General features: G+C 32.9%; 1 protein-coding gene and 2 long non-coding RNA genes across 8 annotated transcripts; 1 reads left to right on the forward strand and 2 right to left on the reverse strand.

The window, feature by feature from the left end:
* The first annotated feature begins 26,210 nt into the window (after nucleotides 1-26,210).
* On the forward strand, nucleotides 26,211-29,383 carry LOC145161520 (uncharacterized). 6 transcript variants are annotated; one of them, XR_013738520.1, is made up of 11 exons: nucleotides 26,211-26,319; nucleotides 26,740-26,798; nucleotides 26,991-27,062; nucleotides 27,145-27,189; nucleotides 27,328-27,439; nucleotides 28,081-28,123; nucleotides 28,339-28,440; nucleotides 28,530-28,589; nucleotides 28,806-28,856; nucleotides 29,022-29,087; nucleotides 29,162-29,383. It is a non-coding gene; the product is annotated as an uncharacterized LOC145161520 (long non-coding RNA). The 6 variants fall into 6 exon arrangements; XR_013738519.1 differs by lacking the exon at nucleotides 28,081-28,123 and having other exon boundaries at nucleotides 27,128-27,189; XR_013738518.1 differs by lacking the exon at nucleotides 28,081-28,123.
* Nucleotides 29,384-31,066: 1,683 nt separating this feature from the next.
* Nucleotides 31,067-32,571, reverse strand: LOC145161522 (uncharacterized). Its single transcript, XM_079081068.1, has 4 exons — nucleotides 32,434-32,571; nucleotides 31,966-32,337; nucleotides 31,613-31,870; nucleotides 31,067-31,537 (listed from the first exon to the last, which is right to left on the reverse strand). The coding sequence occupies exons 1-4, from the start codon at nucleotides 32,473-32,475 to the stop codon at nucleotides 31,220-31,222; spliced, it is 990 nt and encodes a 329-aa protein (XP_078937194.1). The 5' UTR covers nucleotides 32,476-32,571; the 3' UTR covers nucleotides 31,067-31,219.
* A 3,768-nt stretch (nucleotides 32,572-36,339) lies between these two features.
* LOC145157148 (uncharacterized) lies at nucleotides 36,340-37,972 on the reverse strand. Its single transcript, XR_013737120.1, has 2 exons — nucleotides 37,844-37,972; nucleotides 36,340-36,467 (listed from the first exon to the last, which is right to left on the reverse strand). It is a non-coding gene; the product is annotated as an uncharacterized LOC145157148 (long non-coding RNA).
* Between the last annotated feature and the right edge of the window lie 34,117 nt (nucleotides 37,973-72,089).

The following is a 72,089-nucleotide window of genomic DNA, read 5'->3' on the forward strand; positions in this document are numbered from 1 at the left end:
TTTTATAAAGATTTAGTTAAAGATACGGCTATCTTATATGATAGACTAAAAAAGAAACCTGTCCCATGGACTGATCTTCATACTCAAGCAGTCCAAAGAATAAAAGAAAAAGTAAAATTGTTACCTTGTTTGTCTTTAGCAAATCCAAATTGGGAAAAAATTGTTGAAACCGATGCCTCCAATATAGGTTATGGAGGGGTCTTAAAACAAATTAATCCAAGTAATAAACAAGAAGTATATTTAGTTAGATTTTATTCAGGAAAATGGTCTGAATCTCAAAAGAATTATGCTACTACTGCCAAGGAAATCCTAGCAATAGTAAAATGTGTTTTAAAATTTCAAGATGATCTTTACAATCAACAATTTACTGTAATTACTGATTGTCAAGCAGCAAAATTTATGTTTAATAAAGATTTTAAACATGATGTGTCTAAACAAATGTTTGCCAGATGGCAAGCTCATTTAGCACCATTTGATTTTACAATAATATATAGAAAAGGTGAAGATAATAGTCTTCCTGATTTTCTAACTAGAGAGTTTTTAAATGAGCAATATGCATTTAACACGATTATCAAATGATGTTTCCAATACGAGAAACTCAATTCAAGAAACTGAAGTTGAATTAACCAACTTATTGGATAATATGCCAACAACAGACACAAATATCCTTCATAATATTCGCCATACTAAGCGAATTAGTTTATTAAGATTCAGACTTATAGGCCTAAGAGCTCATCTTAGGTTTTTGGAGAATAAACTTATTCTACTTTTGAATTGAATTTTGCACGATGATCCCCAATAAGGGAAGAGGTGGCTACCCTAATAGGGGTGGCAGAGGAAGAGGATCATATCCTCTTATTCAACAGGGAAAAAATTTATTATTGGCTGAAAATATTGCTTCTCAACCTTCATCATCCAATATGCCAAAACCTGGAGATCCACTATACTCGGTTTTCCAACAATTCTTAAAGCAACAGAAGGATAATAATCCTTCTTTCTCAAAAATAGTTTCAGAGGAAGACAATGATGATTCCTCAGAATATATTTTAACCCCTCACAAAGATTTGATAATTCTTTTGGAGGAAAAGGATATCATGCTATATTTTAAGGATAATAATGATCCATGGAATTTATTTTCCAGATATCTGGATACTGCGTCATACGCAGCATGTTCTTATAAATCACGAAATTATTACGAGAATATACTAATTTCTACAGGTACATGTGAAATTTCACATTTCTCCTCTGCAGGAGATAAAAGAGTTCATAACTTTAGCAAAGTAATATTCAAGAAGATTATATCTGCAGAAGAATGGGGTTTAAGTACCCTCAGGGAAAGAGAATTTCTCCACCCTGAACAAAAAATCTTAATAAAATACAATTTCTGGGATTATATCGATAGCTTTTATAAAGCTTTTCTTTATGAAAATCCAAAAAAGAAGCATTCTTGGTTTTTCAAAATATGTGACCAAGTTTATAAACAAAGGTTGCCAAATTGGTTTACACAATGGTGGACATCATATGGTCCAAGTGTTCAAATTCTGCCTGAACCATTCAAATCTTTATATGTTGAATGGGTACATGTAGCTCCTAAATATAAGGAAGCTCTTGAACATTCCAATGGGGGAAGAGAAGTAATACCTACTCTCTATTTTTTCGTAGAGTTTTCAATTCCTTGGATCTGGAAATGGATCCCAGAAGTAGATTATAGTCCTAATCAGTTCCCATCTTTACGAAGGTCATACCTTACAAAATTTTGGGCAAAGATGTTGCAAAAAGATCCGGTCTCAAATGAGATAAATTCTAAACAAACGATTGATAATATCAATCAAGCAATTTCAAAATATAAATCCCAAAAAGAATTTTTATCCCATAAGGAACAATCCAACAGTTTTAATCCTTATGAAAAAGCATTGAACTCCATCAGAGCACAGGGAAATTCCTCGCCATCAAAAGATGAAATTATCAAGACATATTTCCGTCAAATGAAAGAAGATCTGCTTCAAAACATCAATAAACAATCGTCAGACAGCTCCATGTTATCTACAGGCAATGATGATAATTGTCTTGCAGGCGAATCTCAGCCAATTGATGATAACAATGACATCATGGATGAATTTACGGTCGAAGATGCTTTTGCCACTATTGAAGATATAATATTGGAAAAGCTACAAAAGAAGAAGACAAAAACTTAATAAGTTTACGGTGAAAACTCCTACACCTGTTATTTGCTTTTATAAAGCAACAATAATAGAGGCATCTTATCAGCCAGTTGTCACAATGCACTCGATAGTGCACTCAATTATTATTCTGTAACATTTTATAGTTTTTAATTTTTGTTTGAAGTCCGGGCCTATATATACAGGCTATTATGTTTACATACTCGGTATCTTGGAAGAGTTCTTCCTATCCTTTGCTTACTCTCTCTTGTAAAAATATTCTGAAGCAATAAAATAAGTTTTAAAGTACTACTGGTGCATCCATCTTACGCTGATTGTGTTTTCCCCTAATTCTTGTAAGTTTTTCATACTTTATTATTGTTTGTACCAGCCTAATGATAGGCTAAACCCTTTTAAGTGTTAAGTAATCTCATGAAATTATGGCTTTACTAATCTAGTAGAAACCTTCGGGTATCATATAATTATTTGTAATACAAAAGTCTAGGTTGATAACATGTAATTTAATTTGAAATGTTTTACCATTAGTCGTGATGTTGCCCGCTTTTTTAGCCAAAGTTTGGCGTTGTTAGGGCTGTTTGTCATTGACTCGGTATACCTTTTCGTTTCAAATCAAATTATTTGTTATTGTAAATAATCCTATGACTGTATTTAGGCATAACTATATGGTACCCCTGGGCCTTCTCTGTGCCTTATGGTATCTTCTTTTAGAAAAGAAAAACATAATAAAAAGAAGAAAGATAATCCACCAACTTGTTATAAATGTGGTCGAATTGGTCATTTTGCCAATAAATGTAAAATAAAGAAAAAGATAAATAACTTAAATTTAGATGATAATATGAAAGAGAAATTAAAAGAAATTCTTTTAAATAACTCGGAAGAATCCTCATCTGATGATGAAATAAATAATATAAAGTCTGACGAAGAAATTTATACATCAAGTAGTTTTAATGAAGAAGAAGAAAATAATTGCTCTTGTATAGATAAAAATAATTGCTCATGTGATGATGAAATATATAATATTCAATCACAATTTCAGGATAATCTACAAATAAACGTTTTAGATAAAGATATTTTATCTATTTTAAAAAATATAGATGATTCCGAATTAAGATCACAAATCATTGATCAAATCATAAATAATCAAAGAAATACTCAGGTTAATGAACCAATTTATTCTATGAAAGAGATAGATCAAAGATTAAAAATGAAAAATAATATTTCATTAAATACTACCATCATGGATTACACACAAGAAATCAATAATTTAAAAAATGAAATTATTTTTCTAAAAAACAATCATAATAAGTTAGAAAATAGAGTCATTACTCTTGAAAAAGAATCCCATAATAGTAAAGCATCAACTTCAAATAATGAGTCGAATGAATTCTTAAGTGCTATGGAATTAATTACATCCCAAAAATGGTATGTCAAAATAAAATTAATAATTGGAGAATACTATCGAAAAGAATTTATTGCTCTTGTTGACAGCGGGGAAGATATAAACTGTATACAGGAAGGTTTAATTCCTGTCAAATATTTTGAAAAATCCACCCATGTGATTCGCACAGTCAGTGGAGAAAAATTGGATATCAGTTATAAATTGTCTAATGCAAAGATTTGTAATAATAAAGTTTGTATTCCACTAAACTTTACAATAATTAAGAATATGTCCCACAATGAAATTATTTTAGGCACTCCATTTTTACAAAAAATATTGCCGTTTGGAGTTAATGAAAAGGGAATCCTAGGCAATTTTCAAAATTACGAAGTATTTTTTGAATTCATTACAAAGCCTTTTACTCGTTGGATAGATCTTATAGATTTGAAAACGAAACAAATAAATTTTTTAAAAGAAGAAATTTTAATAATTAACATAGATGAAAAGTTACAAAATCCAAAGTTACAAGAAAAAATTAATAGTTTAAGAAATAAATTTATTTTAAAAATATGTTCCGATCATCCTAATGCCTTTTGGGAAAGAAAGAAACATATAATTCCTCTTCCATATGAAGACAATTTTGATGAAAGAAATATTCCAACCAAGGCTCGTCCTTGTCAAATGAATCACGACTATTTGGATCTTTGTAAAAAAGAAATATCTTCTTTACTAAGCAAAAATTTAATTAGACCTTCTAAATCAGCTTGGTCTTGCACTGCTTTTTATGTTAATAAACATTCAGAACAAGAAAGAGGAATTCCTAGACTAGTAATAAATTATAAGCCTTTAAATAAAGTTTTAAAATGGATTAGGTATCCAATTCCAAATAAAAAAGATTTAATAGATAGATTAAATACTGCAATCATATTTTCAAAATTTGATTTAAAATCAGGATATTGGCAAATTCAAATTGATGAAAAGGATCGATATAAGACTGCTTTTAATGTTCCTTTTGGTCAATATGAATGGAATGTTATGCCATTTGGTTTAAAAAATGCACCTTCTGAATTTCAGAATATTATGAATGATATTTTTTATCCTCATAGCAATTGCATGATAGTTTATATCGATGATATTTTAGTTTTTTCTAAAACCATTGAAGATCATTTTACACATTTAAACCTTTTTCAACAAATCATAGAAAAAAATGGTTTGGTTATATCCCAACCCAAAATGGTTTTATTTCAATCCAAAATCAGATTTCTTGGCCATAATATAGAAAAAGGACATATAATTCCAATAAATAGAAGTATAGAGTTTGCTTCTAAATTTCCTGACAAAATTATTGATAAAACTCAATTACAAAGATTTTTAGGAAGTTTAAATTATATATCTTCTTTTTATAAAGATTTAGTTAAAGATACGGCTATCTTATACGATAGACTAAAAAAGAAACCTGTCCCATGGACTGATCTTCATACTCAAGCAGTCCAAAGAATAAAAGAAAAAGTAAAATTGTTACCTTGTTTGTCTTTAGCAAATCCAAATTGGGAAAAAATTGTTGAAACCGATGCCTCCAATATAGGTTATGGAGGGGTCTTAAAACAAATTAATCCAAGTAATAAACAAGAAGTATATTTAGTTAGATTTTATTCAGGAAAATGGTCTGAATCTATATTGGAGGCATCGGTTTCAACAATTTGGAGGCATCGGTTTCAACAATTTGGAATACAAACTTTATTATTACAAATCTTTGCATTAGACAATTTATAACTGATATCCAATTTTTCTCCACTGACTGTGCGAATCACATGGGTGGATTTTTCAAAATATTTGACAGGAATTAAACCTTCCTGTATACAGTTTATATCTGCCCCGCTGTCAACAAGAGCAATAAATTCTTTTCGATAGTATTCTCCAATTATTAATTTTATTTTGACATACCATTTTTGGGATGTAATTAATTCCATAGCACTTAAGAATTCATTCGACTCATTATTTGAAGTTGATGCTTTACTATTATGGGATTCTTTTTCAAGAGTAATGACTCTATTTTCTAACTTATTATGATTGTTTTTTAGAAAAATAATTTCATTTTTTAAATTATTGATTTCTTGTGTGTAATCCATGATGGTAGTATTTAATGAAATATTATTTTTCATTTTTAATCTTTGATCTATCTCTTTCATAGAATAAATTGGTTCATTAACCTGAGTATTTCTTTGATTATTTATGATTTGATCAATGATTTGTGATCTTAATTCGGAATCATCTATATTTTTTAAAATAGATAAAATATCTTTATCTAAAACGTTTATTTGTAGATTATCCTGAAATTGTGATTGAATATTATATATTTCATCATCACATGAGCAATTATTTTTATCTATACAAGAGCAATTATTTTCTTCTTCTTCATTAGAACTACTTGATGTATAAATTTCTTCGTCAGACTTTATATTATTTATTTCATCATCAGATGAGGATTCTTCCGAGTTATTTAAAAGAATTTCTTTTAATTTCTCTTTCATATTATCATCTAAATTTAAGTTATTTATCTTTTTCTTTATTTTACATTTATTGGCAAAATGACCAATTCGACCACATTTATAACAAGTTGGTGGATTATCTTTCTTCTTTTTATTATGTTTTTCTTTTCTAAAAGACTTTCTTTTAGATCTATATTGTTTTTGGTTTTCACTATATTTTTTAAATTTTTTAGGGATATATTCCCTTTTTGATCTCTTTTTATTTTTTAAAGTATCAATACCAAATTGTTCACAAAAATGGCCTAATTGTTGTCTCTCAGTGAGGCGTTGTTTTTTTATCTGTTGATTCAATTTTATTTCATTACACAAGGCTAGGCCTTCTTGTGTACATATTCCAATTAGTTTTCCATATGAATAATTTTCATAAGGAATCTGAGGATGATTTCCCTGTAGTTGTTTCCTAACTCTTTCAGCAAAAAGGTTTGGAAGACTATCAATGAATTTTTGTTTCTAATAACTAGAATTACAATCATCTAATTCTAATACTCTGCTCATAAAAGTATCTTTATACCATCTAAATGAAGTTAAGGTTTTACATTTCATACCATTTAGTAAAGTTCTAGTATTACCAGAATTATTTGACCATTTACCCGAAAAATGTTCAATTATACTTAAAAGGAGTGTATAAACTACATCTTGAACTATTGTTTGTGCAGAAGTTGAAGTGCCATCTTCATTTTTAATTTGATTAGTAACTATTTTGGTAGCATTATAAATTTGAATCTTATCTGATTCGTGTAAATAATTATCCCACCAGCCTTTTAATTGGCCAGTAAACCCTGCTATTATCATTTGGGCAACTGTTAAATCAGTATTTCCTAATTGTTTTGCACTAGTAGCATATAAAGTCATTCTTTGAGTTAACAAATATATTTGTCTCTCTGTAAAACCATCTAAATTCCATTCATAGACGTTCTTACCATTGTAACTGTTATCTTGAATAAACTCTTGTTCTTCAAATAAAACATCTTGAGGAGTAGGTCTATTATAATAATATTTAGATTGGACGGGTTTTCTAGCAAATTTACCATCATAACTTTCATATTTTATTTTATTAATACGTTTATCTTGTTCGGATTCAGACCCAGAATTATAATTTGATTCTTTAATTCTGTTTAAAGTGTTTACACTTAAATTTTCAGGTTTTTTTAATTTTTCTAAAATTTGATCTAGTTTTGTTTCATTTTTAAATTTAAAATCTTTTATTTCCGGAGGAGGTTGGAAAGTTGCTATTATTTTTTCTTTATTCGGCTTTGTTTTCTCCATTTGAGATTGTTCGATAATTTTATATATGCTTTCTACCTTTTCTTCTATAGAAAGAATTTTTTCTCCAAGAATTATAGAATATAAATTTGTAAAATTATTTTGTTGTATTAATTGGTTAATATGTTCTACGGTCACCTGTAAAGTATTACTTTCAACTAATTTTTTATAAGCCGAAAACTTTAAACTTATATTTTCCCTAGAAATTTGAAAACTTTGTTGTGGTGGAAAAATCGATTTTTGTATATTTCCATTTGTAAGAGTATATTCTCTTTCTATCATGTTTAAATAATTAATTATATACTTATGGAAAAACCATGGAACAAAATATATAATTTTGTTAATTTTTGATAAATAAGAATAAAACTCATCTTGTATAATTGTTAATTCTTCTTTTGAAAATTCTTGGAATAACCAAGTTTTAAAAGGCTTCCAATTTTCTGTTTATTATCCAATATTATATCTCCAATATCCCTAAAGGAACCGCTCCCTTATTGGGCCTTCTCTGATACCATAAGGCACAGAGAAGGCCCAGGGGTATCATATAGTTATTTGTAATACAAAAGTCTAGGTTGATAACATGTAATTTAATTTGAAATGTTTTACCATTAGTCGTGATGTTGCCCGCTTTTTTAGCCAAAGTTTGGCGTTGTTAGGGCTGTTTGTCATTGACTCGGTATACCTTTTCGTTTCAAATCAAATTATTTGTTATTGTAAATAATCCTATGACTGTATTTAGGCATAACTATATGGTACCCCTGGGCCTTCTCTGTGCCTTATGGTACCATAAGGCACAGAGAAGGCCCAGGGGTACCATATAGTTATGCCTAAATACAGTCATAGGATTATTTACAATAACAAATAATTTGATTTGAAACGAAAAGGTATACCGAGTCAATGACAAACAGCCCTAACAACGCCAAACTTTGGCTAAAAAAGCGGGCAACATCACGACTAATGGTAAAACATTTCAAATTAAATTACATGTTATCAACCTAGACTTTTGTATTACAAATAACTATATGATACCCGAAGGTTTCTACTAGATTAGTAAAGCCATAATTTCATGAGATTACTTAACACTTAAAAGGGTTTAGCCTATCATTAGGCTGGTACAAACAATAATAAAGTATGAATAATGAAAACTTACAAGAATTAGGGGAAAACACAATCAGCGTAAGATGGATGCACCAGTAGTACTTTAAAACTTATTTTATTGCTTCAGAATATTTTTACAAGAGAGAGTAAGCAAAGGATAGGAAGAACTCTTCCAAGATACCCAGTATGTAAACATAATAGCCTGTATATATAGGCCCGGACTTCAAACAAAAATTAAAAACTATAAAATGTTACAGAATAATAATTGAGTGCACTATCGAGTGCATTGTGACAACTGGCTGATAAGATGCCTCTATTATTGTTGCTTTATAAAAGCAAATAACAGGTGTAGGAGTTTTCACCGTAAACTTATTAAGTTTTTGTCTTCTTCTTTTGTAGCTTTTCCAATATTATATCTTCAATAGTGGCAAAAGCATCTTCGACCGTAAATTCATCCATGATGTCATTGTTATCATTAATTGGCTGAGATTCGCCTGCAAGACAATTATCATCATTGCCTGTAGATAACATGGAGCTGTCTGACGATTGTTTATTGATGTTTTGAAGCAGATCTTCTTTCATTTGACGGAAATATGTCTTGATAATTTCATCTTTTGATGGCGAGGAATTTCCCTGTGCTCTGATGGAGTTCAATGCTTTTTCATAAGGATTAAAACTGTTAGATTGTTCCTTATGGGATAAAAATTCTTTTTGGGATTTATATTTTGAAATTGTTTGATTGATATTATCAATCGTTTGTTTAGAATTTATCTCATTTGAGACCGGATCTTTTTGCAACATCTTTGCCCAAAATTTTGTAAGGTATGACCTTCGTAAAGATGGGAACTGATTGGGACTATAATCTACTTCTGGGATCCATTTCCAGATCCAAGGAATTGAAAACTCTACGAAAAAATGGAGAGTAGGTATTACTTCTCTTCCCCCATTGGAATGTTCAAGAGCTTCCTTATATTTAGGAGCTACATGTACCCATTCAACATATAAAGATTTGAATGGTTCAGGCAGAATTTGAACACTTGGACCATATGATGTCCACCATTGTGTAAACCAATTTGGCAACCTTTGTTTATAAACTTGGTCACATATTTTGAAAAACCAAGAATGCTTCTTTTTTGGATTTTCATAAAGAAAAGCTTTATAAAAGCTATCGATATAATCCCAGCAATTATATTTTATTAAGATTTTTTGTTCAGGGTGGAGAAATTCTCTTTCCCTGAGGGTACTTAAACCCCATTCTTCTGCAGATATAATCTTCTTGAATATTACTTTGCTAAAGTTATGAACTCTTTTATCTCCTGCAGAGGAGAAATGTGAAATTTCACATGTACCTGTAGAAATTAGTATATTCTCGTAATAATTTCGTGATTTATAAGAACATGCTGCGTATGACGCAGTATCCAGATATCTGGAAAATAAATTCCATGGATCATTATTATCCTTAAAATATAGCATGATATCCTTTTCCTCCAAAAGAATTATCAAATCTTTGTGAGGGGTTAAAATATATTCTGAGGAATCATCATTGTCTTCCTCTGAAACTATTTTTGAGAAAGAAGGATTATTATCCTTCTGTTGCTTTAAGAATTGTTGGAAAACCGAGTATAGTGGATCTCCAGGTTTTGGCATATTGGATGATGAAGGTTGAGAAGCAATATTTTCAGCCAATAATAAATTTTTTCCCTGTTGAATAAGAGGATATGATCCTCTTCCTCTGCCACCCCTATTAGGGTAGCCACCTCTTCCCTTATTGGGGATCATCCTGCAAAATTCAATTCAAAAGTAGAATAAGTTTATTCTCCAAAAACCTAAGATGAGCTCTTAGGCCTATAAGTCTGAATCTTAATAAACTAATTCGCTTAGTATGGCGAATATTATGAAGGATATTTGTGTCTGTTGTTGGCATATTATCCAATAAGTTGGTTAATTCAACTTCAGTTTCTTGAATTGAGTTTCTCGTATTGGAAACATCATTTGATAATTGTGTTAAATGCATATTGCTCATTTAAAAACTCTCTAGTTAGAAAATCAGGAAGACTATTATCTTCACCTTTTCTATATATTATTGTAAAATCAAATGGTGCTAAATGAGCTTGCCATCTGGCAAACATTTGTTTAGACACATCATGTTTAAAATCTTTATTAAACATAAATTTTGCTGCTTGACAATCAGTAATTACAGTAAATTGTTGATTGTAAAGATCATCTTGAAATTTTAAAACACATTTTACTATTGCTAGGATTTCCTTGGCAGTAGTAGCATAATTCTTTTGAGATTCAGACCATTTTCCTGAATAAAATCTAACTAAATATACTTCTTGTTTATTACTTGGATTAATTTGTTTTAAGACCCCTCCATAACCTATATTGGAGGCATCGGTTTCAACAATTTTTTCCCAATTTGGATTTGCTAAAGACAAACAAGGTAACAATTTTACTTTTTCTTTTATTCTTTGGACTGCTTGAGTATGAAGATCAGTCCATGGGACAGGTTTCTTTTTTAGTCTATCATATAAGATAGCCGTATCTTTAACTAAATCTTTATAAAAAGAAGATATATAATTTAAACTTCCTAAAAATCTTTGTAATTGAGTTTTATCAATAATTTTGTCAGGAAATTTAGAAGCAAACTCTATACTTCTATTTATTGGAATTATATGTCCTTTTTCTATATTATGGCCAAGAAATCTGATTTTGGATTGAAATAAAACCATTTTGGGTTGGGATATAACCAAACCATTTTTTTCTATGATTTGTTGAAAAAGGTTTAAATGTGTAAAATGATCTTCAATGGTTTTAGAAAAAACTAAAATATCATCGATATAAACTATCATGCAATTGCTATGAGGATAAAAAATATCATTCATAATATTCTGAAATTCAGAAGGTGCATTTTTTAAACCAAATGGCATAACATTCCATTCATATTGACCAAAAGGAACATTAAAAGCAGTCTTATATCGATCCTTTTCATCAATTTGAATTTGCCAATATCCTGATTTTAAATCAAATTTTGAAAATATGATTGCAGTATTTAATCTATCTATTAAATCTTTTTTATTTGGAATTGGATACCTAATCCATTTTAAAACTTTATTTAAAGGCTTATAATTTATTACTAGTCTAGGAATTCCTCTTTCTTGTTCTGAATGTTTATTAACATAAAAAGCAGTGCAAGACCAAGCTGATTTAGAAGGTCTAATTAAATTTTTGCTTAGTAAAGAAGATATTTCTTTTTTACAAAGATCCAAATAGTCGTGATTCATTTGACAAGGACGAGCCTTGGTTGGAATATTTCTTTCATCAAAATTGTCTTCATATGGAAGAGGAATTATATGTTTCTTTCTTTCCCAAAAGGCATTAGGATGATCGGAACATATTTTTAAAATAAATTTATTTCTTAAACTATTAATTTTTTCTTGTAACTTTGGATTTTGTAACTTTTCATCTATGTTAATTATTAAAATTTCTTCTTTTAAAAAATTTATTTGTTTCGTTTTCAAATCTATAAGATCTATCCAACGAGTAAAAGGCTTTGTAATGAATTCAAAAAATACTTCGTAATTTTGAAAATTGCCTAGGATTCCCTTTTCATTAACTCCAAACGGCAATATTTTTTGTAAAAATGGAGTGCCTAAAATAATTTCATTGTGGGACATATTCTTAATTATTGTAAAGTTTAGTGGAATACAAACTTTATTATTACAAATCTTTGCATTAGACAATTTATAACTGATATCCAATTTTTCTCCACTGACTGTGCGAATCACATGGGTGGATTTTTCAAAATATTTGACAGGAATTAAACCTTCCTGTATACAGTTTATATCTGCCCCGCTGTCAACAAGAGCAATAAATTCTTTTCGATAGTATTCTCCAATTATTAATTTTATTTTGACATACCATTTTTGGGATGTAATTAATTCCATAGCACTTAAGAATTCATTCGACTCATTATTTGAAGTTGATGCTTTACTATTATGGGATTCTTTTTCAAGAGTAATGACTCTATTTTCTAACTTATTATGATTGTTTTTTAGAAAAATAATTTCATTTTTTAAATTATTGATTTCTTGTGTGTAATCCATGATGGTAGTATTTAATGAAATATTATTTTTCATTTTTAATCTTTGATCTATCTCTTTCATAGAATAAATTGGTTCATTAACCTGAGTATTTCTTTGATTATTTATGATTTGATCAATGATTTGTGATCTTAATTCGGAATCATCTATATTTTTTAAAATAGATAAAATATCTTTATCTAAAACGTTTATTTGTAGATTATCCTGAAATTGTGATTGAATATTATATATTTCATCATCACATGAGCAATTATTTTTATCTATACAAGAGCAATTATTTTCTTCTTCTTCATTAGAACTACTTGATGTATAAATTTCTTCGTCAGACTTTATATTATTTATTTCATCATCAGATGAGGATTCTTCCGAGTTATTTAAAAGAATTTCTTTTAATTTCTCTTTCATATTATCATCTAAATTTAAGTTATTTATCTTTTTCTTTATTTTACATTTATTGGCAAAATGACCAATTCGACCACATTTATAACAAGTTGGTGGATTATCTTTCTTCTTTTTATTATGTTTTTCTTTTCTAAAAGACTTTCTTTTAGATCTATATTGTTTTTGGTTTTCACTATATTTTTTAAATTTTTTAGGGATATATTCCCTTTTTGATCTCTTTTTATTTTTTAAAGTATCAATACCAAATTGTTCACAAAAATGGCCTAATTGTTGTCTCTCAGTGAGGCGTTGTTTTTTTATCTGTTGATTCAATTTTATTTCATTACACAAGGCTAGGCCTTCTTGTGTACATATTCCAATTAGTTTTCCATATGAATAATTTTCATAAGGAATCTGAGGATGATTTCCCTGTAGTTGTTTCCTAACTCTTTCAGCAAAAAGGTTTGGAAGACTATCAATGAATTTTTGTTTCCAATAACTAGAATTACAATCATCTAATTCTAATACTCTGCTCATAAAAGTATCTTTATACCATCTAAATGAAGTTAAGGTTTTACATTTCATACCATTTAGTAAAGTTCTAGTATTACCAGAATTATTTGACCATTTACCCGAAAAATGTTCAATTATACTTAAAAGGAGTGTATAAACTACATCTTGAACTATTGTTTGTGCAGAAGTTGAAGTGCCATCTTCATTTTTAATTTGATTAGTAACTATTTTGGTAGCATTATAAATTTGAATCTTATCTGATTCGTGTAAATAATTATCCCACCAGCCTTTTAATTGGCCAGTAAACCCTGCTATTATCATTTGGGCAACTGTTAAATCAGTATTTCCTAATTGTTTTGCACTAGTAGCATATAAAGTCATTCTTTGAGTTAACAAATATATTTGTCTCTCTGTAAAACCATCTAAATTCCATTCATAGACGTTCTTACCATTGTAACTGTTATCTTGAATAAACTCTTGTTCTTCAAATAAAACATCTTGAGGAGTAGGTCTATTATAATAATATTTAGATTGGACGGGTTTTCTAGCAAATTTACCATCATAACTTTCATATTTTATTTTATTAATACGTTTATCTTGTTCGGATTCAGACCCAGAATTATAATTTGATTCTTTAATTCTGTTTAAAGTGTTTACACTTAAATTTTCAGGTTTTTTTAATTTTTCTAAAATTTGATCTAGTTTTGTTTCATTTTTAAATTTAAAATCTTTTATTTCCGGAGGAGGTTGGAAAGTTGCTATTATTTTTTCTTTATTCGGCTTTGTTTTCTCCATTTGAGATTGTTCGATAATTTTATATATGCTTTCTACCTTTTCTTCTATAGAAAGAATTTTTTCTCCAAGAATTATAGAATATAAATTTGTAAAATTATTTTGTTGTATTAATTGGTTAATATGTTCTACGGTCACCTATAAAGTATTACTTTCAACTAATTTTTTATAAGCCGAAAACTTTAAACTTATATTTTCCCTAGAAATTTGAAAACTTTGTTGTGGTGGAAAAATCGATTTTTGTATATTTCCATTTGTAAGAGTATATTCTCTTTCTATCATGTTTAAATAATTAATTATATACTTATGGAAAAACCATGGAACAAAATATATAATTTTGTTAATTTTTGATAAATAAGAATAAAACTCATCTTGTATAATTGTTAATTCTTCTTTTGAAAATTCTTGGAATAACCAAGTTTTAAAAGGCTTCCAATTTTCTGTATTAAATTCATTATAAATTATTGATCTTGCCGGTGATCCCGGACTAAAATTTATTATCTCTTCTTTATCCATTAAATTGGAAAATTCATTTCTGAGGCAGTAGGATCCTCTTCATAGACACCTTGGACTATATTTTCTTTTATATTTAATTGATTTATTTTTTTGTCTAATTGAGACGTAGAACACCGGGAAGGAGTTTCTACCTTATATTCTAAAGGTGATATATGAGAATATAGTGATCTAGTTGATCTACATCTTCTTAATAGAGGTATTTCTCCATCATCATTATCGAATTCTATTTGAATTCTTCCTTCCGATGTTTGTATAATTTCTGTAATTTTATTATTTATTTTTGGTTGAGGAGGAACCGCTCCCTCCAAGACCCAATTTTTTGGGAAATCTATTTCATCCCACTTAATAGCTTTTCTAGTGGTTATTTTAGACATATCAAAATTACTTTCTATTAAAATAGTTTCATTATTAGGTTTGTTAGTTTTTTTACACCTAGGGTTCATTGTTTTTAAAGGCCTGTAGTATATTCTATAGCATATACATATTAATTCAGATCCTGGCATATAATTGTATCCATTTGTTTTAACATTTAAAGTTAAAGCATCTAATATATTAACATCAGATAATGATAACTGTAAATTAGGATAAACATTAAAATATACTGGACCATTGGTCAGACTGGACTGTATTATACCCATTAAAGATTGTTTCCAATTCATATTACGACCATCACGTAATACAGCTAAAAAACTTTCTGGTAAACCTTGTAAAGTTAAAGGTTTAAAAGCAATTTGCACTAATCCTATATGTAAATAATTATGAGTATATTGATACCTATGAATATCTTCATATGTTAATAATTTAACCACCATATCATCTTGATTCATTGTTAAATTTTCTTCAGTAGTTTTAACTGATTGTATAAAACCTAATTCTTCAAAAGTGCCTAGCTCATATAAAACTTTTGGTTGTATTTTAGGAATTGTCCATTTGTTTAACAAATCTAATTGTTTTGGTATTTCATATTCTTCATTTATCTGATTTTTAACATTATTTCTATTATTCCTTTTGAACATGTGAAAATTCATTTGGAAAATAAGTGTTAAATAATCTTATGAAACACATGGCTCTGATACCATAAGGCACAGAGAAGGCCCAGGGGTACCATATAGTTATGCCTAAATACAGTCATAGGATTATTTACAATAACAAATAATTTGATTTGAAACGAAAAGGTATACCGAGTCAATGACAAACAGCCCTAACAACGCCAAACTTTGGCTAAAAAAGCGGGCAACATCACGACTAATGGTAAAACATTTCAAATTAAATTACATGTTATCAACCTAGACTTTTGTATTACAAATAACTATATGATACCCGAAGGTTTCTACTAGATTAGTAAAGCCATAATTTCATGAGATTACTTAACACTTAAAAGGGTTTAGCCTATCATTAGGCTGGTACAAACAATAATAAAGTATGAATAATGAAAACTTACAAGAATTAGGGGAAAACACAATCAGCGTAAGATGGATGCACCAGTAGTACTTTAAAACTTATTTTATTGCTTCAGAATATTTTTACAAGAGAGAGTAAGCAAAGGATAGGAAGAACTCTTCCAAGATACCCAATATGTAAACATAATAGCCTGTATATATAGGCCCGGACTTCAAACAAAAATTAAAAACTATAAAATGTTACAGAATAATAATTGAGTGCACTATCGAGTGCATTGTGACAACTGGCTGATAAGATGCCTCTATTATTGTTGCTTTATAAAAGCAAATAACAGGTGTAGGAGTTTTCACCGTAAACTTATTAAGTTTTTGTCTTCTTCTTTTGTAGCTTTTCCAATATTATATCTTCAATAGTGGCAAAAGCATCTTCGACCGTAAATTCATCCATGATGTCATTGTTATCATCAATTGGCTGAGATTCGCCTGCAAGACAATTATCATCATTGCCTGTAGATAACATGGAGCTGTCTGACGATTGTTTATTGATGTTTTGAAGCAGATCTTCTTTCATTTGACGGAAATATGTCTTGATAATTTCATCTTTTGATGGCGAGGAATTTCCCTGTGCTCTGATGGAGTTCAATGCTTTTTCATAAGGATTAAAACTGTTGGATTGTTCCTTATGGGATAAAAATTCTTTTTGGGATTTATATTTTGAAATTGCTTGATTGATATTATCAATCGTTTGTTTAGAATTTATCTCATTTGAGACCGGATCTTTTTGCAACATCTTTGCCCAAAATTTTGTAAGGTATGACCTTCGTAAAGATGGGAACTGATTGGGACTATAATCTACTTCTGGGATCCATTTCCAGATCCAAGGAATTGAAAACTCTACGAAAAAATGGAGAGTAGGTATTACTTCTCTTCTCCCATTGGAATGTTCAAGAGCTTCCTTATATTTAGGAGCTACATGTACCCATTCAACATATAAAGATTTGAATGGTTCAGGCAGAATTTGAACACTTGGACCATATGATGTCCACCATTGTGTAAACCAATTTGGCAACCTTTGTTTATAAACTTGGTCACATATTTTGAAAAACCAAGAATGCTTCTTTTTTGGATTTTCATAAAGAAAAGCTTTATAAAAGCTATCGATATAATCCCAGAAATTGTATTTTATTAAGATTTTTTGTTCAGGGTGGAGAAATTCTCTTTCCCTGAGGGTACTTAAACCCCATTCTTCTGCAGATATAATCTTCTTGAATATTACTTTGCTAAAGTTATGAACTCTTTTATCTCCTGCAGAGGAGAAATGTGAAATTTCACATGTACCTGTAGAAATTAGTATATTCTCGTAATAATTTCGTGATTTATAAGAACATGCTGCGTATGACGCAGTATCCAGATATCTGGAAAATAAATTCCATGGATCATTATTATCCTTAAAATATAGCATGATATCCTTTTCCTCCAAAAGAATTATCAAATCTTTGTGAGGGGTTAAAATATATTCTGAGGAATCATCATTGTCTTCCTCTGAAACTATTTTTGAGAAAGAAGGATTATTATCCTTCTGTTGCTTTAAGAATTGTTGGAAAACCGAGTATAGTGGATCTCCAGGTTTTGGCATATTATCCAATAAGTTGGTTAATTCAACTTCAGTTTCTTGAATTGAGTTTCTCGTATTGGAAACATCATTTGATAATTGTGTTAAATGCATATTGCTCATTTAAAAACTCTCTAGTTAGAAAATCAGGAAGACTATTATCTTCACATTTTCTATATATTATTGTAAAATCAAATGGTGCTAAATGAGCTTGCCATCTGGCAAACATTTGTTTAGACACATCATGTTTAAAATCTTTATTAAACATAAATTTTGCTGCTTGACAATCAGTAATTACAGTAAATTGTTGATTGTAAAGATCATCTTGAAATTTTAAAACACATTTTACTATTGCTAGGATTTCCTTGGCAGTAGTAGCATAATTCTTTTGAGATTCAGACCATTTTCCTGAATAAAATCTAACTAAATATACTTCTTGTTTATTACTTGGATTAATTTGTTTTAAGACCCCTCCATAACCTATATTGGAGGCATCGGTTTCAACAATTTTTTCCCAATTTGGATTTGCTAAAGACAAACAAGGTAACAATTTTACTTTTTCTTTTATTCTTTGGACTGCTTGAGTATGAAGATCAGTCCATGAGACAGGTTTCTTTTTTAGTCTATCATATAAGATAGCCGTATCTTTAACTAAATCTTTATAAAAAGAAGATATATAATTTAAACTTCCTAAAAATCTTTGTAATTGAGTTTTATCAATAATTTTGTCAGGAAATTTAGAAGCAAACTCTATACTTCTATTTATTGGAATTATATGTCCTTTTTCTATATTATGGCCAAGAAATCTGATTTTGGATTGAAATAAAACCATTTTGGGTTGGGATATAACCAAACCATTTTTTTCTATGATTTGTTGAAAAAGGTTTAAATGTGTAAAATGATCTTCAATGGTTTTAGAAAAAACTAAAATATCATCGATATAAACTATCATGCAATTGCTATGAGGATAAAAAATATCATTCATAATATTCTGAAATTCAGAAGGTGCATTTTTTAAACCAAATGGCATAACATTCCATTCATATTGACCAAAAGGAACATTAAAAGCAGTCTTATATCGATCCTTTTCATCAATTTGAATTTGCCAATATCCTGATTTTAAATCAAATTTTGAAAATATGATTGCAGTATTTAATCTATCTATTAAATCTTTTTTATTTGGAATTGGATACCTAATCCATTTTAAAACTTTATTTAAAGGCTTATAATTTATTACTAGTCTAGGAATTCCTCTTTCTTGTTCTGAATGTTTATTAACATAAAAAGCAGTGCAAGACCAAGCTGATTTAGAAGGTCTAATTAAATTTTTGCTTAGTAAAGAAGATATTTCTTTTTTACAAAGATCCAAATAGTCGTGATTCATTTGACAAGGACGAGCCTTGGTTGGAATATTTCTTTCATCAAAATTGTCTTCATATGGAAGAGGAATTATATGTTTCTTTCTTTCCCAAAAGGCATTAGGATGATCGGAACATATTTTTAAAATAAATTTATTTCTTAAACTATTAATTTTTTCTTGTAACTTTGGATTTTGTAACTTTTCATCTATGTTAATTATTAAAATTTCTTCTTTTAAAAAAATTTATTTGTTTCGTTTTCAAATCTATAAGATCTATCCAACGAGTAAAAGGCTTTGTAATGAATTCAAAAAATACTTCGTAATTTTGAAAATTGCCTAGGATTCCCTTTTCATTAACTCCAAACGGCAATATTTTTTGTAAAAATGGAGTGCCTAAAATAATTTCATTGTGGGACATATTCTTAATTATTGTAAAGTTTAGTGGAATACAAACTTTATTATTACAAATCTTTGCATTAGACAATTTATAACTGATATCCAATTTTTCTCCACTGACTGTGCGAATCACATGGGTGGATTTTTCAAAATATTTGACAGGAATTAAACCTTCCTGTATACAGTTTATATCTGCCCCGCTGTCAACAAGAGCAATAAATTCTTTTCGATAGTATTCTCCAATTATTAATTTTATTTTGACATACCATTTTTGGGATGTAATTAATTCCATAGCACTTAAGAATTCATTCGACTCATTATTTGAAGTTGATGCTTTACTATTATGGGATTCTTTTTCAAGAGTAATGACTCTATTTTCTAACTTATTATGATTGTTTTTTAGAAAAATAATTTCATTTTTTAAATTATTGATTTCTTGTGTGTAATCCATGATGGTAGTATTTAATGAAATATTATTTTTCATTTTTAATCTTTGATCTATCTCTTTCATAGAATAAATTGGTTCATTAACCTGAGTATTTCTTTGATTATTTATGATTTGATCAATGATTTGTGATCTTAATTCGGAATCATCTATATTTTTTAAAATAGATAAAATATCTTTATCTAAAACGTTTATTTGTAGATTATCCTGAAATTGTGATTGAATATTATATATTTCATCATCACATGAGCAATTATTTTTATCTATACAAGAGCAATTATTTTCTTCTTCTTCATTAGAACTACTTGATGTATAAATTTCTTCGTCAGACTTTATATTATTTATTTCATCATCAGATGAGGATTCTTCCGAGTTATTTAAAAGAATTTCTTTTAATTTCTCTTTCATATTATCATCTAAATTTAAGTTATTTATCTTTTTCTTTATTTTACATTTATTGGCAAAATGACCAATTCGACCACATTTATAACAAGTTGGTGGATTATCTTTCTTCTTTTTATTATGTTTTTCTTTTCTAAAAGACTTTCTTTTAGATCTATATTGTTTTTGGTTTTCACTATATTTTTTAAATTTTTTAGGGATATATTCCCTTTTTGATCTCTTTTTATTTTTTAAAGTATCAATACCAAATTGTTCACAAAAATGGCCTAATTGTTGTCTCTCAGTGAGGCGTTGTTTTTTTATCTGTTGATTCAATTTTATTTCATTACACAAGGCTAGGCCTTCTTGTGTACATATTCCAATTAGTTTTCCATATGAATAATTTTCATAAGGAATCTGAGGATGATTTCCCTGTAGTTGTTTCCTAACTCTTTCAGCAAAAAGGTTTGGAAGACTATCAATGAATTTTTGTTTCCAATAACTAGAATTACAATCATCTAATTCTAATACTCTGCTCATAAAAGTATCTTTATACCATCTAAATGAAGTTAAGGTTTTACATTTCATACCATTTAGTAAAGTTCTAGTATTACCAGAATTATTTGACCATTTACCCGAAAAATGTTCAATTATACTTAAAAGGAGTGTATAAACTACATCTTGAACTATTGTTTGTGCAGAAGTTGAAGTGCCATCTTCATTTTTAATTTGATTAGTAACTATTTTGGTAGCATTATAAATTTGAATCTTATCTGATTCGTGTAAATAATTATCCCACCAGCCTTTTAATTGGCCAGTAAACCCTGCTATTATCATTTGGGCAACTGTTAAATCAGTATTTCCTAATTGTTTTGCACTAGTAGCATATAAAGTCATTCTTTGAGTTAACAAATATATTTGTCTCTCTGTAAAACCATCTAAATTCCATTCATAGACGTTCTTACCATTGTAACTGTTATCTTGAATAAACTCTTGTTCTTCAAATAAAACATCTTGAGGAGTAGGTCTATTATAATAATATTTAGATTGGACGGGTTTTCTAGCAAATTTACCATCATAACTTTCATATTTTATTTTATTAATACGTTTATCTTGTTCGGATTCAGACCCAGAATTATAATTTGATTCTTTAATTCTGTTTAAAGTGTTTACACTTAAATTTTCAGGTTTTTTTAATTTTTCTAAAATTTGATCTAGTTTTGTTTCATTTTTAAATTTAAAATCTTTTATTTCCGGAGGAGGTTGGAAAGTTGCTATTATTTTTTCTTTATTCGGCTTTGTTTTCTCCATTTGAGATTGTTCGATAATTTTATATATGCTTTCTACCTTTTCTTCTATAGAAAGAATTTTTTCTCCAAGAATTATAGAATATAAATTTGTAAAATTATTTTGTTGTATTAATTGGTTAATATGTTCTACGGTCACCTGTAAAGTATTACTTTCAACTAATTTTTTATAAGCCGAAAACTTTAAACTTATATTTTCCCTAGAAATTTGAAAACTTTGTTGTGGTGGAAAAATCGATTTTTGTATATTTCCATTTGTAAGAGTATATTCTCTTTCTATCATGTTTAAATAATTAATTATATACTTATGGAAAAACCATGGAACAAAATATATAATTTTGTTAATTTTTGATAAATAAGAATAAAACTCATCTTGTATAATTGTTAATTCTTCTTTTGAAAATTCTTGGAATAACCAAGTTTTAAAAGGCTTCCAATTTTCTGTATTAAATTCATTATAAATTATTGATCTTGCCGGTGATCCCGGACTAAAATTTATTATCTCTTCTTTATCCATTAAATTGGAAAATTCATTTCTGAGGCAGTAGGATCCTCTTCATAGACACCTTGGACTATATTTTCTTTTATATTTAATTGATTTATTTTTTTGTCTAATTGAGACGTAGAACACCGGGAAGGAGTTTCTACCTTATATTCTAAAGGTGATATATGAGAATATAGTGATCTAGTTGATCTACATCTTCTTAATAGAGGTATTTCTCCATCATCATTATCGAATTCTATTTGAATTCTTCCTTCCGATGTTTGTATAATTTCTGTAATTTTATTATTTATTTTTGGTTGAGGAGGAACCGCTCCCTCCAAGACCCAATTTTTTGGGAAATCTATTTCATCCCACTTAATAGCTTTTCTAGTGGTTATTTTAGACATATCAAAATTACTTTCTATTAAAATAGTTTCATTATTAGGTTTGTTAGTTTTTTTACACCTAGGGTTCATTGTTTTTAAAGGCCTGTAGTATATTCTATAGCATATACATATTAATTCAGATCCTGGCATATAATTGTATCCATTTGTTTTAACATTTAAAGTTAAAGCATCTAATATATTAACATCAGATAATGATAACTGTAAATTAGGATAAACATTAAAATATACTGGACCATTGGTCAGACTGGACTGTATTATACCCATTAAAGATTGTTTCCAATTCATATTACGACCATCACGTAATACAGCTAAAAAACTTTCTGGTAAACCTTGTAAAGTTAAAGGTTTAAAAGCAATTTGCACTAATCCTATATGTAAATAATTATGAGTATATTGATACCTATGAATATCTTCATATGTTAATAATTTAACCACCATATCATCTTGATTCATTGTTAAATTTTCTTCAGTAGTTTTAACTGATTGTATAAAACCTAATTCTTCAAAAGTGCCTAGCTCATATAAAACTTTTGGTTGTATTTTAGGAATTGTCCATTTGTTTAACAAATCTAATTGTTTTGGTATTTCATATTCTTCATTTATCTGATTTTTAACATTATTTCTATTATTCCTTTTGAACATGTGAAAATTCATTTGGAAAATAAGTGTTAAATAATCTTATGAAACACATGGCTCTGATACCATAAGGCACAGAGAAGGCCCAGGGGTACCATATAGTTATGCCTAAATACAGTCATAGGATTATTTACAATAACAAATAATTTGATTTGAAACGAAAAGGTATACCGAGTCAATGACAAACAGCCCTAACAACGCCAAACTTTGGCTAAAAAAGCGGGCAACATCACGACTAATGGTAAAACATTTCAAATTAAATTACATGTTATCAACCTAGACTTTTGTATTACAAATAACTATATGATACCCGAAGGTTTCTACTAGATTAGTAAAGCCATAATTTCATGAGATTACTTAACACTTAAAAGGGTTTAGCCTATCATTAGGCTGGTACAAACAATAATAAAGTATGAATAATGAAAACTTACAAGAATTAGGGGAAAACACAATCAGCGTAAGATGGATGCACCAGTAGTACTTTAAAACTTATTTTATTGCTTCAGAATATTTTTACAAGAGAGAGTAAGCAAAGGATAGGAAGAACTCTTCCAAGATACCCAGTATGTAAACATAATAGCCTGTATATATAGGCCCGGACTTCAAACAAAAATTAAAAACTATAAAATGTTACAGAATAATAATTGAGTGCACTATCGAGTGCATTGTGACAACTGGCTGATAAGATGCCTCTATTATTGTTGCTTTATAAAAGCAAATAACAGGTGTAGGAGTTTTCACCGTAAACTTATTAAGTTTTTGTCTTCTTCTTTTGTAGCTTTTCCAATATTATATCTTCAATAGTGGCAAAAGCATCTTCGACCGTAAATTCATCCATGATGTCATTGTTATCATCAATTGGCTGAGATTCGCCTGCAAGACAATTATCATCATTGCCTGTAGATAACATGGAGCTGTCTGACGATTGTTTATTGATGTTTTGAAGCAGATCTTCTTTCATTTGACGGAAATATGTCTTGATAATTTCATCTTTTGATGGCGAGGAATTTCCCTGTGCTCTGATGGAGTTCAATGCTTTTTCATAAGGATTAAAACTGTTGGATTGTTCCTTATGGGATAAAAATTCTTTTTGGGATTTATATTTTGAAATTGCTTGATTGATATTATCAATCGTTTGTTTAGAATTTATCTCATTTGAGACCGGATCTTTTTGCAACATCTTTGCCCAAAATTTTGTAAGGTATGACCTTCGTAAAGATGGGAACTGATTGGGACTATAATCTACTTCTGGGATCCATTTCCAGATCCAAGGAATTGAAAACTCTACGAAAAAATGGAGAGTAGGTATTACTTCTCTTCCCCCATTGGAATGTTCAAGAGCTTCCTTATATTTAGGAGCTACATGTACCCATTCAACATATAAAGATTTGAATGGTTCAGGCAGAATTTGAACACTTGGACCATATGATGTCCACCATTGTGTAAACCAATTTGGCAACCTTTGTTTATAAACTTGGTCACATATTTTGAAAAACCAAGAATGCTTCTTTTTTGGATTTTCATAAAGAAAAGCTTTATAAAAGCTATCGATATAATCCCAGAAATTGTATTAATATATATATATATATATATATATATGTGTGTATATATATATACACACACACACATATATATATATATATATATATATATATATATATATATATATATATATATATATATATGTGTGTGTGTGTGTGAGAATACACTAGGCTTTTAGGAGCTTGGTATAAAAAGGTGAGGCTAGCCTAGGGTTGTCTATTTGCTTAAGAGTCACCAAAAAGGAGCGAGTAAAAATGTGTGTTGGGTATAGGTATGCTATGTTTCATTGGAGCTGCATCAACAAGAAAAAGGGCGGATTCTGGGTTCCAACCATAATCCCCAGTGAGGCCGATTACCGATGATAACATATATAGTGAGTTGGAGGGAGGGAGGGAGAGAATGAGAGAGAGCGAGTGAGCGAGCAAGAAAGATAAAACATTGTTTTCCAACACTATTGAGGAAGAAAGATTGTGAGTTGTGTTTGTTGTGATCTCAACGCTCTCGCGGCCCAATGTCGACAAAGAACAACAAAGTTATCTCTCGTGAACTATGGATGTGGTCTTCCTACGGATTTAAGACATAGAGGTTTAGGGATCTCCGAGTCGTAGTTATGGGATGATTATGTGTATTCCGAACTATGATTCCTTCTATTTTAATCGAGAGCTCCAATATGTGAGTTGTGTGTACACTACAAGAAAAGTCTTTATTAGTGACCAGTTTTTTAGTGACGACTGAAAATCTGGTCACTATGAGCATCATTTAGTCACCATATAATAAGTCGTCACTGAATTTTGGTAATGCTATAAATTTAGTGACTAATTCGATGATAGTTCTCACTCACCGGTCACTAAATTATAAAATAAAATTTAAATAATTTTTTAATATCAGAAAACAAATATTAATAACTAAAAAGAATGGTCACTGGCTTAGTGACAAAAAATACTGGTCAGTGATGTTAAAGGCTTAGAGACCAAAAAAGAGTCGTCACTGGATTGCCTCACATGTGGATGCGTAACCATCCGCCTTTAGTATACAGTGAAGAACTAAAATTACAAATTATAATAGTTAAAGGGCCAATTGTGCCATTTCAGTATGATGAAGGCCCATAAAAAATAATCTCCTTTCTTTTAATCGTCTCACGTCTCACCATCATCAAAAACCCTCGTTTTTTAAAACTCTCTCTCTCTCTCTCTCTCTCTCTGACAATCACGATTTTCCGGCAAAAATGGCAACAACAATCGCCGTTCTGATTCTATGCATCTTTACGGTGGTGATCAATTGCCTGTCGTACGTGACGATCGGAAGCACAGTGAAGAAACCAGAAGGAACATGTTGCTCGGGGCTTAAATCGGTGTTGAGAACAGACGCACTGTGTTTGTGTGAAGCGTTCAAAAACAGTGCGCAATTAGGCACATCGTTGAATGCCACCAAATCCCTAGCTTTGCCTGTTGCTTGCGATATCAAAGCCTAGCTTTGCCTACTGCTTGCGATACCAACGCTCCATCTGTTACTAACTCTAGAATTAAGCCTATCTAGTATCTCCGTTCGTCTCTCGTTAATCACTTACTTTCTTCAGGTCTGCACAGTATGAACATCTCTATCTTAATTTGTTTAAAATCAAATTTCAATTTTGTCTTAGTGAATTGCCTGCTTGATTGACATGCAAAATCAAATGTGTTTTGTGTCCTTTGTCCTAATTCACCCCATAAACTGAGATTCCATGGCTTGTCTTACAAGTGATTTTCGAATTCCTATTTAAGTGAATTCATAATCTAGCTCCATTCATAAATCAATGGCATTTTCACTAGATACAAGATAAAGTTAGGTTTTCGAACGGAAAGTGGAGAAAACCTTTTGTAATCTCAATCAATTAAGCTTTTGATTCGCCCAACTGGCATGTAATGTGTCTATGAAGGCTGATTAACAACTTATATTATTGATTTTGTTATTTAAAATATTTAAATTTGGTGGAATGACACACTGTAGTTGTTTTTAGGTTTTAACAGCGAGTTTAAGGAAAGATTTTGGGGGTGAGAATCAATTTTTGGCGGAATGGTAACAATTTAGCTAAACCTTGATTGTTGTTTCTGTAATCTGCACTACATCATTTCTTATTGCAATGGAATATGACTTGCTTCCCTATATTTTTTCTTAATCAGAATTATATTTTAGGAGCTTTCAAGCCTTCTTGTAATATTTCAGTTACACTTATTGTTCTCATTATTGACTTATTTGCCCTTTTTGCAGATATCTGTAGACCAGTGCAAGGGAAGAAGGTTGAACATAATGGCATTAAAATAGAACTCCTTGGTTAAATTGGTGAGTTTTCTACTTAGTTTTAGGAGAAATTGTCATGCAAATCAATGTTAATAATATTTTGGTAGTTTATTTCTGTTTGCAGAAATTTATTTTGACAGAGGCAACTTCTATGACTTTACCTCTCTTGGTAAGTCCATCTGTTTGGATGCTAACTTTATACATGTTCTTGATGAAATGACAACTTTTATGTTCTTTTTTCATTGATAATTGATAATTCAACATCATTATTCATCGATAATTTACTATCTTACCCTTTGTTATGTAGTTCGTGAACCGGATGTTCCTGGTGAAATATATGAAAGGAAAACATTTCCTTTTGAATATTCTTCAGTTTAAATGCCTTATGAGACATACAATGTTGTCAATGTGCGACTTAGGTAAACACCATCTTATATCTAAATTCAAATAAAATACAAAAAAGCATAAAACCATGATTATGATTGCATATGAAATGGGTTTTAGCTACTTCTACAATAGCAAACATGCTACATCCGGCTTACCAAGGTCTTCTGTCATCAATGCAAGTGATGAAGCTCTATTTTTGTAGCAAGTCAAAAATTATAGTCTGTGTTCTAGAGTGAAATTGAGTTGTTGACATCTGTGAAAAATGTTTTCTCTTAATCACAGTTTAAAAGTAAAATTAAAGCAAAAGTGTTGGTGTTAATTTTGTGAAAGATGTTCGTGACTTTTTTTTTGGTAAGTTTTAGGTTTAACATAAGAACTCAAAATCCAGCCTATCTATTAATGGGAAGAATACTCTTTTTCTTAGGCTATCATTGTATGACTCATTTTGGATCTTTATAAAGAACATAAACATATAGAAATATGCTTTTGCCAATATGCTACTTACATATAATCTCAAGAAGGAAAGAACAATTTCTCCTTACTTAAAGTGCATTAAATCAATTTGGCGGAAGTTTTTTTTTATTATTTTTTTTATTTTTTTATTTTTTTAATTTATGCTTCTAAATTGGTTTTTGAATTTTCTTGCTTTAAACCAATATACAATATGTTGCAGACCTATGGTATTGACTCAAAGCTATAATTTGTTGCAAAATTTGGTAAGAAAACGACTTTTTTGTTTTATGAATTTGTTTACTTTCTACTGACTGATGGACTTTAACCAGGGGAAGTTATGTCATTTTTACAACATTGTTCAAATATTCGTCAAATGAAAAAGTTCTTTTGTTATGCTTTAAGTTACTGCCCTTCAAATATTTCTGGTATATATTTGTTCTTTTAAATCAGTTTATGTTCTTTCTCTTTCTATTCACAGAAAGAAGTTGCAAGCTCTGAACTGGAGAGTGGTGTTGTTAATGTTGTACATGATAACCGAATGATTTCATTCCTTTAACCATGCCAAACATGATAACTGAATGTAATCACTCATTCTATTCCCTTGTTGTCTATTCCATTCCATCACTTTCTCAACTATGGCCCTTTCATACACCTTTAAACTCTTTGCAGGGTAAGGCCGAAATGGCAAGAATAAGCTTAAAGATTTCAAATATTCTTTTATATCTCGAGGTAACATCAACTGTTCAATTTACTAAACTACCCTTGATACAATTATAGCATTGTACTTTCAGTTTTTATCTTATCAAGACCTTATACCTTGAAATTACTACATAAACTTGTTTTGTATTGCTATAAATTGGTAGATTTCATTAAAGTAGGATATGCTATAATAAACAAATCATTGCTATTTCTTGCAATTAACCATTTCTAATATCATTCTTGTAGACTGGGATAGCTGAATATTTTCCCAGTTTAGATGAGATGCTTCAGTCACAGGTTAGTGAGATACTTATTTACTTTTTGGTTAATAATTTTCTTTCTCTTCTATTTCAATTTACTAATTTTGTTATAGCATTGTAAATCCTATAAATAGCAATGAACTTCCATTACTTGTTTATTATAGCATCCTACTTTCATTCATTTCTATTTACAATATTGCAGGTCTGAACTTAGCAGTGAGAAACAGGCCACCAGCAGATCCAACACCGCCAACTCCAAGAATCATAGGTAATTTATCTTTGAAGTAGCTACTTGATGGAATATATCATATTTGCTTAAATGACAGTTAACCTTTTTTTTAGTCTCATATATCTTAATGCTTTTGGTAATCAAGTTGCTGGAAGATTTAACTGTTGTCTTACTGAAGATTCTAAAGAGGTGGCAGTCTGCAAAAATATTTATAAATCTTGTATAGATAATGTGATTGGTTTCTCATTGTTTAGGTTCTCACTTGAAACTACTGATTTGACAGATGTTCAATATGATGTCTTTTTGCAATCAAATTGAACTGTGTTTACCATTTATGTTTACCATTTGATGAGATATATATTGATAAATGAATTATAGTATATCTTACCTTTGACCAGTGGTCCAAAACTTTTATTTTGTTGCGGCTTTGGTCCAATCTGTTCTGATTATTTTCAAAATGACGGATTTGCCCCTGTTAATATGATTTTCTCTTTTTTCTTATTTGTTTTTCTGATTTAAAAAAAAAACAAGAAAATAAAAATAAAAATAAATTTCTCTCTCTCTCTCTCTCTCTCTCTCTCTCTCTCTCTATATATATATATATATATATATATATATATATATATATATATATATATATATATATATATATATATCAATGAGTTAGTTTAGAGGATTGCTTTTGGTATGACAATAAATTGCATAAATTATACAGTGAAAGAGAACAGATTCTTGTTTGTTGTTCTTGGACTAATACCCACGATCACTTTAAATCCACACACTTCCACCATTGTTAGAACAAACATCACCAACCTCCACCTTTCACCTTGGACCGTCACTAGCAGCCACCAAGGACCACCCATAGCCACCACCGAACTGCTAAGGAGTTCCGACAACCAGCCATCGCCTCTGTTTCTACTCTCGTTTTCTGTTGACTGAAGCAAGAAAAACCAGCAATGGGCTGCCACCCACTTCCAACGAAAAACACCACCACTGAGGGTGGCTAAGAACCACCAATAGTGAGGCCACCGGAAAACCACCAGGGACCACCGGAACATCACCGCTCCCACCACCCATCTACCCTCCTGCCATCGCCGATCAACCCACTACCCACAACCCTTTCCTTCTCCTTCCCTCTGGTCAAACCCGTCGGAACAGGGGGCTGCCATCGCCGCCCTCCGTTGCCGCTGCTGTGGAGTCCCGTTGGACACCATCAAGCTCTTGAGACCACCACCATTTTCTGCCATTAGTAAGCCACTACCACACACACTCTCTCTCTCTCTCTCTCTCTATATATATATATATATATATATATATATATATATATATATATATATATATATATATATATATTCTTGCGTCGAGCCCCACTGTCGATTACAACAGATCTGTGGCTCGATTTTCAGATCTATTCAGATAATTGGTTGAAGTTTGATCGATTTTTCAGATCTATTCAGCGCCACCCCAATTCTCGGTTCGTCCTCGTTGCTACCTTTGCTGCCTCCTGTTTTGCTTTCCTTCCGGTGAGAACGAAGAGAAGGGAAGGGAGTTGGGTTGGGTTTGATTGGTAAAGGCAGTGGGGGAGTAGAGCATGGTGGGCAGCTGCGGTGGTGACATGGTGGAGCAAGGTGGTCCTCGATGGTGTTGGGGTATTTCTTGGTGTCCCCGGTGGTCAGGGAATGGAGCAGCAACGAGGGGAAGAAAAGAAAATGAGAGAGAAAAGGAAGTGGTTGTTTATGGGGAAGAAAAGAAAAGGAGAGAGAGAGTTTTGTCTTTTCTCTAAAATTCTTTTTTATTTTTTTTAACCAGTCAAATATTTAAATAAATAAATAAAATTGAAAAAGTAAAAGATAAGGGTAAAATCGTCATTATAAAAAAGTTCAACGCAAATTGGATTAAACTTGCAATGAAATGAAAAGTTTGGACCTCTGGTGCTAGTCCAAATTTTTTTGAATCAAAATGGTAATTTTCAGCTAACGAGCTAACGATAAGGATCATTTGTGCAGTTTTGTCTAGAATAAAATAAAATAGTGACATTATATTACAAAATTGAATTTGATCCTCCTCCACAAAAAATACAAAGGTCCATTGACCATTGGAATACAAAAGAAACAACAAAAGGTAGATAGATCGAAAACAGTAAACATACAACAAATATGAAACTTACGAAATCACTCCTCGTCTGGGATCAACACAACTGATCCCGATGTTTTCCGACTCTCGAGATCAGTATGAGCTTGGATTGCTTGAGACAGAGGATACTTATGATTAAGACGAATCCTCAACACTCCTTTTGCAATATTAGAAAACAAGTCTTGAGCAGCCACAAGCAGCTCCTTTCGATTTTCAACTGTGTATTCTGTGATTGATGAAAACGTATAATAGAGTGATTTAGGTGCAATCTGATCAACACGCACAGGCTCTGGTACACCTGAGGCAGTCCCGAAAAGCACCATGTATCCACGGTTCTTTAAGCACGCTAATGATCCCTTCATTTCAAAAGAACAGAATTTAATTAGTTGAAACCCAGCTACAAACCATTAATAATTAATATTATATCTTACATTGAAGGTGTCTTTTCCGACTGAATCGTAGACTACTTCCAGCCCTTTGCCTGATGTAATCTCCATCACACGATCCACAAAGTTCTCCTCTTTGTAAAGAATCACATGGTGACATCCATCTTCTTTCGCCTGCGCAGCCTTCTCCTTGGTCGACACCGTTCCGATGACGGTGGCTCCAATCGCATTTGCCCACTGACAAACCAAAGATCCGACTCCACCTGCCGCCGCATGTACCAGGATTGTATGTCCAGGTTCAACCTATATATATGGGAATCGTTGTTTCATTAAATATTGAAGAAACTTTTTATCATCTACAGATAATACATAAATCAAGAATTGAATGGGTCACCTACTTTAAAGCCTTTATGGATCAAGACATGTGCAGTGAGACCCTTAAAAATGGCGGCGGCTGCTTCAACGGGATCAACAGAAGAAGGAACAGGCACCGCTAGATCTGCGGGAAGTATTCTCTCTTGGGCGTAAGAACCCACCTCCGGGCTAGCGTAAGCCACGACATCTCCAACTTTGCAGCTGGTTACTCCGGGACCCACCGCTGTTACAACTCCGGCTCCTTCCATACCTGGGATATATGGCAAGGGTGGAGCTAGATTCTGTTCACCTCGACGCATATACACATCCAAGAAATTTAGACCAACTGCCTTTTGCTTCAACCTGATTTCTCCTTCTTTTGGATCTGGGACTTGAACATCTTCCCATGTCAAGACCTGTAACAGAAAAGAAATTCAACACCATTAATTAGTCTCTGAAATTAAGAAAGAAAGAGACAATGTAAAGAAGCGAGGTAGGTGAACAAGGATGACCTCAGGGCCGCCGTGCTCATGAATTCTAATTGCTTTAACCATGGTGATTGTTGTGTTGTGTACGTTTGGATTAAGGAGATTGGGTTTGATGTGTTATTATCTTCTCTGTCTGGGTATTTATATATAATAGGCAATCTGGTTACCTCTAGACTTCTCGTATAGTGAATGCCGAATGGTGACGTGGATTTTTCACTTTTTCTAGATTTCTCGGTCGGTCGGTAAAAGAAAAAATGCACACGCAATCTTAAGGTATCGTGTTTTATTTTGAATAGAATAAAAGTTAACACCAAAACAAATCAGATCTGCTTTTTGAGTTCCCGTGGTTTCTGACTGAGGAATTGAGGTTACTGTATCACTTCTTTATGGGGTGGACTGTGGAATGCCCATACATTCAACAAAACGATAGTTCACATGCCTTTTTACTCGCATTATTATACTATCCTGTAAAGTTAGAGAACAATGCATATTTTTAGGTCGACTGGTGTGCAGATTAAAATATTGTGTACTTAGAATTTTATTAAATATATATTATAGAAAATTACTATTGCAATTAGTTATAAAATTATTAGACAAAATTACATAAATAGTCCATACGGTTTACCAATGGTCACAAGTTCAGTCCCTATTAATTTTTTGACAAATATGGTCCCTGTGGTTTCTAAAACTAGCATGGTTGGTCCCTTTATTTTTACTTTGTTATAAGTTTGATCTGAAATTACTATTATATCCTTTTCAATTTTATTTTTCCTTTCCTTTTATTTAATTTTCTTAAAAAAAAATACACATACATCACCTTTGTAACGCCCACAGATTCGGGCTAGTCAATCTAGAGACAATGAGCATTAAAAATAACTTTTTTATAGAAGATTATTTAGAATAAATAATCTTAACCAAAGTATAGTATATGTCACAAGGATTTCGTACATATAAAGAATGCTGAAATCCGACTTATAACGAACAACTTATGACCCGTCGAAGTTTTGCGACAAAACCGACACATCGCCGCGTACCGTAAAAAATAAATTATTGACAAAATACTTTTTAGCCTTAGCAATCTTAACGAAATTCGTAGTATATGTGAAACCGAGAACGTACATAAAAAGAACGTCCAAATCTGACTTCGTTAGAGGAAGTTATGTTTTTTCTAAGATTTTGCATCGCAGTATACAACCCGGAAATCGAATTTTAGATCGATCGATTATTAGCCGACACAACCTAAATGAGAATTGAAGATCTCGTCAATAGGAGCTCAATGATATAAAGACAGTCGAAAACAGACGTCGGATGACAAAGTTATGATTTTTTAACGGACTTTAACTGTCTAAGCCTGTTAAAATATAACTTTAAAAATAAAGTCAAAATTAGCCGACGGAGTCTAAACGAAAGTTGTAGATCCCGTCGATACATAAGCGTGGATATAAAAACGTCAAAAACGGAGCTCGTATGCGAAAGTTAGAAATTTTAGAAGATAATTAGTTTTTGGAGTAACCAATGAGTGACACGTGGCACGATCTGAGCCACTACTTCTTCCCCACGCCTTTGCACCAGATGGCGATACCTGGCACAACAACATGTCATGTTGAGCCAGTAACACATAGTGTTGGTCAGTTTCCCAGCCTATAAATAGAGACACAAATCTCTTATTTTCTTCACACATTTCCAATTCTCTTTTCCCCATTACTCCCAAACCTTCTAAGTTTTTCCCTAGCAATTCCTAAGTGTTAGAGGCGAGTCCCGGAGCGCCAGAAGGCTCCGAGAAGAAGAGCTTTCGGCTCAAAAGTTCTACCCGCGCAGAGCCCGGTTCCTCGCTAAACCCTCTGTAAGTGAGTTATGCTTACCATACTTTAAGTATAACTTATGTTTAAGTTCATTATCGTTATTATGAACTTATAAACAAGATTTATCAGTGATTCAAAGTCGTTATACTGATTGATCTACTTACGGGGATGATATCTAGGCTGTGATTTAGTGAGGTGTTTAAATTGGGCTTTCCAAACAGTATACTTCGTATACCAAACGGACCATACCTCCGATATGATCCTACCTGGTTGTTCCTTACTTGATAGATCATCAAAGTAGACTTTGAGTTAATGATAAAGCTAGACTAATAATTTGTCGCAATAAATATTAGACTAAAAACTTAGCAATAATAATGCTAGGTTTCGTCGAAGGAAAAGACGATTGTTAGAAGCGAAGCGCTGCCCGAATTTCGAGTTATCACTTTAACAAGTGAGTGCATAGTTACTTTAATCTTACACATAGATATGAAGTATTTAATATTAATACATGCTATATGTGCTTATTATCTGTGTTCCTGATATCTATGCTAGATGAACGATTTATACATGTTTTACTCGATTTAAACTGTATATGTATTTTTATACCTATAAATATATTGGGTAATGATGGGTAGATGAAAGATGATGTAGAAGATGAGAGATGAAAGATGATATAGAAGATGAGAGGTGTAAGATGATGAGAAGCCTTGACTTTAACGATGATGTCATCTAGCAGAGTATAGATGACAACCACAGATTATTCTAGACAGTCCAGTGGAACGCTAGCAGGCTCGCAACCTATAGGTGTTTATGAACGGAGTGTTCATCAGATGTACTCTAAAAACCCTGGAAGCTATGGACTTAGTGCATTACGAATGAACATTGGAAGCTATGGACTTAGTGCCTAATAGATAACATTGGCAGCTGTGCCTAATGAATAACCCCGACAGCTATGAACTTAGTGCATGTTGGATAAAACCTAGCAGCGATGGACTTCATGTCTATTCCTTAGGACAATCCTTAGGAATGAATGAATGAAGAATAGCTGATTCTTAGGGTGGATCCTTAAGAATAAAGAAGATAATGGAGATGGGAAGTTGGGTTAATTGTTTGATGAATAAACATATTAATTATATTATTGTAGGTTGAAAACCCTATGTACTCACTAGGTTTCCCAACCTGACCCACTCAGTTTATTTGTATCACAAGTATCGATGCGAAGATACATTACACTGAAAGATTAAAGGAGATGTAATTCATTAGTGTAAATGAATGTAAGGTATGTTTATGCTTATGTTTCGGTATTGACGATGACATGTCAATGTTTTAATATAAATAAAATACATTTTTTCGGAAATGTTGTGATAATATTTTTATCATATTTTTGGGGACAAATTTCGTAATAATATTCTTCAAAAAGTATACTCTGATTTTTAAATAAGCATAAATAAAATTTTTAAAATGACCGTCAATTTGTTGGTGTCACAACCTGTAACACCCGGCTATTTCGGATCAATAAAAGTCAAACAAGTCAAGTCAAGTCAAACAAAAATCAAATAGTTAAAACTAAATCATGAAAATTCACTTTGCTTTAGGGTTTTCGGTTTTAGGAATCAAAAATCAAAAATCACATGCCTTGGCCGAGAACACCTTTAGACCGAAACATCACTAGACCGATATCATCATTAGGCCGAAGTCCCACCTAGACCGAAATCCCTTTGGACTGAAATCCCCCTAGACCGAAGAATTAGAATTTTCGGTTGGAGCATGGACCGAAATCAAAGTGATTTCGGTGAAGATAGGCCGAAATCACTAGTTTTAAACGGTGACACTTTTTCCAATGTGATAAAATACACATACCAATGCAAATGTCACATCACCTTTACCCTCATATATATACATATGGCCGAAATCACTCCCCATTTCTCACTTACTGTTGGATTAGGTGTCTAAGCCCATAACTTTTTTGGTATGTACTTGACCCGATTGTGAGCATGGTCCTTTTGGGTTGCTGTCACACCCCCAAACCAAGGATGGCGGAAACGTCCGGGGGTGGAGGACTTCATGTATAGTATCATAACAACAATTGTAATAGTAATTGAAGCAAACACAACCAACATATATATAATTGAAAAAGTGACATCATTATATGAATTACATGTTTACGAATCAATTACAATATGTTGACAAAATATGAATAGTAGACGCCTTAGCGCTCCATCCTCAAAAGCACTTGGTTACCTGTTTAATGATTTCCTGAGAATACAAGTTGTTTGAAAAAGTGTCAACACAAAGGTTGGTGAGTTCATAAGTTTTTGTTTGGTATTATTAAAAGCCTTTCGTTTGTAAAAGTAGTATTTGTGTTAGAAAATCCAATATTTTCCTTAATGTGTAAATGTAGTCTTAAAACCCAAAGACCGAAATGTACAAGTAATTTGTCATATTTATAGTAAAACAATACAAGTTTTAAATCGACATAAACTCGTTAAATTTTAATGAAGTTCCCGTAAATTCCAATGTTTATTAATACTTTATGTGAGTTTATTATAACCATATTATGACCAAGGTTGCCTAAAACGACGTTCTTCAGGCGTCGGAAATGTTATGACATTTGTCACCCCAGACCTATCGGTCTAACTGTTGCATGCAGTTTAGGTGTGGGTTTGTCAAACCCAATATAGATCTATACACAACTATCACGCTCTCCCTCAAGGAGACTCTGGTTACAATACAAGACTTAATGGTAATTTGAAGTAAATGTCTCACAAAGTCATTAACGGAATTACGTGTTATGAAAACTTGGTACCGTATGGCCGTACCTTGCTTAATGAAAATATCCTTTGTATAAATGTACCCTTTTTAAATGTATGTGTTATGTAATGTATCATAAACTATACCTATTATAGTTTATCAACCAAGGGTAGTACGTAGTAATGTATGCAAACTATATTCAAAATAGTTTATTAAATGTTTGAATGTATCGGTTGTACTTTGATTATAATCACTTGTTATTCTTTATATTTTATATGTCCAAATCCATTTGTAAACTGATGTGTGTCAAAATATTAAGATAAAATGTCATATATTGCAATAACATATAATCACATAAAGATATACACCTTGCTCAACATGTTACAAGGTGAAATGAAATTGACAGCAACTTTTTGTTGTATACAGTTTCTGTTACTGTTCTTAGAAAATTTATAGAAAAATCATCAAAGCTCTAAATCCAAATCCGCAAATTCTGAGAGTTTGGAATATGAGTCTAGTTTGTTCGTAAATTTTATCATGATTTTTAGTGATCTCTAACAGAGGTGAAAATGTTCATAATCACAGACTGGTCCGGGTTTGCCTCTGAAATGATAGGCAGTTTTGTAAAAATCACCATAAATTGTAGAAAAATCATATGGAGATGTGCAAGTAGCCATTTTAAAGCTAAGAGTTTGAACTACTTTCACCTGGAACAGTTTTGAAAACTAAAATATTTAAGTTGACCAAAACAGTCCGTGATCGAAGTTCATCTTTTCTGATGTAATCTGATAGAAAAAGTTTAATTGTGTTCTTGATGATTTTACTTGTATTCCCCCCTTAAAACTTAAGAAAAACATGTAAATGTAGGGGTATGAACTCACCTTATGTGTTCTTAGAGAATGGATGTTGGAGAAGAGAAGTGTTCAACTCAAAAACACTTAGAAGATGCCTTGACGAATCGAGAACCAAGAGTGGAAGAAAGCTTGATGATTAACCTTGGAAGTCTTGAAATTGAGAGAGAATGGTGTAGAAAATGAGTGACTTAAGCCTTGTATTTATACTAGTAAGAATTACTATTCATATATAATTCTTTAATAATAAGTGTTAAATGTTGACATTCTCCATATAACTAGTTAGTGTATATGACATATTCATGATGTAATCATGACAAATGTTTCTAGAAGATGGTTAATACTAATTGGCTAATAATAGTAATTTTTAAAACGTAAATAGTAAATAGTAGGTAGTAAATAGTAAATAGTAAATATGATGAGATTTTTACAATTGTCATATTTGTAAACCCCGTTAAGCCATGTTTAAGAGTCTTACACAGCCCCCGATAATTGTGCAATAGTGTTTTATCGCTTTGGTTCGTTGTTTAGCACTGTTAAGGATAAGGAAAATCAAACACATGAATTTTCCAAATGATGTTTTCTCATTAAAATAGCGAATTGTACAACGTAAACCCTAACATACAAGGGTTAATGGAGTTGACCGGTTTGACTTGTTGACTTTGTTTGACTTTGACTTGACCGAAATTTGACGGTTGTCACATCATCCCCCCGTTAGAAGGAATTTCGTCCCAAAATTTGCATTTGACTGGGACATCAAGAGTTTGGGAAAAGATGTGGGTATTTTTGTTTCATTTGATCTTCGCGTTCCCAGGTGAACTCAGGCCCTCGTTTAGCGTTCCAACGGACCTTCACGATGGGAATACGACTTTGTTTCGTTCGTTTGATTTCCCGATCCATGATTTTGACTGGTTCCTCCACGAAGTGGAGATTTTTGTTAACTTTGATTTCGTCGAGTGGTATTACGAGGGTCTCGTCGGATAGATTTTGTCAATCATATTTTCGGGGTTGAAAAAATAAAGTTTTATTAGTTACCTATAACGACGACTTGTCGTCACCACAGGTTTAATCTATTACGATGACTTGTTGTCGCTATAGGTTTTTAACAAGAGCCAACGACATACCTATAGCGACACACAAGTCATAATTTGCATGTGTGAAGACTTGGAGTACTTTCTAACTGGTTCTTGTGTGAAGACTTGGAGTACTTTCTAACTGGTTCATGTGTGAAGACTTGGAGTACTTTCTAATGAAAACTGTGCTACTGGGGAAATTGGAAACTGGAACGTAGCTTCAAAGTCAAGAATATGCAGTAGGCATGTGATGCATTAAATGCATGAGGCACACAAGTCATAATTTGCAGCAACATATCCGTATATGTGTGTGAATTGAAGAAGAAGGTTACGGCTCAAAGAATATATACATATATATATATATATATATATATATATATATATATATATTCATTTTCTCTTCATTTGTTAGATACACAATAACCATAACATCATAGACTATATATATTCCATTTCATTTGTAATTTTCACTAGTTTATGTTCCGCGAGTGTTACCGAAATCATTTATCAATTTTTCAGAAGTGTTTAACTTGTTTTGTTGCATTCCCAACAATTTGCTATTAATTACTTCTCCCACTTTACTTATATAAATCATCACATTCTTACCGCGACTTTTAACTTCTCCCTCACAAATGGATCCACCTGCAGATCATCAAAACCCCATAGATGACCTCGATTGGTTTCAGTACTTTGATCATCAAGATCTTTTCAGGTATATATAAACGTCACTTATTACACCATTTTACGCACAGAAAAGTGATTTTTGTCGACATTGATCAAAACATGGTTTGGATTTATAGTGATTAAAAAGAGTCTTTCATCGTGTTGGATTTGATTATCTTGAGTTTTTTTTTTTTTTTTTTTTTTTTTTTTTTTTTTTTTGCAGTGGAGACATGCTCCACCATCATGATTACGAGTTGTCGGAAAAATTGCCTGAAGTGCTCGATCAGAACGTTTCCACAGTACTTAACAAAGATCAAAACATCATTTCTAGAAATGAGTTTCACGATCTTGATCCCCTTGAAGATATAAGCTTATGGGATTGTTGGGAGGATGGTAATTTACCATTGGTTAGTTTCAGTGAAGACTGTAAATCCGGTGGTGAGGCTACATGTAGTTCTAGTGCTGCCACCACTGATCACGGTGGCCGGAAGGTGGCAAAGAGATTGAGACCATTGGAGTTTGAAGAGATAGAGAAGTATTTTGGGATGCCGATAATCATGGCAGCAAAGGAACTAGGGATAAGTTTAACAGTGTTGAAGAAAAGATGCAGAGAGCTAAACATAAACATATGGCCTCATAGAAAACTTAAGAGCCTTCAATCCCTCATTGAAAATGCCAAGGTAAATTATGATAATAACCTTCTATACATTACTCATGCACTTGGTAACCAAAGTAGTTTTGGTATTTTCTAAAATTTTAATCGTTAGTTTCTTTATAACTAAACATAGGTCCTAGGCATATGCCACATCAAATCAATTGATTTACTACGATCTCCCGATTTATATTTATATAAACTTAACTCATTGTAAATTTTGTGAACTCACATGAAAAATATATTGTATCTACCTTATAAAAAATTTAGGAGTTGGGATTAAAGGAGGAGATAGAGACGTTAGAAGGGCACAAGAAGATGATGGAGAAATTGCCAGGTATGGAATTGACAGAAAGAACAAAGAAGCTTAGGCAAGCTTGCTTCAAAGCTATTTATAAGAAGAGAGGACTTAACAATCCTTAGCCATTTTGTTATAATTAGTGGATTTTAATCTACATTGTATGTGTTTTTCTCTTGATAGTTTGATACCCTTTTTAGTTTCATTTTATGTATTTGTCTATTGATTTTTAATGCAGAAAATTTTGTATAATTTGGGTATTATAGTTTGTATTATGTATTTAGCCATATTCTAGATTGCCGACACGACTACGCCGACGACTCTATACCAGAGGTCTATATAAATAGACTTATGAATTTAGTAGGAATAACTTGATTATAATCTTGTGATTTGTTCCATGTCTGATCCACTCCTAAGATTCACTTGACATGCCCCCAGTTATGTGTAATTAAAATTTTATTAGACTGTTGATCCTAATGAGTCTACCCTAAGTCCACAACCAAACAAGGAACAAGTCCTAAGGCGGACTCACCATTTCTAGGTCAATCATTTCTTAATTACACATAACTTCAAGGTACACCTAAAGAATCTTAGAGTTACCAGTTGTAAATTGTTTGTAATACCAAGTAGTGAGATTCAATGAAATAAAATACATGCCTATTTCATTGATAAACCTTTTAGTAAATATCCTTACCATTTATATACACATGTATAATTTCGCACTTTAGTGAACTATTCTTGGTGTTTCTGTTAACGTCTTGGAGACAGAGTTATGGTAGTGGGTAGAAGTAGGTTTTGTACGGGCGTTAAAATTTTACACATCATGTTGCTCGTGCGAAAATAGGGATAGAAGAGATAATTAATAGACGCCTAATCCTATAATTACTTATAGGGGTGATCCTTATTAATTACGTCTATAATCACGTAGTGCATATCAGTTATACATAATTTGAGATAGAATAGACTTTCGAATAAATGACTCTACTCTAAGTCCACAACTAAACAAGGAACAGGAAGTAGAGCAATAGTCATAGATTCTGAGTCTATAATATCTTTAATTATGTATAACCTTGGCGTATGCACTCAGTTATCATAGGCCTACTAATAGAGGTCTTTAGTTTTCACATAAGTTGGTTATAGTATCACCAAATACTCCTATAGTATTTTTAGGTGTTTAGATTTGATTCTTAAAATATTCCCTGTAGGGTGTAGTTAGGTTGTTAGATTTGTTGCCCATTATGACTATCCCCCAGTATATGCAAGTCACTCATCGGACAGATATAGTTGATCAGGCTATATCCTTCCCAGACTTGATTTACATATACCAAGGCATACCCATAATGTACAACTCCTCTTCTTTTACTTTATGTTCTTCTAGTTATGACACTATGTGAGCATGTATGCATGTATTTATACTTTTAATAAGAAACCATTCATTTCCTAAAAGTATATTTATTTGAAAAATGCACAAATCAGAGACTATTAGTCCCAATTGTGTTTATAGTTTGTATATCTTATGTGGTTTGATATACTTAATTCACTATAAACCTGGCTCTGATACCAATCTGTCACACCCCCAAACCAAGGATGGCGGAAACGTCCGGGGGTGGAGGACTTCATGTATAGTATCATAACAACAATTGTAATAGTAATTGAAGCAAACACAACCAACATATATATAATTGAAAAAGTGACATCATTGTATGAATTACATGTTTACGAATCAATTACAATATGTTGACAAAATATGAAATAGTAGACGCCTTAGCGCTCCATCCTCAAAAGCACTTGGTTACCTGTTTAATGATTTCCTGAGAATACAAGTTGTTTGAAAAAGTGTCAACACAAAGGTTGGTGAGTTCATAAGTTTTTGTTTGGTATTATTAAAAGTCTTTCGTTTGTAAAAGTAGTATTTGTGTTAGAAAATCCAATATTTTCCTTAATGTGTAAATGTAGTCTTAAAACCCAAAGACCGAAATGTACAAGTAATTTGTCATATTTATAGTAAAACAATACAAGTTTTAAATCGACATAAACTCGTTAAATTTTAATGAAGTTCCCGTAAATTCCAATGTTTATTAATACTTTATGTGAGTTTATTATAACCATACTATGACCAAGGTTGCCTAAAACGACGTTCTTCAGGCGTCGGAAATGTTATGACATTTGTCACCCCAGATCTATCGGTCTAACTGTTGCATGCAGTTTAGGTGTGGGTTTGTCAAACCCAATATAGATCTATACACAACTATCACGCTCTCCCTCAAGGAGACTCTGGTTACAATACAAGACTTAATGGTAATTTGAAGTAAATGTCTCACAAAGTCATTAACGGAATTACGTGTTATGAAAACTTGGTACCGTATGGCCGTACCTTGCTTAATGAAAATATCATTTGTATAAATGTACCCTTTTTAAATGTATGTGTTATGTAATGTATCATAAACTATACCTATTATAGTTTATCAACCAAGGGTAGTACGTAGTAATGTATGCAAACTATATTCAAAATAGTTTATTAAATGTTTGAATGTATCGGTTGTACTTTGATTATAATCACTTGTTATTCTTTATATTTTATATGTCCAAATCCATTTGTAAACTGATGTGTGTCAAAATATTAAGATAAAATGTCATATATTGCAATAACATATAATCACATAAAGATATACACCTTGCTCAACATGTTACAAGGTGAAATGAAATTGACAGCAACTTTTTGTTGTATACAGTTTCTGTTACTGTTCTTAGAAAATTTATAGAAAAATCATCAAAGCTCTAAATCCAAATCCGCAAATTCTGAGAGTTTGGAATATGAGTCTAGTTTGTTCGTAAATTTTATCATGATTTTTAGTGATCTCTAACAGAGGTGAAAATGTTCATAATCACAGACTGGTCCGGGTTTGCCTCTGAAATGATAGGCAGTTTTGTAAAAATCACCATAAATTGTAGAAAAATCATATGGAGATGTGCAAGTAGCCATTTTAAAGCTAAGAGTTTGAACTACTTTCACCTGGAACAGTTTTGAAAACTAAAATATTTAAGTTGACCAAAACAGTCCGTGATCGAAGTTCATCTTTTCTGATGTAATCTGATAGAAAAAGTTTAATTGTGTTCTTGATGATTTTACTTGTATTCCCCCCTTAAAACTTAAGAAAAACATGTAAATGTAGGGGTATGAACTCACCTTATGTGTTCTTAGAGAATGGATGTTGGAGAAGAGAAGTGTTCAACTCAAAAACACTTAGAAGATGCCTTGACGAATCGAGAACCAAGAGTGGAAGAAAGCTTGATGATTAACCTTGGAAGTCTTGAAATTGAGAGAGAATGGTGTAGAAAATGAGTGACTTAAGCCTTGTATTTATACTAGTAAGAATTACTATTCATATATAATTCTTTAATAATAAGTGTTAAATGTTGACATTCTCCATATAACTAGTTAGTGTATATGACATATTCATGATGTAATCATGACAAATGTTTCTAGAAGATGGTTAATACTAATTGGCTAATAATAGTAATTTTTAAAACGTAAATAGTAAATAGTAGGTAGTAAATAGTAAATAGTAAATATGATGAGATTTTTACAATTGTCATATTTGTAAACCCCGTTAAGCCATGTTTAAGAGTCTTACACAGCCCCCGATAATTGTGCAATAGTGTTTTATCGCTTTGGTTCGTTGTTTAGCACTGTTAAGGCTAAGGAAAATCAAACACATGAATTTTCCAAATGATGTTTTCTCATTAAAATAGCGAATTGTACAACGTAAACCCTAACATACAAGGGTTAATGGAGTTGACCGGTTTGACTTGTTGACTTTGTTTGACTTTGACTTGACCGAAATTTGACGGTTGTCACATCATCCCCCCGTTAGAAGGAATTTCGTCCCAAAATTTGCATTTGACTGGGACATCAAGAGTTTGGGAAAAGATGTGGGTATTTTTGTTTCATTTGATCTTCGCGTTCCCAGGTGAACTCAGGCCCTCGTTTAGCGTTCCAACGGACCTTCACGATGGGAATACGACTTTGTTTCGTTCGTTTGATTTCCCGATCCATGATTTTGACTGGTTCCTCCACGAAGTGGAGATTTTTGTTAACTTTGATTTTGTCGAGTGGTATTACGAGGGTCTCGTCGGATAGATTTTGTCAATCATATTTTCGGGGTTGAAAAAATAAAGTTTTATTAGTTACCTATAGCGACGACTTGTCGTCACCACAGGTTTAATCTATTACGATGACTTGTTGTCGCTATAGGTTTTTAACAAGAGCCAACGACATACCTATAGCGACACACAAGTCATAATTTGCATGTGTGAAGACTTGGAGTACTTTCTAACTGGTTCATGTGTGAAGACTTGGAGTACTTTCTAACTGGTTCATGTGTGAAGACTTGGAGTACTTTCTAATGAAAACTGTGCTACTGGGGAAATTGGAAACTGGAACGTAGCTTCAAAGTCAAGAATATGCAGTAGGCATGTGATGCATTAAATGCATGAGGCACACAAGTCATAATTTGCAGCAACATATCCGTATATGTGTGTGAATTGAAGAAGAAGGTTACGGCTCAAAGAATATATACATATATATATATATATATATATATATATATATATATATATATATATATATATATATATATTCATTTTCTCTTCATTTGTTAGATACACAATAACCATAACATCATAGACTATATATATTCCATTTCATTTGTAATTTTCACTAGTTTATGTTCCGCGAGTGTTACCGAAATCATTTATCAATTTTTCAGAAGTGTTTAACTTGTTTTGTTGCATTCCCAACAATTTGCTATTAATTACTTCTCCCACTTTACTTATATAAATCATCACATTCTTACCGCGACTTTTAACTTCTCCCTCACAAATGGATCCACCTGCAGATCATCAAAACCCCATAGATGACCTCGATTGGTTTCAGTACTTTGATCATCAAGATCTTTTCAGGTATATATAAACGTCACTTATTACACCATTTTACGCACAGAAAAGTGATTTTTGTCGACATTGATCAAAACATGGTTTGGATTTGTAGTGATTAAAAAGAGTCTTTCATCGTGTTGGATTTGATTATCTTGAGTTTTTTTTTTTTTTTTTTTTTTTTTTTTTTTTTTTTTGCAGTGGAGACATGCTCCACCATCATGATTACGAGTTGTCGGAAAAATTGCCTGAAGTGCTCGATCAGAACGTTTCCACAGTACTTAACAAAGATCAAAACATCATTTCTAGAAATGAGTTTCACGATCTTGATCCCCTTGAAGATATAAGCTTATGGGATTGTTGGGAGGATGGTAATTTACCATTGGTTAGTTTCAGTGAAGACTGTAAATCCGGTGGTGAGGCTACATGTAGTTCTAGTGCTGCCACCACTGATCACGGTGGCCGGAAGGTGGCAAAGAGATTGAGACCATTGGAGTTTGAAGAGATAGAGAAGTATTTTGGGATGCCGATAATCATGGCAGCAAAGGAACTAGGGATAAGTTTAACAGTGTTGAAGAAAAGATGCAGAGAGCTAAACATAAACATATGGCCTCATAGAAAACTTAAGAGCCTTCAATCCCTCATTGAAAATGCCAAGGTAAATTATGATAATAACCTTCTATACATTACTCATGCACTTGGTAACCAAAGTAGTTTTGGTATTTTCTAAAATTTTAATCGTTAGTTTCTTTATAACTAAACATAGGTCCTAGGCATATGCCACATCAAATCAATTGATTTACTACGATCTCCCGATTTATATTTATATAAACTTAACTCATTGTAAATTTTGTGAACTCACATGAAAAATATATTGTATCTACCTTAAAAAAAATTTAGGAGTTGGGATTAAAGGAGGAGATAGAGACGTTAGAAGGGCACAAGAAGATGATGGAGAAATTGCCAGGTATGGAATTGACAGAAAGAACAAAGAAGCTTAGGCAAGCTTGCTTCAAAGCTATTTATAAGAAGAGAGGACTTAACAATCCTTAGCCATTTTGTTATAATTAGTGGATTTTAATCTACATTGTATGTGTTTTTCTCTTGATAGTTTGATACCCTTTTTAGTTTCATTTTATGTATTTGTCTATTGATTTTTAATGCAGAAAATTTTGTATAATTTGGGTATTATAGTTTGTATTATGTATTTAGCCATATTCTAGATTGCCGACACGACTACGCCGACGACTCTATACCAGAGGTCTATATAAATAGACTTATGAATTTAGTAGGAATAACTTGATTATAATCTTGTGATTTGTTCCATGTCTGATCCACTCCTAAGATTCACTTGACATGCCCCCAGTTATGTGTAATTAAAATTTTATTAGACTGTTGATCCTAATGAGTCTACCCTAAGTCCACAACCAAACAAGGAACAAGTCCTAAGGCGGACTCACCATTTCTAGGTCAATCATTTCTTAATTACACATAACTTCAAGGTACACCTAAAGAATCTTAGAGTTACCAGTTGTAAATTGTTTGTAATACCAAGTAGTGAGATTCAATGAAATAAAATACATGCCTATTTCATTGATAAACCTTTTAGTAAATATCCTTACCATTTATATACACATGTATAATTTCGCACTTTAGTGAACTATTCTTGGTGTTTCTGTTAACGTCTTGGAGACAGAGTTATGGTAGTGGGTAGAAGTAGGTTTTGTACGGGCGTTAAAATTTTACACATCATGTTGCTCGTGCGAAAATAGGGATAGAAGAGATAATTAATAGACGCCTAATCCTATAATTACTTATAGGGGTGATCCTTATTAATTACGTCTATAATCACGTAGTGCATATCAGTTATACATAATTTGAGATAGAATAGACTTTCGAATAAATGACTCTACTCTAAGTCCACAACTAAACAAGGAACAGGAAGTAGAGCAATAGTCATAGATTCTGAGTCTATAATATCTTTAATTATGTATAACCTTGGCGTATGCACTCAGTTATCATAGGCCTACTAATAGAGGTCTTTAGTTTTCACATAAGTTGGTTATAGTATCACCAAATACTCCTATAGTATTTTTAGGTGTTTAGATTTGATTCTTAAAATATTCCCTGTAGGGTGTAGTTAGGTTGTTAGATTTGTTGCCCATTATGACTATCCCCCAGTATATGCAAGTCACTCATCGGACAGATATAGTTGATCAGGCTATATCCTTCCCAGACTTGATTTACATATACCAAGGCATACCCATAATGTACAACTCCTCTTCTTTTACTTTATGTTCTTCTAGTTATGACACTATGTGAGCATGTATGCATGTATTTATACTTTTAATAAGAAACCATTCATTTCCTAAAAGTATATTTATTTGAAAAATGCACAAATCAGAGACTATTAGTCCCAATTGTGTTTATAGTTTGTATATCTTATGTGGTTTGATATACTTAATTCACTATAAACCTGGCTCTGATACCAATCTGTCACACCCCCAAACCAAGGATGGCGGAAACGTCCGGGGGTGGAGGACTTCATGTATAGTATCATAACAACAATTGTAATAGTAATTGAAGCAAACACAACCAACATATATATAATTGAAAAAGTGACATCATTGTATGAATTACATGTTTACGAATCAATTACAATATGTTGACAAAATATGAAATAGTAGACGCCTTAGCGCTCCATCCTCAAAAGCACTTGGTTACCTGTTTAATGATTTCCTGAGAATACAAGTTGTTTGAAAAAGTGTCAACACAAAGGTTGGTGAGTTCATAAGTTTTTGTTTGGTATTATTAAAAGTCTTTCGTTTGTAAAAGTAGTATTTGTGTTAGAAAATCCAATATTTTCCTTAATGTGTAAATGTAGTCTTAAAACCCAAAGACCGAAATGTACAAGTAATTTGTCATATTTATAGTAAAACAATACAAGTTTTAAATCGACATAAACTCGTTAAATTTTAATGAAGTTCCCGTAAATTCCAATGTTTATTAATACTTTATGTGAGTTTATTATAACCATACTATGACCAAGGTTGCCTAAAACGACGTTCTTCAGGCGTCGGAAATGTTATGACATTTGTCACCCCAGATCTATCGGTCTAACTGTTGCATGCAGTTTAGGTGTGGGTTTGTCAAACCCAATATAGATCTATACACAACTATCACGCTCTCCCTCAAGGAGACTCTGGTTACAATACAAGACTTAATGGTAATTTGAAGTAAATGTCTCACAAAGTCATTAACGGAATTACGTGTTATGAAAACTTGGTACCGTATGGCCGTACCTTGCTTAATGAAAATATCATTTGTATAAATGTACCCTTTTTAAATGTATGTGTTATGTAATGTATCATAAACTATACCTATTATAGTTTATCAACCAAGGGTAGTACGTAGTAATGTATGCAAACTATATTCAAAATAGTTTATTAAATGTTTGAATGTATCGGTTGTACTTTGATTATAATCACTTGTTATTCTTTATATTTTATATGTCCAAATCCATTTGTAAACTGATGTGTGTCAAAATATTAAGATAAAATGTCATATATTGCAATAACATATAATCACATAAAGATATACACCTTGCTCAACATGTTACAAGGTGAAATGAAATTGACAGCAACTTTTTGTTGTATACAGTTTCTGTTACTGTTCTTAGAAAATTTATAGAAAAATCATCAAAGCTCTAAATCCAAATCCGCAAATTCTGAGAGTTTGGAATATGAGTCTAGTTTGTTCGTAAATTTTATCATGATTTTTAGTGATCTCTAACAGAGGTGAAAATGTTCATAATCACAGACTGGTCCGGGTTTGCCTCTGAAATGATAGGCAGTTTTGTAAAAATCACCATAAATTGTAGAAAAATCATATGGAGATGTGCAAGTAGCCATTTTAAAGCTAAGAGTTTGAACTACTTTCACCTGGAACAGTTTTGAAAACTAAAATATTTAAGTTGACCAAAACAGTCCGTGATCGAAGTTCATCTTTTCTGATGTAATCTGATAGAAAAAGTTTAATTGTGTTCTTGATGATTTTACTTGTATTCCCCCCTTAAAACTTAAGAAAAACATGTAAATGTAGGGGTATGAACTCACCTTATGTGTTCTTAGAGAATGGATGTTGGAGAAGAGAAGTGTTCAACTCAAAAACACTTAGAAGATGCCTTGACGAATCGAGAACCAAGAGTGGAAGAAAGCTTGATGATTAACCTTGGAAGTCTTGAAATTGAGAGAGAATGGTGTAGAAAATGAGTGACTTAAGCCTTGTATTTATACTAGTAAGAATTACTATTCATATATAATTCTTTAATAATAAGTGTTAAATGTTGACATTCTCCATATAACTAGTTAGTGTATATGACATATTCATGATGTAATCATGACAAATGTTTCTAGAAGATGGTTAATACTAATTGGCTAATAATAGTAATTTTTAAAACGTAAATAGTAAATAGTAGGTAGTAAATAGTAAATAGTAAATATGATGAGATTTTTACAATTGTCATATTTGTAAACCCCGTTAAGCCATGTTTAAGAGTCTTACACAGCCCCCGATAATTGTGCAATAGTGTTTTATCGCTTTGGTTCGTTGTTTAGCACTGTTAAGGCTAAGGAAAATCAAACACATGAATTTTCCAAATGATGTTTTCTCATTAAAATAGCGAATTGTACAACGTAAACCCTAACATACAAGGGTTAATGGAGTTGACCGGTTTGACTTGTTGACTTTGTTTGACTTTGACTTGACCGAAATTTGACGGTTGTCACATCATCCCCCCGTTAGAAGGAATTTCGTCCCAAAATTTGCATTTGACTGGGACATCAAGAGTTTGGGAAAAGATGTGGGTATTTTTGTTTCATTTGATCTTCGCGTTCCCAGGTGAACTCAGGCCCTCGTTTAGCGTTCCAACGGACCTTCACGATGGGAATACGACTTTGTTTCGTTCGTTTGATTTCCCGATCCATGATTTTGACTGGTTCCTCCACGAAGTGGAGATTTTTGTTAACTTTGATTTTGTCGAGTGGTATTACGAGGGTCTCGTCGGATAGATTTTGTCAATCATATTTTCGGGGTTGAAAAAATAAAGTTTTATTAGTTACCTATAGCGACGACTTGTCGTCACCACAGGTTTAATCTATTACGATGACTTGTTGTCGCTATAGGTTTTTAACAAGAGCCAACGACATACCTATAGCGACATACAAGTCATAATTTGCATGTGTGAAGACTTGGAGTACTTTCTAACTGGTTCATGTGTGAAGACTTGGAGTACTTTCTAACTGGTTCATGTGTGAAGACTTGGAGTACTTTCTAATGAAAACTGTGCTACTGGGGAAATTGGAAACTGGAACGTAGCTTCAAAGTCAAGAATATGCAGTAGGCATGTGATGCATTAAATGCATGAGGCACACAAGTCATAATTTGCAGCAACATATCCGTATATGTGTGTGAATTGAAGAAGAAGGTTACGGCTCAAAGAATATATACATATATATATATATATATATATATATATATATATATTCATTTTCTCTTCATTTGTTAGATACACAATAACCATAACATCATAGACTATATATATTCCATTTCATTTGTAATTTTCACTAGTTTATGTTCCGCGAGTGTTACCGAAATCATTTATCAATTTTTCAGAAGTGTTTAACTTGTTTTGTTGCATTCCCAACAATTTGCTATTAATTACTTCTCCCACTTTACTTATATAAATCATCACATTCTTACCGCGACTTTTAACTTCTCCCTCACAAATGGATCCACCTGCAGATCATCAAAACCCCATAGATGACCTCGATTGGTTTCAGTACTTTGATCATCAAGATCTTTTCAGGTATATATAAACGTCACTTATTACACCATTTTACGCACAGAAAAGTGATTTTTGTCGACATTGATCAAAACATGGTTTGGATTTGTAGTGATTAAAAAGAGTCTTTCATCGTGTTGGATTTGATTATCTTGAGTTTTTTTTTTTTTTTTTTTTTTTTTTTTTTTTTTTGCAGTGGAGACATGCTCCACCATCATGATTACGAGTTGTCGGAAAAATTGCCTGAAGTGCTCGATCAGAACGTTTCCACAGTACTTAACAAAGATCAAAACATCATTTCTAGAAATGAGTTTCACGATCTTGATCCCCTTGAAGATATAAGCTTATGGGATTGTTGGGAGGATGGTAATTTACCATTGGTTAGTTTCAGTGAAGACTGTAAATCCGGTGGTGAGGCTACATGTAGTTCTAGTGCTGCCACCACTGATCACGGTGGCCGGAAGGTGGCAAAGAGATTGAGACCATTGGAGTTTGAAGAGATAGAGAAGTATTTTGGGATGCCGATAATCATGGCAGCAAAGGAACTAGGGATAAGTTTAACAGTGTTGAAGAAAAGATGCAGAGAGCTAAACATAAACATATGGCCTCATAGAAAACTTAAGAGCCTTCAATCCCTCATTGAAAATGCCAAGGTAAATTATGATAATAACCTTCTATACATTACTCATGCACTTGGTAACCAAAGTAGTTTTGGTATTTTCTAAAATTTTAATCGTTAGTTTCTTTATAACTAAACATAGGTCCTAGGCATATGCCACATCAAATCAATTGATTTACTACGATCTCCCGATTTATATTTATATAAACTTAACTCATTGTAAATTTTGTGAACTCACATGAAAAATATATTGTATCTACCTTAAAAAAAATTTAGGAGTTGGGATTAAAGGAGGAGATAGAGACGTTAGAAGGGCACAAGAAGATGATGGAGAAATTGCCAGGTATGGAATTGACAGAAAGAACAAAGAAGCTTAGGCAAGCTTGCTTCAAAGCTATTTATAAGAAGAGAGGACTTAACAATCCTTAGCCATTTTGTTATAATTAGTGGATTTTAATCTACATTGTATGTGTTTTTCTCTTGATAGTTTGATACCCTTTTTAGTTTCATTTTATGTATTTGTCTATTGATTTTTAATGCAGAAAATTTTGTATAATTTGGGTATTATAGTTTGTATTATGTATTTAGCCATATTCTAGATTGCCGACACGACTACGCCGACGACTCTATACCAGAGGTCTATATAAATAGACTTATGAATTTAGTAGGAATAACTTGATTATAATCTTGTGATTTGTTCCATGTCTGATCCACTCCTAAGATTCACTTGACATGCCCCCAGTTATGTGTAATTAAAATTTTATTAGACTGTTGATCCTAATGAGTCTACCCTAAGTCCACAACCAAACAAGGAACAAGTCCTAAGGCGGACTCACCATTTCTAGGTCAATCATTTCTTAATTACACATAACTTCAAGGTACACCTAAAGAATCTTAGAGTTACCAGTTGTAAATTGTTTGTAATACCAAGTAGTGAGATTCAATGAAATAAAATACATGCCTATTTCATTGATAAACCTTTTAGTAAATATCCTTACCATTTATATACACATGTATAATTTCGCACTTTAGTGAACTATTCTTGGTGTTTCTGTTAACGTCTTGGAGACAGAGTTATGGTAGTGGGTAGAAGTAGGTTTTGTACGGGCGTTAAAATTTTACACATCATGTTGCTCGTGCGAAAATAGGGATAGAAGAGATAATTAATAGACGCCTAATCCTATAATTACTTATAGGGGTGATCCTTATTAATTACGTCTATAATCACGTAGTGCATATCAGTTATACATAATTTGAGATAGAATAGACTTTCGAATAAATGACTCTACTCTAAGTCCACAACTAAACAAGGAACAGGAAGTAGAGCAATAGTCATAGATTCTGAGTCTATAATATCTTTAATTATGTATAACCTTGGCGTATGCACTCAGTTATCATAGGCCTACTAATAGAGGTCTTTAGTTTTCACATAAGTTGGTTATAGTATCACCAAATACTCCTATAGTATTTTTAGGTGTTTAGATTTGATTCTTAAAATATTCCCTGTAGGGTGTAGTTAGGTTGTTAGATTTGTTGCCCATTATGACTATCCCCCAGTATATGCAAGTCACTCATCGGACAGATATAGTTGATCAGGCTATATCCTTCCCAGACTTGATTTACATATACCAAGGCATACCCATAATGTACAACTCCTCTTCTTTTACTTTATGTTCTTCTAGTTATGACACTATGTGAGCATGTATGCATGTATTTATACTTTTAATAAGAAACCATTCATTTCCTAAAAGTATATTTATTTGAAAAATGCACAAATCAGAGACTATTAGTCCCAATTGTGTTTATAGTTTGTATATCTTATGTGGTTTGATATACTTAATTCACTATAAACCTGGCTCTGATACCAATCTGTCACACCCCCAAACCAAGGATGGCGGAAACGTCCGGGGGTGGAGGACTTCATGTATAGTATCATAACAACAATTGTAATAGTAATTGAAGCAAACACAACCAACATATATATAATTGAAAAAGTGACATCATTGTATGAATTACATGTTTACGAATCAATTACAATATGTTGACAAAATATGAAATAGTAGACGCCTTAGCGCTCCATCCTCAAAAGCACTTGGTTACCTGTTTAATGATTTCCTGAGAATACAAGTTGTTTGAAAAAGTGTCAACACAAAGGTTGGTGAGTTCATAAGTTTTTGTTTGGTATTATTAAAAGTCTTTCGTTTGTAAAAGTAGTATTTGTGTTAGAAAATCCAATATTTTCCTTAATGTGTAAATGTAGTCTTAAAACCCAAAGACCGAAATGTACAAGTAATTTGTCATATTTATAGTAAAACAATACAAGTTTTAAATCGACATAAACTCGTTAAATTTTAATGAAGTTCCCGTAAATTCCAATGTTTATTAATACTTTATGTGAGTTTATTATAACCATACTATGACCAAGGTTGCCTAAAACGACGTTCTTCAGGCGTCGGAAATGTTATGACATTTGTCACCCCAGATCTATCGGTCTAACTGTTGCATGCAGTTTAGGTGTGGGTTTGTCAAACCCAATATAGATCTATACACAACTATCACGCTCTCCCTCAAGGAGACTCTGGTTACAATACAAGACTTAATGGTAATTTGAAGTAAATGTCTCACAAAGTCATTAACGGAATTACGTGTTATGAAAACTTGGTACCGTATGGCCGTACCTTGCTTAATGAAAATATCATTTGTATAAATGTACCCTTTTTAAATGTATGTGTTATGTAATGTATCATAAACTATACCTATTATAGTTTATCAACCAAGGGTAGTACGTAGTAATGTATGCAAACTATATTCAAAATAGTTTATTAAATGTTTGAATGTATCGGTTGTACTTTGATTATAATCACTTGTTATTCTTTATATTTTATATGTCCAAATCCATTTGTAAACTGATGTGTGTCAAAATATTAAGATAAAATGTCATATATTGCAATAACATATAATCACATAAAGATATACACCTTGCTCAACATGTTACAAGGTGAAATGAAATTGACAGCAACTTTTTGTTGTATACAGTTTCTGTTACTGTTCTTAGAAAATTTATAGAAAAATCATCAAAGCTCTAAATCCAAATCCGCAAATTCTGAGAGTTTGGAATATGAGTCTAGTTTGTTCGTAAATTTTATCATGATTTTTAGTGATCTCTAACAGAGGTGAAAATGTTCATAATCACAGACTGGTCCGGGTTTGCCTCTGAAATGATAGGCAGTTTTGTAAAAATCACCATAAATTGTAGAAAAATCATATGGAGATGTGCAAGTAGCCATTTTAAAGCTAAGAGTTTGAACTACTTTCACCTGGAACAGTTTTGAAAACTAAAATATTTAAGTTGACCAAAACAGTCCGTGATCGAAGTTCATCTTTTCTGATGTAATCTGATAGAAAAAGTTTAATTGTGTTCTTGATGATTTTACTTGTATTCCCCCCTTAAAACTTAAGAAAAACATGTAAATGTAGGGGTATGAACTCACCTTATGTGTTCTTAGAGAATGGATGTTGGAGAAGAGAAGTGTTCAACTCAAAAACACTTAGAAGATGCCTTGACGAATCGAGAACCAAGAGTGGAAGAAAGCTTGATGATTAACCTTGGAAGTCTTGAAATTGAGAGAGAATGGTGTAGAAAATGAGTGACTTAAGCCTTGTATTTATACTAGTAAGAATTACTATTCATATATAATTCTTTAATAATAAGTGTTAAATGTTGACATTCTCCATATAACTAGTTAGTGTATATGACATATTCATGATGTAATCATGACAAATGTTTCTAGAAGATGGTTAATACTAATTGGCTAATAATAGTAATTTTTAAAACGTAAATAGTAAATAGTAGGTAGTAAATAGTAAATAGTAAATATGATGAGATTTTTACAATTGTCATATTTGTAAACCCCGTTAAGCCATGTTTAAGAGTCTTACACAGCCCCCGATAATTGTGCAATAGTGTTTTATCGCTTTGGTTCGTTGTTTAGCACTGTTAAGGCTAAGGAAAATCAAACACATGAATTTTCCAAATGATGTTTTCTCATTAAAATAGCGAATTGTACAACGTAAACCCTAACATACAAGGGTTAATGGAGTTGACCGGTTTGACTTGTTGACTTTGTTTGACTTTGACTTGACCGAAATTTGACGGTTGTCACATCATCCCCCCGTTAGAAGGAATTTCGTCCCAAAATTTGCATTTGACTGGGACATCAAGAGTTTGGGAAAAGATGTGGGTATTTTTGTTTCATTTGATCTTCGCGTTCCCAGGTGAACTCAGGCCCTCGTTTAGCGTTCCAACGGACCTTCACGATGGGAATACGACTTTGTTTCGTTCGTTTGATTTCCCGATCCATGATTTTGACTGGTTCCTCCACGAAGTGGAGATTTTTGTTAACTTTGATTTCGTCGAGTGGTATTACGAGGGTCTCGTCGGATAGATTTTGTCAATCATATTTTCGGGGTTGAAAAAATAAAGTTTTATTAGTTACCTATAGCGACGACTTGTCGTCACCACAGGTTTAATCTATTACGATGACTTGTTGTCGCTATAGGTTTTTAACAAGAGCCAACAACATACCTATAGCGACACACAAGTCATAATTTGCATGTGTGAAGACTTGGAGTACTTTCTAACTGGTTCATGTGTGAAGACTTGGAGTACTTTCTAACTGGTTCATGTGTGAAGACTTGGAGTACTTTCTAATGAAAACTGTGCTACTGGGGAAATTGGAAACTGGAACGTAGCTTCAAAGTCAAGAATATGCAGTAGGCATGTGATGCATTAAATGCATGAGGCACACAAGTCATAATTTGCAGCAACATATCCGTATATGTGTGTGAATTGAAGAAGAAGGTTACGGCTCAAAGAATATATATATATATATTCATTTTCTCTTCATTTGTTAGATACACAATAACCATAACATCATAGACTATATATATTCCATTTCATTTGTAATTTTCACTAGTTTATGTTCCGCGAGTGTTACCGAAATCATTTATCAATTTTTCAGAAGTGTTTAACTTGTTTTGTTGCATTCCCAACAATTTGCTATTAATTACTTCTCCCACTTTACTTATATAAATCATCACATTCTTACCGCGACTTTTAACTTCTCCCTCACAAATGGATCCACCTGCAGATCATCAAAACCCCATAGATGACCTCGATTGGTTTCAGTACTTTGATCATCAAGATCTTTTCAGGTATATATAAACGTCACTTATTACACCATTTTACGCACAGAAAAGTGATTTTTGTCGACATTGATCAAAACATGGTTTGGATTTGTAGTGATTAAAAAGAGTCTTTCATCGTGTTGGATTTGATTATCTTGAGTTTTTTTTTTTTTTTTTTTTTTTTTTTTTTTTTTTTTTTTTTGCAGTGGAGACATGCTCAACCATCATGATTATGAGTTGTCGGAAAAATTGCCTCAAGTTTTGGAATTTAAATTTTTTGATTAAAAGTTTAATTTTGAAATATTTAAATTCTAAACCCTAAAGTTTTGAAAAGTTTCAAAAAAAAAAATTCCTCAAGTTTTGGAATTAAACATTTAATTAAAAGGTATTAATTTTGAAAATATTAAATTCTAAAACCCTAGTTTTTGAAAAAGTTCAAATTACACCCTTATGGTTTTATTAAGTTAATTAAATGTATAATTAAAAGAGAGTTAATAAATCCATAATGATATGGTTTATATTTAATTAAATTAAAAGTATAATTTATTAAATCAAACCACCTAGTATTTTAAAAGTGTAAAATACACCCTTATACTATATATAAAATTAAAAAGGTCTAATATTATATATGTATAAGTAAATGTCAGTCTTACCGTTAGTAGGCCTCATTCACGGAGCTGGTCTCTAAGGGGTGTTTAAGGAAGCGGCCTGTAAAATGATCGCCATTGGGTATGCACTCTTACCCACCGCACTATTGACTAGTGGAGGGTCGTTAGCCAAACGGGTAGGATAGGACGCAACCTTCCATTATAAGTATAATGAAGTACGAAGTAGCTAAACACTTTTATAAATTCCCAAATCTTAGTTACTTTAGGAAAAATGTGGAGTTGGTGCTATTCCACGAAATTAGACTTTGTACCCTTGCTAAGACGTTAGTGGAGCGTGTGTGGTTAACCGACACACTAATTGGGCTCTAAGCAAAGGTGGCAAAAGGGTGACTTGATGTTTGTCATAGATCGATGGAGCATGTGTGGTTAACCGACACGTCGATTAGGTGACTGTAAAATTGGGGCACCATGTATATTTGCATGGTTATCCACAACTTGTTTGTGATCCTCGGCATCCCAGTCACAAACGAAGGGCACACTCGATATTTAAACATGTCATTGAAAGGTTCAATGAATCTCAAAAGATCTAGGAGTTTCAATTCATTTAAAACTTAATTTTCGATTTTCGTTTTTCATGGTGGAAATTGGTAAATCGTCATTTACCTACCTTCAAATGTTCTACAATTTGGATTACGACATCCCTCTTCTAAATTGTAGAATATTGTGTTGGGTCCTAGCCTTGATATTTCATTTGGGTGTTATATTAAGGATTCCAATCAACTAACTTGAATTTCTCCAGTTTTGTAGATGTCAAAGTCTGACAACTATGGTCTTCCTGAATCCGTTGGAAAAAGTTTTCCGCTTAAAGATGATGTTCCACAATTAGATTGTGGAAATGGAAATCATTCTTCACTTCCTCCACCTCCTCCAATAATTCTCCCTGACCCACGTGTTCGAAGACTTGAAAAGTTCAAGGTCACTCAAGCCCTGTTGGCAAAAAGACACGAAGATGGAAAGTCGGTATGCGCTCATGTCTTGGATATGAAGTTGCATATTGATAGATTGGGAATGCTGGGTGTCGATGTCTCGGGGAAGTTGGCTGTTGACTTGGTTATTCACTCACTTCCCGAATCATATGGTAAGTTCGTTAGAGAGTACTATATGATGGAACACGACGTGGCCCTCATTGATTTGACTTATTTGCTTATTGCTGCTGAATCAGCGATGATTTGGTGCACTGGTCAAGCAAATTTGTCTGGTAAATCAATGTCCCATCCTTCTATGGGAAATGTCAACACTGGAAGTCCAGAAAAGTTTTCTCTACGCAAGAGAAAGGCTGAGTCTGAGATAGTCCTGTGTACCATTCCAGAAGAATCCATATGTTTTTACTGCCAAAAGAAGGGGCATTGGTTACGAAGCTGCCCTGACTACATGAGAGATCTAAGAGATGGGAGAGTCAAGATGTATGACTCTGCTTCAGGTAAAATCCACTATCTAACTCTATTAAGTATTCTATTTTAGATTCTTAATACATGATGTGATGAGATTACATTTTGATGTTTTGTAGGATCGAAGAAAAGAAAGGAAGCTTAAAGGAAGAAGTAAGCTGAGTCTGATCAAGAAGAAATGGATTTCGATCGCATGGTTCGATGATCGGATTTTTTGGCTACTACTTAGAGAGTTATGATAGATTGCTTAGGATTGTGTAATAACATAGTTTTCATTTGAATTGCATTGTAAGGACAAGTTTTTCCGCACCTTTTATAAATACAAATAAATTTTAGTTTTTTTGTCTTATTTATATTTCTTTGCAATGGCATGAATGAAAATTGATGTTTGTGTATTTCTTTTTTTAGCAATGTTGAAATGGATGTGATTCTTAGTTATGTTATTTGTGGTAATGTCGAGAATATACCAAATAAGGAAAGATTCTTGTCGCCCAAGTTTCAATTGGACAAAGACTTGGAATCATACAACTTGTATTGTATGATGAATAAGAACCTTCATATTTGGAAAATTAAGACTAATTCCTTGACAAAGAGTCAAGTGAAGGACTAGGAGAACTAGTACACAATGTTGTGCACTGGTCAAGTCCACCACAAAGAACGATAAGATTATTCGTCATAATTTACTAAAAGTCTAGTAAATGTGGTTATGCTTACAAGATTAAGTATGATTCTGAATCATTGAAAGGTTTCAATGAATGGCAGAACGAATAAGAAGAATCAAATAGGCAGAAAAATAAAAGTTTCTCCAATCTGAAAAGATGGGAGAGTACTTTAGTATCATGTTTTATGATCGTCTTGTTGATTATGAAACCTTATCACAATTGATCCTCTAAGGACATCTTAGTGCACTAGTATGGCTAAGAAGAGGAATCAGAAACTGTTGAAATGGTTAAATCAGAAGGATGAGTCATACTTCGTTCCAAAATCAAGTCTTAGAGTCATACTCCAAGATTGTGACTTGAGTGACACATCTTAAGAAGTTTTAACACACTCATCAAATGTGAAGTAGAAAAAAAATTGTTTTTCTTACTCTTACACGTTTGAAATTGGTAAATTGTGATGTCTTGGATAAGACAAAGACCAACTAAGACCAATTATGTGTAGTGTTTGTCTTGATAAGTATCTGCACTAACTCCTGAATGTTTGTTTGTCAAGAAATGTTTCTTGACAAGAGAATCTTATATGTCAAGAGGTCAGTGGGATTCTAAATGATCTTGAAAAGGTTCAAGAACAAATCAAGAATAAACCTAGTTAAACACTAGCACATGACTTGAGGTTTGTAACCTATCTTGTTGACATATTTTTGTTTATGTGCCATTCCAGTTTGGTCAACTATGCATATGAGTTCTATGAATTCTCAGTAGACTGCAGAAAGACAAGCACCTTGTTCAATGAAAGTACATTGACTAGTATAGGTGAGCTGCTAAATAACTTGGAAGCAATGGTGGGACCCTTGATGGCAAGAAATTAAGAATGAACAAGTTATGTCCATAAGAGTTTGGATTTGTCACAAACATTATCTTATGATTATGGTTATGACAAATTCACATGGATATGAACACATACACCATAAAATCTAAGTGTCATAAGGTTTCTCTCCTTCATGAAAATGATTGTGAGGAAACGCTTTCACTAAGAGAGATTTTAAGGAGATAGCGATTGTGTAAATTGCATTCTCAAATTCGATTATGATTACGACATCCCTCTTCATAGTTCAAATTGTGAGATTTGGAAATTAGTTTGAACATTCGAGACTTATTGCTGTAAGTTCTAGAATTGTTTAGACACACATGTGAGTTATCTAAGGAAAGGTGTATGAGAAGCTTAGATAAAGGCTTATCGAAGCATATCGTATTAGAAATATGAACTTTGGAAGTCAATAAGTATTGCCTTCTAGAAGTCCAATGGTTTTCTGAATACGTGTCAAAGCTAGTGGGAGCATAAATGTTATGCTGGTATGGATATAATCATCATGTTAGTGGGAGCATGATTATTATTTTAAGTGTTGCAAGTTAGAAATGTTAATTATAGAAAACAAAAGGTTCACTTTGCAAAGTTGCAGAGGTTGAAAAGTTGTTTTGCTATAATTAAGGGAGAGAATATTATACTTCGTTTCAAAATCTAAAGGCTTGGATCGAGAAATTTTAATTAAATTTAGTCAAAGGACATATATGGATGTTATGTTGAAAAGATTCAACATATGGGAATCCTATATATGACAATATTATAGCAAGAAACTGGTAAAGTATCACGTTTTTCATTATGAATCGTGTCCCATACGCTTCGGGTATAGGTTCGATTGCATATGCTGTAATATTTGACTGTTCTACAATTTTCCAAATGCCTAGGGCATTAAGAGGGAAAAAGGACTAGAACCGGATTTGACTAAAAAATTAAACAACTGTCAAAGACAATATAAGGTTCGCTAAGGATTGGTCAGTTGTGAGCAGTTGGAAGTATATTAATGAATGGACCATAATGACATTATTATGATTAGATATGATTATGTTAACAATGAGTTGTCGTATGGAAAATATGGGAATGTTTCCATATTGGGAGTTGGACGTTAAGAATTTATGTCTAGATTAGAAACTTTTATGCAAGAAAAGATGTTCAAAGGAATGTACTTTGAATGTGAGACTTCATATCTATGGAATTGTCTTGTAACAATCTCCAATAGAACACTTTGTAATTTCATTGGCAAAGTCTTGGTGACTTTTGTGCAATAAGATTACAAAAGGATCATTGCATAAAATGTTAGAATCTAACATATTCTAGTAGTGGTGAGAATTTTGTGTTCTTACACTAACGATAAGGATTAGGAGTTGTGAAATGAGCATCGTTGGAAATGTTTTCAATTGATCTGTTTCACAAAGTAAGGACCATAGGTAAACATAGTGTGCATGCTTGGAGCATGGGACAACTGTTGTTATAATTCAAGTAATAAGTTGATTATCCGAAACATTATGCAATGAATAATGTGTAATCAATATGGTGACTAAATAAAAGGAGTTTTATTTATACTCAAAAGTTTGGGGCCATATTCGATTCGATTATTCTTGTGTTTCACTTTGCATGTTTTGACTTCCTGAATAATAAGATTATTCAAACGTTCCACAGTCGCTCATACTTTGGGATTAGGTATGAAAGAAGATTGTCATGAATTGGCTTGCAGATTGTCTAAAGTGTATTAGACATAGCAAAGGTTTGCTGCAACGTTCATGAAGTGCTTATGAATATGATTTGAGCATTGGATTAAACCCACGATCACTTGGATCGCTTCATGGATTTTATCACAAGTGATTGGTGAGACAATAATATCTTATATTCTTGAAACTGAGATGTGTGAGTTGTATTCTGCAAGTCGGTTGCACATTGATAATATGTAACGCACCAGTAACTCGGTGTTATAAAACATATTGTTGTGTGTGATTTGGTAGGTACAAGCGAGCATTTGAGTCGAAGTTTATCTGTTCCTTTTACCCAATGTGGGATAAAAGCGATATCTGTGGGGCCCTCGATGATTTCGTGATGACACCCTAAGCGCTTGGCCAAGCCGGGACTGAGTTGATGTGTTCAATTGTAGTTTGTTGTCAGTCGTCATAAATCGGAAGTCGGGAAACAACACATAGACTGAGAGAATGATTATAATCCATGTCTCATGTCTATACGATATCTAGAATGGAGGAATATATGATCCCTTATCTAAAGGACGCGTTTCTGATAAGATCAGAGTTCGACAACGGCTTTTGAAAGCTACGATTGCTGATCAGGTTCTGAAGTCATACGCAGAATAGTTATTAGACTTATCCAAGTGGGAGACTGTTGGATTAGGTGTCTAAGCCCATAACTATTTTGGTATGTACTTGACCCTATTGTGAGCATGGTCCTTTTGGGTTGCCTTCACCATAGCAACTGATACGATGAACTAAGGAGAAAGAGGATTAATTATGATTTATTAATATATTATATGAATAATATATTAAAAGATAAATCATATGGTTTAATTAATATTAGTCAATAATTAATAAGAATTAACTGTGTGGCTAAAAGAGATTAATTAAATAAAGGGGACTGATTATGTAATTATAAGATAATTGCGTAAATTGGGCTGATGGACTCCATAGAAGTTGGAGTGGACGAAATCTATAGGGAAACCCATTAGAATTCGTCCAAGGCCTCTAAGGAGGGAGTCCATGGGCTGCTTAGGGCCTAAGTAGTCAGATTAGTGTTTCCTGGTTGAAAACCCTAATAGCCTAAGTATAAAAGGCACCCTTAGGCCTCCAAAAACGTGTCCAACCTTCTAAGACAAACCCTAGGACGTTTTTTGTGCCTCCTCCCTCTCTTCTTGTTCGTCTTGTTGCATATGGTGTTTGTGACTCCATTAGAGGTGCAACATTTGAGGCACTAGGCTTTCAGAAGTCAATTACAAGAAGGATTCAGATTATTATTGTGACATCCGCCTAAAATGGATTCGGGTCAACCCAACCCAATTGGAAATTTAATAAACCCTACTCAAGATTACTTGACGCTAATAGGATCAAAACCCATGCACTACGATATAAATTGACGTTAATAGCAACATAATATAGTACAACGTTATAACTATAATCAAATTAAATTATGATACCATATTAAAATCAAATCAAAGTATAATGCTCTAATTAAATTAAAAGAATCAAACTTGAATGCTATAATTAAACTTCAAATCAAAGTAGATTGTTATAATCAAATGATAACCTATCTTTTATAAAACTCCATTTTTATAAACTTTACATTAAATTTTATAAAACTCTATTTTTATAAACTTTACTTTAAATTTTATAAAACTCTTATATTAATTATGTAAAAGATGCTTGTGTTAGTGGGAAATTATGAAGACCACCAAAAGCAAAAAGATTATTCCCATGGTCTCCCACTCACACCTCCCATCCACTTTCCTTCCTTTTTCTCCCAACACATTATTCTCTTCACCACTTAAACCTTCTCTATTCTTTCTCTCACTCTCAATCTCGAAATTCATCCAAGAAATACTCATATTCCAGCCAAGAACAATCTATTATACTCAAATCTTCATCCCTCTTGAAGCATTCATCAAGGTATGTTGTTAAAAGTTTCAAATTCATACAAGAAAACAAATTAAATCCACCAAACTATCTAAAACTCATTTTATGCATAAACCTGATTTTTCTCAGAATCCCATCAATAAAATAAGAAGTTCTGGAAATTTTCAGAAAATAACTTATTTTTATTGAATTACTATAATTATTGCCATAAAGTAGGGCAATAATTCACATAAAATACTTTTTGCATTCAATAAATTCTGAGAAAATTCTGGGATGACCAATATATTGATTAAACATAATTTATGAAGTTTCATGCATTTATATTACTGTTTACTATTATTTATGATTTTATTGATTAATTAATAATGAAATATATAAAAAATACTTCCCATAGTCACAAATATCCGAAACTTATAAAATGGGCTCTATATCATGTTATAAAACTATGGTTAATTTTACAGAATTTTTGGGAATTATTTATTATTTTTCCCGGATTTTGTTGTTGTTTAATCATTAAAGTATTAAATAAATACTAAAACAGTTCAGAAAAATATAAAAATTTTACAGTAATTAATATTGTATGAAATAATGATTTCCTAATAATTTCATAATTTTTCAATACTGTTTACTATTTAAAACCATTTTCCTAAGTATTTAAGCATGTAAAAATGCATTTTAATGATTATTTCATATAAATAATTGTTAAAATCTGTAAATACTTATAATTGGGCAAGTTATTATTTTAATAAGAAATTATTAAAATCTGGCCTAAATTGAAAATATAAATTAATTATGCAAAGTAATTAATTCAATTTAAAATTCATTTAACAAATGAATATCTTAATATTCTAATCAAAATGAATTATTGTTAATTCATCTAATATAAGAATATGTGTTTAATTATTTGTATTAATACTCCATTCTCGTTTAGCAGTTCCTAAACCAAAACTATTAATTATATTAGGTTCTACGCCATTTTGACCCGAACCGTCTATCGTACGACACACGCATTTCGTTTTGGGACTAATATGAGTAATCTACCCCATATTTTATAATTTTCAATACTTTTGGGGTGTATCATGTGGTTCTAATATGTTCCAACTTCATTTTATTGTTTTATCACAATTGAGACATTGTTGGGACATTTATACGTGAGTCATTAATTGTATAACTACTGTTTGTTTACGCTACATGTACTTGTAGTGCATTACCATTTTTAGTCTAATCTCCATGACTATGCCCGTATTCTTGAGGTACGTTATGGACAATAATAGCGCTATTGGGTTGACCACCCCGCCTTGGGACGCTAAGGTGATTGATCGCACGTGGTTGAGTGTGTTTGATGATTAGATGCTCCATCCTATATATATTTATATATATATACATATGTATATATAGGGTGAGGACTTATTGTTGTTGTTATCATTTGTTAATCAATTTTTGATTTATAAACCGTTATCTCAAATACAATTGTTTGCCGACTTCAAAAGAAAACAAATTTCAAATTATAAATGTTTCAACTTCACAATTTTCTCTACTAAAATTAGATTACTCACCAACTCTCGTAGTTGACCTGTTTTTACCCATGATGCAGATTTGAAGAATGAAGTTGATGAAAAATAGGTTGTGCCTTAGAAATCCACAAGACTATTTAAATTTGATGTAATAAATGTTGTTCGTATTTGGATTTGTATTTGTATGTTGTGGATCTTGTTTGCATACTTAGTACTTAATTGAATCTAATCATATTATAACATAGTTGTCATGAGACTTTGAACAATATATCACGCCTTGATCGATTCCGACAAGGATCGGGGTGTGACATATTGGTATCAGAGCCCTTGACTATAGGGAATTAGGTTAATTGCCTTGACCTAGTCTATAGCCTCTAGGGTCCTCTCGTATGCTAGTTTATAAAATGCACACACAACTGCATGCAATTCACACTTAGAAAATTCTAGGAATACCTTTGTGTGTTAATTGCTCCCTTAAGTGCATACGTATTACTCCTGACACTTATATGTGTGCATACACTGGTGAATATTCTCCTCTTTCTCTGAAAATCACACACATATTCAAGTGGTTTAAAAAAAATGTATATACATATATATTCCTTAGAGCTCATAGGAAATTCAAAGTCATCCACTCTAGTTGGGTAGGATCATAGTAATGGACGCGTAGTAACTGGAAAGGGGAGGTGCCGGTAGCCTGAAAGTCCTGGCTAGGCAAGCATTCGTATACATCCCAATCAACCGAGGGACCAGTTTACTTATCTGGGGACCAAAGGCGAGAGTTCCCAAACCTATAGGCCAAAGCGCGTCATTCACATTACTTGTGAGCCATCAAAATACCCGACCTTATCAAACGTATCCGAAAGGATACACTCCAAAATGGCCAACTCATTGGACTATTAAGTTCCCTAATGGGCCTAGTAGTGGGAAAGACATGTGAAAACTTAGTTTTGTGGGGGCCCACGCAAGTGCTACATGTTTCACATTTAGTAACCATGGAAAGCCCAAAAGGTGCCCAACACTCCTAACCATGGCCCAACAAGTGTTTTACAATTATTTTACCCAACAATGTCTAAAAACTTTATTTCCATAATCAATTTACAAATAACTCACAAGTCCATATTTGTGTTTCTCGTAGATGGCATTACGACCCCCATACGCTGCTCGCAACAACCGAAGGCTAGCTGCCCTTATCGCCAAGGAGGTAGCAAACGTCATCCCAACAATTACAACCCAACTTCATTCTCTTCAGCCACAAGCTCCAGCAACCACTCCTCGTTGCTCGTTCAAGCACTTTCGTAACTGCAATCCGCCTTACTTCAAAGGCATCGATGGTGCCACCGCACTCCTCACATGGATTGAAGAAATGGAGAGTACTTTCATCCATAGCGAGTGTCCTGAGGACCTGATGGTCCGTCATGCTACAAGGTGCCTCCAAGGTCATGCTCTCACATGGTGGAACCTAGAAAAACGGGCAAAGGGAGAGGTTGTTGCCTTGGGAATGACCTGGTCAAAACTAAAGGAACGCATGATGGAGAAGTTCTGCCCTGACAGCGAATTGCAAACTCTCGAGGATGAATTCTGGAATCTGAAACAGGTGGGAGGCGACAACGCGACCTACACCAATAGATTCCATGATCTCTCGAGACTCCTACCACACATGGTTAAACCTATGAAAACTGTAATACGTCGCTACATCAAAGGGTTACCACGCCAGATCCGTGATTCGGTGACCAGCAGCAGGCCATCTACCCTAGAATCCGCCATTGAAATAGCAGGTCAACTCAACGAGGACAATATGAACGATGGTGTCCTCCCACGCAAGGGTTCAAAGATGTCAACTGAAAAGCCGACCCCTGAGACCCCCTCTGTAACCACTGTAACTATCACCATATGACCACCAGCCCGTGTCGCCTCTGTACGAATTGTGGTCGCTATGGCCACTTGGCGGACACATGTCGTGCACCAAAAACTCAGCGACCACTCTATCTACCCTCAAATCAGCAAACACAAACCCGATATCCAACTGGAACATGCTTCAACTGTGGTGACCCCAACCATTTCAGAAACGCGTGTCCTAGGCTAGTCAATATCATCAACACCCAAGCCCAGGCAAATCCAACAATGCAGGTTCCAGCTCCCAAAGGCCGAGCCTTTGTCATTACCGCAACCCAAGCAAAGACCGATAACAAGGTCGTAAATGGTACGTTTCTCATAAATGACTGCTACGCGTCAGTACTTTTTGATTCAGGTGCCGATAAAAGTTTTGTGTCTTTGGAATTTGAGCCCACACTTCACACATCTCGCACGATTCTTGATGAGTACTTTACCGTAGAAGTCGCCGATGGAAAATACGTTTCACTCAATGCAGTCATCCAAGATTGCACTTTCGATTTTTGCGGTCATAAATTTTCTGTCAATTTAGTTCCTATGGAACTTGGTAGCTTCGACATCATTGTAGGAATGGATTGGCTATCCCAAAACCATGCTGAAATAGTATGTTACGATAAGTTCATTCGTATTCCTCTCGCCGACGGTCAAAGTCTTCGTATTTATGGCGAGACTCATTCGAAAAAGCTTAGTCTTATGTCATGTACTCAAGCTCGATCATATCTACGAAAAGAATATATGGCTTTCTTAGCCCATGTGGTGGAAACAAAGGTCAAAGAAAAGAAGATCGAAGATATTCCGATAGTACGAGACTTTCCCGACATATTTCCTGATGACGTATCTGGACTCCCTCCAGTACGTGAGCTAGAGTTCCGCATCGATCTTGTTCCTGAGGCTACTCCCATAGCCAAGTCTCCATATCGGTTGGCTCCAGCCGAGATGCAAGAATTGGCAAGTCAGCTCCAAGAGTTAACCGATAAGGGATTTATCCGCCCTAGTACTTCACCCTGGGGAGCCCCGGTTCTCTTCATCAAAAAGAAAGATTGTTCGTTTCGTATGTGTATCGATTATCGGGAGTTAAATAAATTAACCATCAAGAACCGATATCCGTTACCTCGGATCGACGACCTTTTTGATCAGCTTCAAGGAGCTTCATGCTTCTCCAAAATTGACCTTCGCTCGGGTTATCACCAACTTCGAGTACGGGAAGAAGACATCCCCAAAACCGCTTTCCGAACCCGCTATGGTCATTACGAGTTCACTGTTATGCCTTTCGGCCTAACAAATGCCCCTACCGTATTCATGGACTTGATGAATCGGGTATTTAAACCTTATCTCGACCGTTTTGTTATCGTCTTTATTGATGACATCCTCATTTACTCCAAGACAAAGGCAGAGCATGAAAGACACCTTCGCCTAACTCTCCAAACGTTGCAAGGAAATCGGCTCTACGCCAAATTTTCGAAATGCGAGTTTTGGTTAAATGAGGTACAATTCCTTGGTCATATTGTAAGTGACAAGGGTATTTTAGTCGATCCCGCAAAAGTTGAAGCAGTCCAGAATTGGAAAGCCCCACGTACCCCCAAGGAAATTCGGTATTTCCTCGGGTTAGCCGGTTATTACCGGCGTTTCATTTCAAATTTCTCAAAGATTGCTTTACCGCTTACTTCTCTCACTTGCAAGGGTACACCATTTGATTGGGGACCCAAGCAGGAATACGCTTTCCAAACCCTTAAACAAAGTTTGTGTAACGCTCTGATTCTTACACTCCCTGAAGGATCCGAAGATTTCGTGGTATTCTGCGATGCCTCCAATCTCGGTCTAGGTTGTGTTTTGATGCAAAAGGGAAAGGTTATAGCTTACGCATCACGACAACTCAAAATCCACGAAAGAAATTATACGACTCATGATTTGGAGCTCGGTGTCGTGGTTTTCGCTCTTAAAATTTGGAGGCATTACCTTTACGGCACTAAATGCGTAATTTTCACCGACCACAAGAGCTTGCAACATATTCTTAATCAAAAGGAACTCAATATGAGGCAAAGACAATGGGTCGAGCTCCTAAATGATTACGAGTGTGAAATACGCTATCATCCGGGCAAGGCAAACGTCGTAGCCGACGCGTTAAGCCGAAAAGAACATGCCCATGCATTTCATCTAATATGTTCTCCTATCCTGTCCAATCTCAGCGACCGAATTCGAGGAGCCCAACACTCGGCAATTACCGAAAATGACATGCCCACGTGAATTGATGGGGAGTTGGAAACTAAATCTGATGGTATTTTCTATTATCAAGATCGCATCTGGATCCCAGATCGTGACAATCTTCGTATATTCCTGATGGAAGAAATCCATAAAACCCGATATTCCATTCATCCGGGCACTGACAAGATGTATCATGGCCTGAGAACCAATTATTGGTGGTCGGGAATGAAAAAGGATATTGCCTTATTCGTGGCCAAATGTCTTACATGTTCCAGGGTCAAAGTAGAACATCAACGACCCTCTGGACTATTGGTCCAACCAGAAATCCCAAGGTGGAAATGGGAAGCGATCGCCATGGATTTCGTAACCAAACTTCCCCGTACCACAAAAGGACACGACAACATTTGGATAATCATTGACCGTTTGACCAAATCCGCTCATTTCCTTCCCATCCGTGAAAATTTCAAAGTCGAAAAACTTGCTCGGATTTACATCAACGAGATAGTTAGTCGGCATGGCATTCCTCTCAGCATCATTTCAGATCGTGATGGGAGATTTCTCTCTCGGTTTTGGCAATCACTTCAAACAGCCATGGGAACCCGCCTCGATCTCAGTACCGCCTATCATCCTCAGACCGATGGTCAATTTGAGAGGACAATTCAAACACTCGAAGATATGTTGAGGGCGTGTGTCTTGGATTTCGGAGGAAACTGGGACTCTCATTTACCGTTGGTGGAATTCTCCTATAATAACAGTTATCATTCTAGCATCAAGATGCCACCATTTGAGGCATTGTATGGCCGTAAATGCCGATCTCCTATTTGCTGGCATGAAATTGGTGAGTCCCACGTGATTCGCGCAACAGTGGATTCTCCAATCGTTGGTCCTGAGCTTATCCAGGAAACAACCGACAAAATCACTCAGATTCGCGATAACCTTCTCGCAGCTCGTAGCCGACAAAAGAGTTATGCTGACAAGCGACGCAAACCGCTTGAATTTACCCTAGGTGACATGGTCATGTTAAAAGTGTCCCCATGGAAAGGTGTGGTTCGATTTGGACGCAAGGGTAAATTGGCACCACGCTACGTAGGCCCGTTTAAGATCATAAAAAGGATCGGACCAGTAGCCTACGAGTTGGATCTACCAACAGAGCTTAAGAAAGTTCACCCAGTATTTCATATAGCCAACCTCAAGAAGTGTTTAGAAGACGAGAACCTTCATGTTCCTCTCGAGGATATCCACATCGACGAGACAATGCAATTTATCGAGAAACCCTTGGAAATTGCCGACCGAAAGGAAAAGCAACTCAAAAGAAGTCGCATTCCCCTGGTTAAGGTCAGGTGGCAGTCGGCACGTGGACCTGAGTATACATGGGAGCGTGAGGATCATATGCGTACCAAATACCCACAACTTTTCTCTTAAGGTACTCTCTTCTTAAATTTCGGGACGAAATTTCCTAAAGTAGGGGAGACTGTGACATCCGCCTAAAATGGATTCGGGTCAACCCAACCCAATTGGAAATTTAATAAACCCTACTCAAGATTACTTGACGCTAATAGGATCAAAACCCATACACTACGATATAAATTGACGTTAATAGCAACATAGTATAGTACAACGTTATAACTATAATCAAATTAAATTATGATACCATATTAAAATCAAATCAAAGTATAATGCTCTAATTAAATTAAAAGAATCAAACTTGAATGCTATAATTAAACTTCAAATCAAAGTAGATTGTTATAATCAAATGATAACCTATCTTTTATAAAACTCCATTTTTATAAACTTTACATTAAATTTTATAAAACTCTATTTTTATAAACTTTACTTTAAATTTTATAAAACTCTTATATTAATTATGTAAAAGATGCTTGTGTTAGTGGGAAATTATGAAGACCACCAAAAGCAAAAAGATTATTCCCATGGTCTCCCACTCACACCTCCCATCCACTTTCCTTCCTTTTTCTCCCAACACATTATTCTCTTCACCACTTAAACCTTCTCTATTCTTTCTCTCACTCTCAATCTTGAAATTCATTCAAGAAATACTCATATTCCAGCCAAGAACAATCTATTATACTCAAATCTTCATCCCTCTTGAAGCATTCATCAAGGTATGTTGTTAAAAGTTTCAAATTCATACAAGAAACAAATTAAATCCACCAAACTATCTAAAACTCATTTTATGCGTAAACCTGATTTTTCTCAGAATC

Source organism: Lactuca virosa, chromosome 2 (genome assembly GCF_052849685.1).
Source record: "Lactuca virosa cultivar CGN04683 chromosome 2, Lactuca_virosa_CGN04683_v6, whole genome shotgun sequence".
Taxonomy (NCBI): domain Eukaryota; kingdom Viridiplantae; phylum Streptophyta; class Magnoliopsida; order Asterales; family Asteraceae; genus Lactuca; species Lactuca virosa.

Excerpts from the sequence above, each read along its gene's own strand:
- LOC145161522 (XM_079081068.1), bottom strand. The coding sequence starts at position 32,475 with ATGGTTAAAGCAATTAGAATTCATGAGCACGGCGGCCCTGAG. Across the intron at positions 32,338-32,433 it reads ATGAGCACGGCGGCCCTGAG|GTCTTGACATGGGAAGATGT; the intron begins GTCATCCTTGTT and ends TTTCTGTTACAG. Across the intron at positions 31,871-31,965 it reads TGATCCATAAAGGCTTTAAA|GTTGAACCTGGACATACAAT; the intron begins GTAGGTGACCCA and ends CCATATATATAG.